The sequence below is a fragment of the Cervus elaphus genome, chromosome 6, assembly GCF_910594005.1.
Source record: "Cervus elaphus chromosome 6, mCerEla1.1, whole genome shotgun sequence".
NCBI classification, from domain to species: Eukaryota; Metazoa; Chordata; class Mammalia; order Artiodactyla; family Cervidae; genus Cervus; species Cervus elaphus.
The window spans coordinates 25,751,873-25,823,961 of NC_057820.1; the positions used below are offsets into that span (position 1 = coordinate 25,751,873).

A 72,089-nucleotide genomic window follows, 5' to 3' on the forward strand; every position below is an offset into this window, starting at 1 on the left:
GGAAGCATGGAGTCTTAACCACTGGACTGCCTGGGAAGTCCCTCATTGAATTTTTATTTGACAGAGAATCCTAACATATCTTTTAAAAAAACTTTTATTATTTATTTACTTGGCTGAGCGGGGTCTTTTTTTTTTTTTAATTTATTTATTTTTGGTTGTGCTAGGTCTTCCTTGCTGCCTATGGGCTTTTCTCTAGTTGTAGGGGTCTCCTCCCTAGTTACGTTGTGCCGGCTTCTCATTGCAGTGGCTTCTCTTGTTGGCAACCTCAGGCTCTAGGGTGCCCAGGCTCCAGAATGTGTGGCTCCGAAGCTCTAGAGCATGGTAGTTGTGGCACATGGGCTTAGTTGCTCCATGGTCTGTGGGATCTTCCAGGACCAGGGATCAAACCCATATCTCCTGCATTAGCAGGCGGATTCTTTTTCAGAGAGCTGCCAGGGAAGCCCCACGCTGGATCTTAGTTGTGGCCTGTGGGATCTTGTTCCCTGACCAGGAATCCAACCCAGGCGGCCTGCATGGGGAGCGGGGAGTTTTAGCCACTGGATCAACCAGGGAGTCCCTGTAACATATCTTTACTGATGGTGTGTAGAGTTAGTCTTGACCGTCTTGCTTATTTACATGTTGTCGTTCAGACCATACAAGTTGAGAATGGCTGGATGGCTGCAGCTGTCCGTCTGCGGCTTTGAGTGGCGCTCTGCAGAGCCGCCTATCACACGCTCAAGGACCCCAGCACGACTGCTTGAGGATGACCAGCAGCATCTAGCCTCACTCACCTCCACAGTCTTGATGGGATGAAGTCCCTGTTCTGCTGCCAGGCCTTAGAGAACCAAAGGCGCGACACACTTATGGCCAATGAGGCTGGTTTCCTGCTGCAGAAAGCGCTGAAGCCGTCTGGGGGAGGAGTTCCCCTTACCTGGCTGTGTGAATAAGCCGGGAAGCTGCCATCAGGGCCTTCGTGAGTCAGGATTACGGATAACCTGGGGAGTGATGGGTACCGGCCTGTCCCCTGAGTCAGGCTGAGGGAGTAGCGGCTAGCGCTCCGAGGCTCATTTCCTGGAGGCCTGGGGGTGGATCAGCATGTTGTGTCAGGAGCACTGGGGCACACACTTCTTCTGGAATCTATGCGGTTCTGTGGTCGGCGCCCACGTGGATTAGACTGTATGCCTCTCCTGCTAGGCTTGCTAAGGGCGTCTTCTGCTGGGATTTCTCCTAAAAGGGATTGCAGGCACCTGAGACATATCTCCAACTCCACCACTTTGCAGATCTGGAGACTGAGATGAGACCTGCAGAAGTTTCCTAAAGTCATCCCAGCGATTTAACAACAGAAAGGCCGTAACATCCTGGCCAGGGGCAGAGTGATGCCCACCACGTGAGAGCTCTCATTTATCAATGGTCTGAAACAGTATCAAACCAGTGGGATAAATCAGGGTTCTAGTCTTGCCTTGCCACCCATTAGCTGTGAGACCTTGGACCTGTCAGTGTGACTGACCCTCAGTTTCATCTGTATAATATATCATTTGCTGTGTTCTATGCATCACTGTTCTAATTATTGTGCATGCATCAAGCCATTTAATTCTCAAAATAACCCAGTGAGGAAGGTACTATTGTGAACCCCACTTAAAGATGAGAAAATTGAGGCACAGAGAGGTTAGTTCATGTGACTATTGAGTGGCAGAACCTTGATATGAACACAGGCAGTTAGGCTCTAGAATTCATGCTCTAATCACTGTGTTAGGTGGACTCTGACCCCCCTGCTTGTCAGCTTATTTTTATAAAGGCTCTGTGAAAGTATCCTGAAAATTCAGGCATCACTGTAGGACAAAAGACTTGGTTGTTAACATAATTTTTTTTCAAGGCTTAAATAAATAAAAAGAGGTAGAGGGAGAACTTACAGATTAAAAGAGATTTAAGACACCTAAACAATTACAACATTTGGACCTTATTTGGGTCCTGCTTCAAATAAACAAATTGTTAAAGAAAATACAACTGGGGAAATGTAAACACTGATTGGATATTTGATGATATTAAGTAATTATTGTAAATATGATGGTGATAAATGATTTTAACAAAAAGATAAAGATGGATTCAGAGATAGTTGCTGAAATATTTACAGGTTATATGTTGTCTGGGATTTACTTCAAAATAATCAGAGGATGGGGAGTGGGAATATAGATGAAGCAAGATTGTCCATAGTTTAAGCATTGTTGTTTAATAATGATCTAAGCTGGGTGATGGGTGTATTTGGGTTTATGATGTCAAAGCCCCATGGGCCTACTGTTGGGAAGAATGACAGCTGATAGGGAGAGGGGGGTCCGATGCTCTTTTGGAGATTCCTCTTCTAGGGTGCCATTGATTTCAGGGTGACCCCAGTGCTTCCTACATGGAAGACCCTTACTGGATTCTTTTGGCCTGCATGAATGCATGAGCATATAGATGAATGAATGGGAATGAATCTGGTCCACGATGAGTTGGAGAAACAGTCTGTCACAAATCAGAGACAGAATCTAATTTCTAGGTCAGATAGAATGATGAAATGATTCTGTATGTTTCCCAGTTAACCAAATTGTGCATTTAAAGGCATCTTTATCTATCACTATCATCAGGACCAAAATACTCCTACACCTTCCTGCCTTATCCTGGTAGACAAAGTACATGAAAAGATCTACTAAAACCTCCACTCTGAAGCCATATCCCCACTATTCACACCTCTCAGAGACTGCTCCAAGTCCCATTGCTTATTATCTTTTGCTTACCCAGCCCAACATCTGTCCCAGTGCTACTGATTAGCCTAAGTTCCCTGGCTTCAGGATTGTCTGTATCCTAGGCTTGCAAATCACATCGCTTTTCTATGGCCATAGAAATTGGTTTAGGGATGAGTATTTGACTCAAGCCAAATCAACTGGAGACCAGTCAAAACCAATCCCGGAACTTTTGTATAAGTGACTGGAAAAGAGGCACATAAATTTTGCCTTTGGACTTGAAGTTGGGGAGAGACATACCCACACAAAGAGAGAGTCTGCCCAATAAAACCGACTGGAGAGATAGCAGATACTGACATCATTTGACCCCCTGGATCCAGCTATACCTGAGGCTATACACACTGCACTGCATGTGGTATGGTAAGACTGATTCTAAAGTATTACCAGCACAGTCTTACGGTAGCAAATCACATAGAGAATAAAGATTCTAGTCTAGTGTTGCTTGTTAAATGGAAAGAAGAGCTATTAATTTTTATACTCTTATATTTGATTACAAACTATAAAAGTAGACAGGGAGTAGAAAACTATGTCAGTTCCAGTGGTTGGGTAAGGTAAGGCATTTGAAGAAATTATGATGATTCTTTTTATCATTCTGTGCATTCTTCCTGAGAGCTGAGAGAAACTGCATGACTAGACAGACTCCCCCGCAGGTGGAAGCTGTGGATACCTGAGTGTCTTGGCTACGAATGCGGTCAGCTGACTTCATCCTGTGTGCTTAGCCGCCCTGTTTATGCCTGGCAGTAGCATCAGACAGATCCAGGTTGCGGTGATGAGTCACTATGGGCTTTCCCCAGCTTCAGACACGGGGTGCGTTCACATTTTATCCTTCAACCTTTAACTGACCCAGTTGGAGCTCCTGAATGGAATGAGTGAAGTCTGGCCTTTAGGTGTTTTCAATGAGCAATTCAGTATTTAGTGAACTGAAATCTCCGGGGTTGTAGATTGAGGTTGATAACAATGTGTCTCTTTGTAGAACTGAGGAGAGTATGTATCATTATATAAGCTGTAGGACCAAGGGGCAAGTTACCCAACTTTCATTTCCTCCTCTATAAAATGAGAGTAATAATAGTGCCTACCTCACAGGGGTGTTTTGAGTTTAAATGAGTTAATGCCATTTAAACACTTTCAATGGAGATTGGGGCTATGTAAATATTAACTATAGTTACTCTTGAAAAATAATAACTTTCTGTTTCAGACAAACGTTTCCTCTAGAACCTGGATATCTGAAACAAAACTAAGAAAAGGCAAAAGGTGAGGATTTATGAAAATTGTGATTTGTGAGCGTGTGCACACAAATCTCACACAGCAGTACTTTGAAGTCCTGTTTTTTAATTTTCTGAGGTATTGGGTCAGTTGGAAAGCTGAAGGGGAAGGTTCTCAACAGGGAATGAAGGGGGTTTTCTTTAGGGTTCTGCTAGGTGGCTAGTCATAGGCAAGCTAACTAAAATCTTGTCATCATACTTACCCAGACAATGGTTTCTATAAATTGCAGTAGTTAAGCTGGCAGGGGTTTGAGAGAGTTCTTTGAAATATCCAGGAATTACAGGAAATGGTAATAATTTAAGACTTTTACCTAACATTCACCAGTGTCTCCAGGAGAGGATGAGGGTGGTGGTGACAAGCAGCTACTAGTTTTTTCAGAAATGGCATGGTTTTGATTTAAATTTGTAGAATGCTATTAAAACTTGTTCTTTCCTTCCCTCTCTTTTTCCTTCCTCTCCTTTCTCTCTCTTCTTCTCCCCGCACCTTCTTTCTCTTCCCACTCCCTCTACCCTGCAGGGAGTATCTTCCCCCTTCTCTATAGAACCAGCCACTTTAAACACTTTATTTGTTTAGGCTGCGTTGAGTCTTAGTTACGGCCGTCAGACTCTGCTGCAGTGTGTGGCCTTCTCTCTAGTTGTGGCATGTGGGATCTTTGTTCCCTGACCAGGGATGGAACTCATGTCCCCTGCATTGGAAGGTGAATTCTTAACCACCGGACCATCAGGGAAGTCCAATAATTAACCACTTTTTAACAGTTTGCCATATATCTTTCTATTCCTTTTTCTATGTATTTACACACACACACTCAAAAATTGCTTTGTAGGTGGGTTTAAAAATTGTTTTATAAATGGGATAATATTTTGAGTTGCCTTCTAAATTATTTCTTTTTGACTTAAATGTCTTTTCTTCCCATGCCAATTCATATAGATGGATCTCTTTCTTTTGAATTGTTGCTTACTATTGCCTTGTATGGGTGCACCATAGTTTTATTTATCGATTCACTGCCTGATGGAATTTGAGTTCCTTTCCATTTTGTGCCCTTATAAACAGTCCTCCCATAGGGCAACAGCAGAGTGCATTTGCCGTAAGTAACTTTTAAAAGTAGCTTGCTGAAATTGTTTTTAGATTTAAATTGTAGAATACATCTTCATTTCATTCTGGTTTTCTGGTCCCTATGGCACTTTGTGGGCTGGAGCCTTTGGATAGACACATTTTATTGCTGGCTAAAACCATTTCGTATCCTTTCAACAAGGATATATCCAGATAATGGTGATGGCCACAGAAAGGTGAAACATACATCTCAATAAGGCATTCCCTACTGCTTAAGACCAACCCACAAGTGTCATAGAGAGTGGCAGCAAAAACATTTTTTTAAATGCTCAGAATTTCAGAGGTAGTTCCCTTCAGCTGTATAGGCTGGCAACACTTTGTACCATTATAAAGTCTACCTCTTCTATAAGCACTGGTACCCTTTCCTTCTAATTAAATTGTACGTTACGTACACTTTGCTGGCAAGTCTGTAGCTGGTGCCCGTCTCCACAAAGTGCTTGTCTCCAGTATTTGTGGTTCGTGTCCTGCACTAACAGAGTATGCTTCACTATCTCTGTTTAATAAAACACATCCATTTTAAAAAACATGAGACCTAGATTTGCCAAGTCAGATGTGATCTCATGTATTTTTTTTCAACAGCACAAACTCTACCACAAGGATTTGGGAAATTTATTATCTGACACAAAATCTGTTGGGGACTCCTTGGCTGTCAACTGACCACAAATCATGGAGCCAAGGGTAAGTTCAAAGTATCTGTTTAGTAAATGACTGGATACCCTGAGACAGTGCTAACTCAAAGTAGCCAGTTCAGAGTGAGAGGAGGTGCTCGTCCTAGAATGTAGATCAACAGGTGGTTTCAGTGGGACTTCCCTGGTGGTCCAGTGGTTAAGTCTCCACGCTCCCAATGCAAGGGGTGTGGGTCAGTCCTTGGTTGGGGAACGAAGATCTCACATGCTCTGGCCAAAAAATAAACAAATATATCCTAAAAACACATTGCTTTATTTATGGAGAAAAATCTCGCTATGAAAATATGTTGACCAAATAGTGGGCTTGGTGATGTAGTTGACTTCTTTTCTTATGCGAACCCCTTCAGTTGGACACTGGTCTCTGAACCACATGATGAGTAGCACTGTCTCAAGTGCTTCATGAAATGGAATGAATGAATGAATGAGTGAATGAGACATATCTAAGATGGATTAAGTGGTTTTTCAGAGTTGACATGGGAGGATGTGATTAAATAAAATTTTCTTGACTTTCAGTGGGATGATGTTCCTTGTTCATCCTTGAGCTGCCAGAGAGAGGGAAGGTTTGTTCAAGGCACAAATAGATCACCTGGCCACTGTGGCTTGTGCTACTCTTATTCCCCATCAAGAGCATGTCTCCCCTCTTGTGCTCCTTCTTCCTGTTCTTATCTCCTTTCCCCATTATCCTGCCATAGGGTTTAAAGAAAGAAAAACAATGCATGGGAAGCTCATTGTGTGGTCTGTATTTTACACCCAGGTATATATAATTCTCATCAACAGGGTGCGGAAGGTATATTTTCTACTTTGTAAATACTCATAGAGGTTTGGTAACTTGGCCCAGGTCCCATATGTTGTAAACTGGCAGGCTTGAGACTTGAACCTGGGTCTCTTTGATTCTCCCCAGGTGGTTTGGTCTCCTACTCTTACATCTGAGGAGGCTGCTAACAGAGTCCCAGGCCTGTGACAGAAGTTTAAAAGTGTCTACATCGACACACTTGAGTTCCATTTTGGAGCTTGGAGGCTCCATACATTTCATAGTCACCTACTTTAATTGCCACGGTCCTGCCACTTTGCTTACTTCTGTTTGTGTCATATAAGCAAATGTGTCATTTGCTTACTTCTGATGTGTGCACCCCTGTAGGCTGCATATGCCTTCACCTTGTCATCTTTGAATCCCTCACAATACTGTATGGGGCTTTGAAAGCAGTACACTCAATGATGTTAAATGTATGATGTTAAATTTGCTAGTCTATAAATTTATTTATGTGCCTAAAAAGCAAAAGTGAAAGTCACTCAGTCCTGTCTGACTCTTTGTGACCCCATGGACTACATAGTCCATGGAATTCACCAGGCCAGAATACTGGAGTGGGTAGATGTTCTATTCTCCAGGGGATCTTCCCAATCCAGGGATCCAACCCAGGTCTCCCGTGTTGCAGGCAGATTCTTTAGCAGCTGAGCCACCAGCTGAGGTAAATATTAAATGAACGAGACTGAGACTCAAACACATAAACTTTAAGATGTTGTGGTATGAATTCTATTGCACATGTGCATCTACTATTAATAATAAAGCAGTGCACAGTGAGGAGAAAGGCACCAGGAAGGCCATCCTCCTGAAATGCACTCCTTGGCATTCTCAGATTATTGCTTTTGGAACTTCTTACTAGTCTCTAACCTTGAGGACAGGAACTGATCTTTTCTCTGTTGGTTATTTAGCGCCTAGCGTATTTTCTGGCATTAAGTTCCTGAAACTTGAAAAATATGTGTGAAATTGTTGATTGTGCTAAGTTCTCAGCATTTCCTCTTAAACTGCTGTTACTGGAGCTCGTTATGGACCCCCATGCAGTTCTTATTATAGGTTGTATCTGGCTGCTGCTCCTGGGTTTCCTGGTCCTGATCCAATGTTTTCCTCTGCCAATTTCATCTCTTCCAGCTCCTGCTTTGCATTGGGTATACTTCTGTGATTGGAAGTACAGCTGGGAGGAAGGTAAGGGATGTGGGAGCATGGGCATCGTTGTTTCTCCTGAGTGTTAGAAGTGTGGTGAAATGAAGTTTGAGGAAGCAAAGTCTGGAGGTAATTAGGTGTAAGCCTCCAAGAGTCATTCCACTGTAGCATGGAATTGTGACAACATGTATGAAACTCTGTCTACTAGGGAAGCTCATGAAAGATTCAGTGTATAAGGTTTACTGGAGGCTGGTTATATAGGCACTCTTTGCCTAAAACATTGTCAAATTCCAGACTCCCGGAAGGAAAGCAGGTGTTCTTCATAAACTACATTGTGTCTAAAAAAAACTGTTAAGGCACATAGAGGCCCTCTTATCAGGTAGGGAATGATGGAAATCCTCCTGAAATCCAAATTCCCAGATGCTAGCCAAAAATCAATTCTACAATCAGGCCTTTCTAAGGATAGCAGTCTCAGGCCTGCTATGTTAATCCCTTTTTTCAGACCCCTTAGCTTCTGATTTGTGGGTGGGGTTGATAAAGCTTTTACAGATCTTACAGGACGTAGGAGGAATGGCTCCCATCTTATCTCCATTTAATTCACCACTCTGGCTCCTGCAAAATTTAGACAGAGGCTGCAGGATGACAGAGGACTAAAGCAAATTCACCCAAGGAGTAGCCCTGACAATGGCCAAGTACCAGCTGTGACATCTTGCTTGACTCAATTAACATGGCTCTGGGTGCACGGTAGGTGATCCAGTGATTAGCTGGGTGCCTGCTTTACCATCCCTACTGAAAAGAAAAAAAAAAAACACACAAACAACAGGATCAGAAAACAGATCATATTAACATGGAACTAACAAAAAACAACATTAACAGCCTAGGTTATAACTCTCTTGCTTCTGTTATGATTGAAAGAGACCTAGACCATGTAGACATTCTACAGAAAATCACTATATTGATAGATTATGTTAATCAAACAGGATGAACAAGCTGTGACTAGTAAATCTGAAGCCTCGATAAAGTAAAGTATGCTCTAGAGGGTGAGATGAAACTCACAAAATTCAGGGGTCTATCACACCAGGAAACGTCTACTTCTGCGTTATTGACTATGCCAAAGCCTTTGACTGTGTGGATCATGACAAACTGTGGAAAATTCTTAAAGAGATGGGAATACCAGACCACCTTACCTGTCTCCTGTGAAACTTGTATACAGGTCAAGAAGCAACAGTTAGAACTGGACACAGAACAATGGACTGGTTCCAAATTGGGAAAAGAGTACATAAAAACTGTGTACTGTTACCCTGTTTATTTAACTTATATGCAGAGTACATCATGCAAAATGCTGGGATGGATGAAGTACAACCTGGAATCAACATTGCCAGGAGAAAATGGCGGGCTGGATGAAGCACAAGCTGGAATCAACATTGCCGGGAGAAATATCAATCTCAGATATGCAGGTGACACCACCCTATGGCAGAAAGTGAAGGGGAACTAAACAGCCTCTTGATGAAGGTGAAAGAGGAGAGTGAAAAAGCTGGCTTAAAATTTAACATTCAGGAAACTAAGATCATGGCATCTGGTCCCATCACTTCGTGGCAAAAAGATGGGGAAACAGTGGAAACAGTGACATACTTTATTTTTGAGGGCTCCAAAATCACTGCAGATGGTGACTGCAGCCATGAAATTAAAAGACACTTGCTCCTTGGAAGAAAAGCTATGACCAGCCTACACAGCATATTAAAAAGCAGAGACGTTACTTTACTGACAAAGGCCAGTACAGACAAAGCTATGGTTTTTTTCAGTAGTCATGTATGGATGTGAGAGTTGGACCATAAAGAAAGCTGAGTGCCAAAGAATTGATGCTTTTGAACTGTGGTGTTGGAGAAGACTTTTGAGTCCCTTGGACTGCAAGGATATCAAACCAGTCCATCCTAAAGGAAATCAGTCCTGGATATTCATTGGAAGGACTGATGCTGAAGCTGAAGTTCCAATGCTTTGGCCACCTGATGCTCAGAATTGACTCATTGGAAAAGACCCCAGTGCTGGGAAAAATTGAAGGCAGGAGGAGAAGGGGATGACCGAGGATGAGATGGTTGGATGGCATCACCGACTTGATGGACATGAGTTTGAGCAAGCTCTGGGAGTTGGTGATGGACAGGGAAGCCCGGCATGCTGCAGTCCACAGGGTTGCAGAGTCAGACATGATTTAGTGACTGAACTCAACCACACCAGGAAAATTTGAGGTGGGGGGAGTCCAGTGACCAAGGGCATGCTAGACCATCCCCTCTGAGTAAAAGACAAATTAGTAGTACAACTTCTATCTCCCACTATGAATATGAAATGTGAATGTGTAAGTTGCTCAGTCTTGTCCAACTCTTTGCAACCCCATGGACTTTGCAACCTCTGTCCATGGGATTCTCCAGGGAAGAATACTGGCTGTTTCCTTCTCCAGATCTTTCCAATGCAGGGGTTTAACCCAGGTCCCCTGCATTGCAGGTGGATTCCTTAACAGCTGAGCCACCAGGGCACTGAAGTGAAGTTGCTCAGTCATGTCCAACTCTTTGCAATCCCATGGACTACAGCCTACCAGATTCTTCCATCCATGGGATTTTCCAGCCAAGAACACTGGAGTGGGTTGCCACTTCCTTCTCCAGGAGATCTTCCCAACCAGGGATTGAACCCGGGTCTCCTGTATTGTAGGCAGACGCCTTACTGTCTGAGCCACCACGAAAGCCCCCCACTATGAATAAGGAAGCACGATGCTTAGTAAGCATCTCTAGGTTCTGATGGCAGCACATTTCAAATCTAAGAATACTACCCTTGCCTATATACTGGTAACATCAAGGCTGCCAGTTTTGAGTGAGGCTGAAAGGAGAGGGCTGAAAGGGGTCTATGGCGGATGCATACTGTGGTGGAAGCTGGCCTGCCGCCTGGGTTACCTAATCTAGCAGACTCTAAAAGACAGCAGAGTTATTGGTGGAGGGAAAAATGCAGGCGAAATTAAAGCAATACCACTGTATACATACTCTTGATTTTTCTCAGCTCATTTTATTGAAAACTGAGTGTATAAAAACCACATAGAGCACATTACTAGAAAAAGCATTTTATTTTTCAAATACATAATGGATTCTTTACCCTCTTTTATCTTTTTATTAAGACTAAATACATATAAATAATTTCATCTTTTCTCAAATTAATGACAATGGTGTAATTGTGATTATCTTTTAGCAACCAAAGTCTATTTCCAGAGGTTTGAACTTGATATGAGAAAAACACTGCATCAAGTCCATTGTACCTGATTTGGTGCTGAGGTTGAACTGGTAAAATGGTTTGCTCCAGGATCCAGAGGCTATTGTAAGCTTGAAAGCAAAGTGAAATGCTTAGGCTGACCTTGGCTGCTTAAGGATCCTCTGGATGGGGGTGAGGGGTGCCTGGTCCTGGTTCTGTTTTGTACAGGACGGCTCGTCCTCAGGCCTGTGGCCCACCAGGGTTTGCTCCAGGATCCAGAGGCTATTGTAAGCTTGAAAGCAAAGTGAAATGCTTAGGCTGACCTTGGCTGCTTAAGGATCCTCTGGATGGGGGTGAGGGGTGCCTGGTTCTGTTTTGTACAGGACGGCTCGTCCTCAGGCCTGTGGCCCACCAGGCTCCTCTGTCCATGGGATTCTCTGGGCAAGAATACTGGAGTGGATTGCCATTTCCTTCTCCAGGGGATCTTCCTGACCCAGGGATCGAACCCAGGTCTCCTGCATTGAAGGCAGATTCTTTACATCTGCGCTATAGGAACTGAGGTATGTACACGTTCAGGCATTTGCCTGGACGGTAGGTGGGGAGGACTCTACTTCTTATGTCACATTTCTACTGGTAATCCTTTTTCCATAAGGGACAAATGGGCAGCTCTGGATTCTTGATGATACCAATCCTTTGCCCACAGCTCACTCTTTGTCAATAACACTATGACCACTGAAAAAGAAGACAAAATTTTAGTTCACTGTGAACACGGAACACCAGTAGTAAAAGTGACTGTGGTAACTGTGTGATGAGGCAGAAACTGGGAACTGACTCTCGGAAAGGTCTACTGGGCTTGATTTATTTTAAGCAGCCAGGAGACATCTAGAATTTGGACACACAGTGTTTGGATATATCCTTTTATTTTTCTCCATTGCCCACTGACTTTAAAAACCTAAGATCATACCCCAATTTCCATTAGCATGTCCACCATGAATGCAAAATTAAATAACTCAAATAAATAATGGGTAGCTAAAGAATACTTTAAAGGTAGTAAAAAGATAGCACCTCAGTGATTTCTTAGCATAATGCTAATCTTTCAAATGTGGGTAAAAATCCCATTTAGTGGGAAGGTTTGGAATCTTACATAAAAATATAACATGCATTATATATTTCTTGAATATAAGAAATTCAAGTGACCGTATCCTTACTGATATTAATATAACACAAATAAAATTATAATGAACATTTTAAAACAAAAAGCAGTTCATTTCTAGTTAACATATTGAAATAACTGATATTCAAATTCTAACTATTATAGCACAGACATATCAATGGAGTTTATGTATATATACATGCTTCAAAGTAGAATTTGCTTTGGGGCTAGTACTTTTTATTCTAACCCACAGTATTTATGACTCATTTCAGTTGTTTTTACTAAGAAATCAGGAGATAAATTTCTGACTCTTGGATCAGTCAGAAAATAACTAAAAGTTATTTTTCTGTAAATTCAGTAAGAAGCTATTCTAAAATTGTTGCTTATCTATTTCTCTAAATGAAATCTCAGATAGTAATCTTGTCTCCTAATTAAAGGAAGACATTATAACCCTCTAATTCCTATTTTAACTAGAAGAGCCACATCATTATTTTTAATTGTTTCTTCTGTATTTGGTACCTTAAAAAAATGTTAGTAATACTACTTTCTGCAAAACACAAAACAGCATGAAAAGTAACCAGTTACTACTGGCATTCAGATTTTGAAGATATACCTTTATGATGAAATAAGTCATGAAACAAAATGTTCAGAAGAACTGTCAGTAACTATTTAAAAATCAGATTTATGATCCTCTTTAAATATTTGTTAAAGCGATGCTGGTTTACATCAAAGTGCTCCTAGTGAGGAGAAATGATGTACTATATTGAAAAAATAAGACCTCATCAGGGGTCTTAACTCGGCTCTGAACAACCTTAAAAGCCAAAAGATCTGCACCATATGTTCTCAAGGTCATTACCATGGGACGCCTTGTAAAAACATCTTTTGGTATTATTGATAATAAAAGCACCTTGAATTGGATTCTAGATGGACATGTGCTATAAGCAAAGATACTTCTCTGAAGCCAAAAATCTGATGCTGCTGAAGTGTCCACTTTCGACTACGAGAGCTTAATGTAGCTGATCTAAAATCATTTCCTTAGTCCTACAGAATTTTCTTGATCTCTTAACATTTTAAAATAGTGACCTGGCACTAGTTTAGGTCTGAAAGTGTTCATCATTCGGTCGTGTCTGACTCTTTGTGACCTCGTGAACTGTAGCCCGCCAGGCTCCTCTGTCCATGGAATTTTCTGGGCAAGAATATCGGAGTGGGTTGCCATTTCATTATCCAGGGGATCTTCCCAACCCAGGGATTAAACCCAGGTCTCCTGCATTGCGGGTAGATTCTTCACCTCTGAGCCAGCAGGGAAGCCCATATAGTTTAGGCCTATAAAAACATAACTCTCACAAGTTACTCCAAAACATGATAACTAGCACAAAATTAGTACGTATCTTTTTAAAAAAGCCTTTGGATAATAACTCTAATGCATCAGGCTGCAGAGGACCCAAAGGGCACTCTAAATGACGGAATGATGGACATTATTTAGTGATGGTAAATGAGAATTATTTCCTTAAAAGCCAATATCAATTTTACCAATTTTAAGTAGAACATAACATGAAATTATTTCATGAAATATAGTCTTGTTCTGTGCTCTCTTGACACCAGTCCCAACAGAAAGCTTCCAGTCTTTTTGCTGTTTCTTGACTGATGAGACATTCATCCTTTAATTCCCTGATTGTCTTCCTCAATGATTTTTGGAAACGTTTTTCTCGGTCTAGAACATTCTGCAGAATTCTCTTGGTATCCTCTAGCTCGCTGATCACATGATCGAGTTTATGCTTAAGTTTCTTTGGACTGTCCATCACACTGTAGCTATGTTCCTAAAAACATAAACACCAAGTTATTAAACCAGACAGATCAGCAGTTAGATAAAAAAATTATAACTAGGCCTCAGTTATTTCTCCAAATACTATGCTTAGAGAACATTTTTAAGTTGGTGATACTAAGAGGTTCAAAGACCACAGGGAGAGGACAGGGATATTTCAGGTGCCTAGAGTCCCCATCTTTGTCTAAGGTCTGGCATACACAAGGAGGGCAGAATCCTGTAGGTGGAAGGCCTTCTCACCTGGAGGTAGGCATCTGCTTATGAACAAACAGCATGACACTCACAATGACCATGACAGTTTTGGTCCCTAAGTGTGGGCTGCTAAGTTTAAGTTTTATCTATCAAAAAAAACCTTACATTTTTAACCTTTTAACTGAATTGCTTTATTTGATGAATATTTCACTTTATAAGGGATGACAGGAAAGCACTGAAGCAGGTCCTCAGGCTGGGTGTTAGGGATTTAGAGAGGACTCTGGTCTTGGATTTATAAGGGGATAATTTAAGCGCTCTGTATTTATTTTGGCTATGGTATGTTTGTTGGGTATACTTTTTTCATTCAAAAACACCACTGACATATAAACATAAAATAATTTTGAGAAGCTGTTACTTAAAATTAGTGAAAATGACTTTGCTTTCAGCCAAGATGAAATAAGAGACTGGATTGACAAAAAAACCCCAGGATTTCCCTGATGGTAAAAGGATATCTGCCTGCCAAGGCAGGAGACTGGAAAGAGTTCGCATGCTGTGGAGCAACTAAGCCCGTGTGTCATAACCACTGAGCCTGCACTCTAGGGCCTGCAAGCCGCAACTACTGAGTCTGAATGCTGCAACTACTGAAGCCCACGTGCCCTAGAGCCTGTGTTCTGCAACAAGAGAGAAGCCACCACAGTGAGGCCAGTGCACTACAATGAAGAGTAGCCCCTGCTCACTGCAACTAGAGAAAGCCCGTGTGTGGCGACGAAGATGCAGTAAGACCTCAACACACAGCCAAAAGGTATAAAAAAGTTTTGCACATAAGGATATCAGGCAAGGAAGGCAGAGATTGCAGAGAGATGGGAAGCAAAGAGATGAGCCTTATGAATGCCCAACTTACTGCCTTGAGAGAGTTCTAGGCCTCAGTGCAAGGAGAGGAAACCCAGGCAGAGCCGGTTAGACAGAGTTGAGGAGGTAGTGCAAAGTATTTGGGGAGACCAAGGTGCCTACAGTTTACAGAACAAAGTATCAATAGTAGAGAGGAGAACCTAGAGATCTTCAGAAGCTCCCTGTCAAGTATTGCCCTGAGTAAGATCAGAATATGTGTGTAGGAAACTGCTCAAGGCTGAGGGAACAGTGGCCAGAAAAGATCAGGAGTACCCTGAGCTCACAGATTTTACTCCCACCAGCCAGTACCAGAAGAGTACATAGAAGAGTCTTGCCTCAGTGGTGGAGAACAAACAGCCTGAGACAGAGCACTGTTCTGGTCCTGCCTTAAAAAAAAAAAAGCCTGAAAGAGCCAAATTGTTTCCAAATAACTACACCTCATAACAAAGCTCAAGCATATAGGACACAAAAATATCTAGCATCTGGTAAAGTAAAATCCACAGTATTTGGCACAGAAAATTTACCAGGCATGCAAAACAGCAGAAAATATGAGCCATAATAACAGAGAAACCAATCCACAGAAACCAACCCAGAACTAGCAAATGTTAGAATCAGTAGACAAGGATATTAATGAAATTATTAAAACTGTATCATATATGTTAGAAAGTTAAGCAGAGACATGTAAGATATAAAAAAAGAATCAAATAGGACACCTGGACTTAAAAATTACTATGTGTGAGGTGAAAAATATATTAAAGAGAACTAATGGCAGATTAGAAATTTCAGAAGATTGGTGAAGGTGAAGATACAGCAACAGGAATGATCCAGAATGGACTACAGAGAGAAAAGGGAATATTTAAAAAACAAAAAAATGAACAGAGCGTGAGTGAGAGGTGGCACAACTTCCGACAACGCAGTATACATGTCATTAGACTCCCCCAAGGAAAAGGAAGAAAAGTTGAGGAAGAAATATTTGAAGAAATCATGACCAAAATTTTTCCAAGTCTGATGAAAACTATAAACTCACAGATAGAGAAACAATAAATCCCAAGCATAAGAAACATGAACAAAGCTAAACTATGGTATAATCAAATTATTTAAAACCATTAGCAAAGAAAAAAGATAAGAATGAGAGTAGATTTTTGATTAGCAAGCATGCAAATGAGAATATAGTGGAGCAACATCTTAAAAAAACTAAAAACAACAAAGTCCCAAACTGTCAACCCAGAATTTGTCAATATCTTTCAAAAATGAAGACTAAATAATGATTGTTCAGATTTTTCCAGACTAAATAATGACTATTTAGAAGACTAAGTAATGATTTTATAAAAGCTGAAAGAATTTATCACCTGCATAGCTGCACTGTAAGGAGTATTAAAGTTAAGTCCTTCAGACAGAATGATACCAGATGGAAATATGGATTTACACAAAGGAATGAAAAGCCCTGCAGTGGCAACTACATGGGTAGCATATACCTTTTTTTCTTATTATTTAAATCTTTTAAAAAGATAATTTACAGCTTAAACAAAAATTATATCAATGTAATGTGTGGTTCATAGCATATGTACAGTGAAATGTATGACAGCTGTAGCAAAAAGGCTGGAGAAGAGAAATAAAAGTATACTATGGTAAGATATGTATATTATACACTAAGTGGAATAATTTCACTTATCATGTAGCCTGTGGCAAGTTAAACATGGATGCTATAGACCCAAAAGCAATTAACAAAGAGTTATGGTGAATGAATCAAAAAAAGGAGTTAAGATGGAATTATAAAGGAATTTAATTAATTAAAGGCAGAAAAAGGAGAAAAAGAACAAAGAATAAATGGAATAGGAAATAAGCATGATGACAGATTTAAACCAAACCATATCCTATTAGATAATTTGATATAAAGTAAGGATAATCACATTAGATTATTATTATAGTTTAAATAATCCAAATAAAAGGCAGAAATTATATATAGAAAAGATTAGTGATTATAAATAACAAAGTTATATTAAAAAATCAAGACCCAAAAGTACATGCTGCCAAGAAAAAACACACTTTAAAAATAAAAAGACACAAATAGGTTGAAACTAAAGGTTTCAACTAGGATAACACTAATGACAGAGAACTACGGTATATGCAGAGTACATCACGAGAAACGCTGGGCTGGAGGAAGCACAAGCTGGAATCAAGATTGCCAGGAGAAATATCAATAACCTCAGATATGCAGATGACACCACCCTTATGGCAGAAAGTGAAGAGGAACTAAAAAGCCTCTTGATGAAAGTGAAAGAGGAGAGTGAAAAAGTTGGCTTAAAGCTCAACATTCAGAAAACTAAGATCATGGCCTCTGGTCCCATCACTTCATGGGAAATAGATGGTGAGACAGTGGAAACAGTGTCAGACTTTATTTTTTTGGGCTCAAAAATCACTGCAGATGGTGATTACAGCCATGAAATTAAAAGACGCTTACTCCTTGGAAGGAAAGTTATGACCAACCTAGATAGCATATTAAAAAGCAGAGACATTACTTTGCCAACAAAGGTCCGTCTAGTCAAGGCTATGGTTTTTCCAGTAGTCATGTATGGATTTGAGAGTTGACTGTGAAGAAAGCTGAGTGCGGAAAAATTGATGCTTTTGAACTGTGGTGTTGGAGAAGACTCTTGAGAGTCCCTTGGACTGCAAGGAGATCAAACCAGTCCATCCTAAAGGAGATCAGTCCTGGGTGTTCATTGGAAGGACTGATGCTGAAGCTGAAACTCCAATACTTTGGCCACCTCATGGGAAGAGCTGACTCATTGGAAAAGACCCTGATGCTGGGAGGAATTGGGGTCAGGAGGAGTAGGGGATGACAGAGGATGAGATGGTTAGATGGCATCACCGACTTGATGGGCATGAGTTTGAGTCAACTCTGGGAGTTGGTCATGGACAGGGAGGCCTGGCGTGCTGCGATTCATGGGGTCGCAAAGAGTCGGACATGACTGAGAGACTGAACTGACTCACTGACGGTGGGTATATTACTATCAGACAAAGAAGATTTCAGAGCAAAGAATATTACCAGGCATAAAGAAGGCCATTTCTTAATAATAAAGGGGTTAATTTATCAAGACATAAGTATTTTCTTTTCCAATGGTTTTGAATAATTTGATTATGATGTAGCCTAGTTTAGCTTTCTTCATGTTTCTTGTGCTTGGGATTGCTGAGCTTTTTATCTGTGGGTTTATAGTTTTTATCAAACCTGGAAAAATTTTGGCCATGATTTCTTCAAATATTCCCCTCTCTTTCAACTTTTCTTCCTTTTCCTTTGGAGAGTCTAATTGCATGTATATTGGGCTATCTGAAGTTGTACCACTTCTCAATGATGCTCTGTTCATGTTTTTCATTTTTTAAATATTCCCTTTTCTCTTTGTATTCCATTCTGGATAGTCCCATTGCTATATCTTCACCTTCACTAATCTTTTCTTCTGAAATATCTAACATGCCATTCAGTTCAGTTCAGTCACTCAGTTGTGTCCGACTCTTTGCAACCCCATGGACTGCAGCACGCCAGGCCTCCCTGTCGGTCGCCAACTCCCAAAGTTTACTCAAACTCATGTCCATCGAGTTGGTGATGCCATCCAACCATCTCATCCTCTGTCGTCCCCCTTTCCCCCTGCCTTCAAACATGCCATTAATTCTCTCCAATGTATTTTTCAACTCACATGTTGTATGTTTTTTTCTAATTCTTAGTTTTGCTTATATGAGATGATAGATGTTCATCTAAACTTACTGTGATGATCACTTCATGATCAATGTTAATTATATCATTACTGTACACTTTAAACTTATACAGTGGTGTATGTCAATTATATCTGAATAAAACTGAAAGCATAAAATAGAAAGGTACTTCCTCAGTCTGATAAAGGGCAATTATGAAAAATCCACAGTTAACATCATATAAATATCTTCAATGGTGAAAGACTGATGCCTTCCTCCTAAAATCAGGAGCAAAGCATAATGATCAGTTCTCAGTACTTCTATTCAGTATACCCTTAGAGGTTCAAGGTAGTGCAATAAAGCAAGAAAAAGAAATGAAAGATATTTACATTGGAAAAGAAGAATTAAAACTGTCTTTAATGACAGACATCATGATTATTTTTGTAGAAAACCTGACAGTCTTTACGAAAAAGCTTTCATAATTAACATGTGAGTTTAGCAAGTTTGACAGATACAAGATTCATATACAAAGGTCAATTTATTTCCATATACTAACAGTAATTAAAACAATGCCATTTATAATAGCATCCAAACATACAAAATACTTAGGGATAAATCTGACAAAACAAATGAAAGACTATACACTGAAAATGACAAAATCCTGCTAAGAAAATTTAAAAGTTTAAATATATGAAGTGATGAGCTAGAAGACTTAAAATAGTCTTATTAAGATGTCAATTCTTCTCAAATGGATCTGTAGATTCAACAGAATCCCAGTCAAAACTCTAGCAGGAATTTTGTAGAAATTTATCAAAGTGATTCTAAAATTCATATAAAAATGCAAAGGACCAAGACTATCCAAAACAACTTTGAAAAAGAACAAAGTTGGAATATTTAACACTGATAAAACACTGCCTGATTTTAAGCATTATTATAAAGCTATATATATATATATAGAGAGAGAGAGAGTAATTAAGATAGGAAAACAGATCTGAATTCCAGGGCCTGATTCTAACATGAAAAAGCAATCAGATGAATAAATAAATGCAAGCTTCAATACTGTGTGTGTATGACAGTCCTTTAAGAAAACCTAAAGACATAACTATTTTTAAAATTAGATATTTCCACATAGAACCTACAACACCAATATCTAAAGGGAGGAATTATTTATTGTATTTTATTGGTTGACATTACTTTGCCAACAAAGGTCTGTCTAGTCAAAGCTATGGTTTTTCTAGTAGTCAAGTATGGATATGAGAGTCGAACCATAAAGAAAGCTGAGCACCGAAGAATTGATGCTTTTGAACCATGGTGTTGGAGAAGACTCTGGAGAGTCCCTTGGACTACAAGGAGATCCAACCAGTCCATCCTAAAGATCATCAGTCCTGAGTGTTCATTGGAAGGACTGATGCTGAAGCTGAAACTCCAATACTTTGGCCACCTCATGGGAAGAGTTGACTCGTTGGAAAAGACCCTGATGCTGGCAAAGACTGAAGGCAGGAGGAGAAGGGGACGACAGAGGATGAGACAGTTGGATGGTATCACTAACTTGAAGGACATCAGTTTGATCAAGTTCTGGGAGTTGTGATGGACAGGCATACTGGTGTGCTGCAGTCCATGGGGTCACAGAGTCGGACATGACTGAGCAACTGAACTAAACTGAACTGATTGGTTGAAATATTTTTTGAAAGCATTCTTTGAATTAAGTATGTATATATAAATTATAATGGCCCTTGGAAGCAATATTACTTTTGGTTATTACATATTAAAAACATCTCAAAAACCTGAACTCCCAGTTTTTCAATAAGATTTTGAAAAGCTTAATCCTAATGGAGAGGGCATGCTCATCTTAAAAATATCAACATTAGCCCAGTAAGTAATTTTACTTACAAAAATGAACTGGGACTGGAATTCTTCAACACACGAGGAAGCATCAACAAGCTTGTGATTGTGGTTTGTAACTGGAAGGGCTTTGAGGGTGAAGTTTTTCCTACAAGGAAGCTTTTCTCTTTTCCCCTGTTAAGAATAGTTAATTGTTAATCAATCATTGTAGATATTTCTGTCCTTTTGTAAATTTTTAACCTTCTTAACTTTTTGTAGTAAAATTATTATTTTTTTATGGAAATTGCTTTTAAAAGTCAGTAAAATTTAAATTCATTGAGATTACTTTAAAGGAACTTCCCTAAAATAACTTTCAAGTTTACCTGGAAACATGAATTTTCCTTTAAAAAAAAAAAGAATGATAATGAGGGAAGATATATGATATATCCTACAAGGTATTAAAAATATCCTACAAGGTAACAATATTTAAGATAGTGTTCTGTTCTTTTGGCTTCCCAGATGGTTCAGTGGTAAGGAATCTGCCTGCCAAGCTGGAGGCACAGGAGATATGGGTTCTAGCCTTGGGTCAGAAGACTATTCTCTAAGAAAAATATGAATAGATCATGTAGATAAGAGCCTTCAGGATAAAAAATGGCATTCTGAATAAGTGGAGAAAGGCTATAAATCATGAAAAATGAACTAATTATGAAAAAGTTATATCCTTTATGTACAGTAAATCACAATGAATTTATATATAATGAAAATTCATGTAAGAATGAAAACAATGAGGAAGTAGAAAAATACATGGGAAATATTTATAAAATCTTAAATCAGACAGCACAAGAGAAAATATAGGGACTACTTAAAAAAATGTATTTCACACAAAACAAACGAACACCATAATTAGAACTAAAGACAAAGAACAAAAAGTAACTACAACATAGTTAAATGATTCCTATCCTCAATATCTATTGTTGTTACAAAACAGCTTAGAAAAAGATAAAACTGGAAGACTTTAATAAGTTATTCACAAAAGTAAAACTGTCTAATGAACACAGGAAATAATGCATAAATGCACTAATATTCAAAGATAAATTAAAAGAATAAGATGCCACCTATGCGTATCAATTTCAGCAAAGGTTAAAAACACAACTTACACTGAGGATTAGGAGGGACAGACACTTTTACACATAACTATTAGTAGGGCAGTAGACTGATACAAACTTTATGATGGGCTTTTGAGAGGTTTGTATCAAAAGCAAAAAATGACTTTAAAATGTGTGTAACTTTTGATCTAGCTATTTATTTCCAGGAAATTAGTTTGGGGAAATAAGGATATGTACATAGATTCAGCTACAATAATATTCATTATAATGCTTTTTAAAACAGTGAAAGATGATAATCTATATTCAATGGTAAGGATTGATTACATAAAGTATTTATTGTCCACACATAGGATCAACCACTATATGGTCTTTAAAAATGTTCTGTAAAGAACAGACTTTTGAACTCTGTGGGAGAAGGTGAGGGTGGGATGTTTCAAAAGAACAGCATGTATGTTATCTATAGTGAAACAGATCACCAGCCCTGGTGGGATGCATGAGACAAGTGCTCGGGCCTGGTGCACTGGGAAGACCCAGAGGAATCAGGTGGAGAGGGAGGTGGGAGGGGGGATCGGGATGGGGAACACATGTAACTCCATGGCTGATTCATGTCAATGTATGACAAAACCCACTGCAATGTTGTGAAGTAATTAGCCTCCAACTAATAAAAATAAATGAAAAAAAAATGTTCTGTAAAGATGATATCACTAAATATGAGGAAGGATATAGAATCATAGGAACTCTCATAAGCCAATGGTGGGGGTATAAGTTGGCAAAACCACTTTGGAAAACTATGGTGATATCTACTCAAGCTGATCCTAGGATCCAGCAATTCCATTTCTAACAGAAATGTACATATACTCTGTAGAAATGTGTACATTTAAGTGCATCAAAAGGCATGGACAAAAATGTAGTTGTAACAGCTCCAAAGTGAAAATCCAATGTTCACCAACAGTAGAATAGAAATTATAGTTTATTTATACAATGTGCTGAAGAAGTGATGTTTTTGAACTGTGGTGCTAGAGAAGACTCTTGAGAGTCTCTTGGACTGCAAGGAGATCAAACTAGTCAATTCTAAAGTAAATCAACCCTGAATATTCATTGGAAGGACTGATGCTGAGGCTGAAGTTCCAATACTTTGGCCACTTGATGTGAAGAGCTGACTCACTGGAAAAGACCCTGATGCTGGGAAAGATTGAGGGCAGGAGGAGAAGGGAGCAGCAAAACATGAGATGACTGGATGGCATCACCAACTCAATGGATATGAGTTTGAGCAAACTCTGGGAAATGGTGAAGGACAGGGAAGCCTGGTGCACTGAAGTTCTTGAGGTCACAAAAAGTTGGACATGACTTAGCACTGAACAACAACAGATGCAATAAAATATTATAGTGCAAAGAAAATACATGGACTAGTACCACATGCTGCGATGTGGATGAATCACAAGAAAATGTTGAGGGAAAGCAGCCACAGTACAGAGTATGTACTATATGACTCCATTTACAATAACTGACAGGGATAAAAGTCAGGATAGTGGTACTTTCGAGGGTGTAGGGACTGGGAAAGAGCATGAGGGAAGCTTCTGGGGCATTGATAACTTTCTCCATCTTGGTCTGAGAGGAGATACATGAGTATATTCACTTTATGAAAGTCCAATGGTCTATACACTTATGTGTGCATTTGTTATATGTATGTTGACTTCAGTATAAAGTTTAGTTAAAAAAAAACTGATGTTCTATATAGGTTTCTCTTAAAAATGTGATCCATTGAGCTGCAACACAATCATGCAGGGTGCCTATTAGAAAATTCAGATCCTAGACTCCAAAGCAAACTTGCTGAATCAAATTCTTTGGGAGAAGGGGTTAGGATTCTGCATTTTAAGCCAAGCTCCCTGGAAAATATTTAGGTAGACTAAATTTGAAAGCCACTGTTGTAGAAAAATATTTAACATCATGGAAAATATTATAATAGTTAAGAGTGAACTTTGGAGCTAAAATACCTGGGTTTAAATCCAGCCTCTGCCATTTAACAGCAGTGTGACTTGGGGAATGTATTCCAGCTTTCTGGGTCCAAATTTTCTCAAGTGGTCAAATGAGAATAAGATTATTTAACTCTTATGGTAGTTTGGGGGACTAAAAAGAGTCAAAATATATGTAAAGTGCTTAGATTAGTGCCTGGCACACAGTAAGCACTGTATGAATGTTAAAAAAAAAAAAGAGCAAAGCAAATAATAAAAAGGATATACAATATAATTCTATTCTGTAAGAATATATAAATATAGATGAATTTATATACAAATATACACATACAAATGATAGAAAAGATCCACATAGAGTGTTAACAGTGTTACTTCTGGATTCTATGATTTCCTTGTTATTAGGAAATAACTTTTGGAAGTTAGTAATTTATTGTTTATTTGACTTATTATGTCCATATTTCTTAAGGTCCGCTTAACATTACAGATGACACCATGGTATAGGAAACAAACCCTTTAGAGCAAATTGCAGAAGATACTGTACATTTCTTAATATGGAAGACACTGAGTCAGTTTCCACTTTATAACTCAAGTACTGAGATACGAACATCTGCAAATGTGACTAAAGACCCTATGGGAGTAGACATCTTCTGAACTACTTCTTCTGTTTCCAGCTGTCAGGAAGGAGATAACTTTCAACGGAGGTTCATTCCTACTGGTGTGGGAACCCACAGGCTCTCCCTGAATTTTCCACATTGGAATCAGTCAGTCTCTAGAGTTTCTGCAAGTGAGTACATGTTCAGGTATACGAAGTCAAGAGAGATACTGCGGGTGAAGCAGCTCATTGGTGGCACTAAAATCATTGAGAAAAGCCACAGAATACAACTAGAGTTTCCTTAAACAACCCTTTTATTTTTTTTTACCTCTTCTTTCTCTCTCTTCTTAATTTTTGGTTTTCTACCTTCCAGTTCTACCTAGGCTTTAAGTGTGAATGTATGTGGCTCTCAAAGTATACTTTGTGTCTATTGCAGCTCTGCTCTTGACTTTTGCTCCAGTGTGAGGAGCACTGCCAGCTTGGAACTTCAGGAACTCTAACATTCCTCCAAATTTTAGACCCAAATCTTGAGCTATACTAACTCAAGTTTGCTTCACCAAACCTTAGTATGGTTCAGATATTAACATTTCTGAGGAGCTATTGGTAAAACACTCTTACTATTCATTACAAAAGCTTACACAGCAGTTTACAAATCTAAAAAAACTTAAAAGAATGGTTTTCAAATTAATAAGCAAACAGTAAAAAATGGCAGCAAGTGTGGTGAAGGTTCTTAAATAGTTCATAAAAAGTGAGTAATGATGGTAAGCAGCATCTGATAAACAAACCTGTAAGCGAGATATGGAATCAAAAATAGAAGGTATGACTCCAGGTTTCAGTTTAATATTTGGAGCACTTCTGTCAAAATCTGTCTTCTTAAAGTGTCTTGAACACAGCACATCTCCTTTTTTAGGCTCCCAAATGCCTGCAGCATTCACATTACGTCTTTTCATTGCTAATACCCATTTTCTTTTGATGTTTTCATCTGTGGGGAATCTAGAAAAACATACATACAGTATTTTAAAATTAAACACATATACTTGAATTAAAAGGCTGTGCCTAAATTGATTCTTTAACTGGTTTGTTATTACTCTTGGGAACTGGAATATTTAGGAAACCACTGCGATTTACGGCTTTATAACTTTCAGTTTTAATACTCAGATTTTTGTACCAAAATGCTGCAGGCAAATAGCCCTCATTTAATTCTCTCTCATATTATAAAGAAGAAAAGCTTCCAAAGGCATTTAATACCTTAGAGTAAAATTCACAACTGAAGGTTTTTCTTCATCTATAGATGATGAAGATTATCACTTGGGCCTTTTCCTATCTGATGAATTTATCCCAGATGAACAGAGACACTTGTAGTTCCATTCTTCTATCAGCATCAAAAAGTAGTTTAGTACAACATTTAATACAAAACAAGGGTATAAATGCTTAGTGAATGAATGCAGAGAACTCCTGCGGAGTTTGGAATTTTGGAGATCAGAACGATTTTGAGATCTGGAGGTTAATAGCCATATCTTTTACAATTTTCCAAGCTGGTTCAAGTCCTTTTTGGAATAAAGTGGGGTACATGTGTTCATTTTTCATTTCCTTAAACTTAGCAAAGTAGTTAGCAGATGCTTTCTCTGGCACATAGCACAATGCCTGGCACAAAAGCAACAAAATAAAACTTCAGCAAATGAATAATTATTAAACTTTATTGCTCCTTCTTTCCTATACTGTCAGAAGAATGACTAAAATACTAAATTAGGACCATCTTAATTTATCTGCAGTACAGCTAAACTTGGTCTGAAATTGTAATTTATACCTTTTTCTCTGTAACATAAGCCTGATCTATTTTTAAACATCAACATAAACATAAGCTTGATTTATTTCTAAAGGACAGAATATATTTGAGCAAAGATCCTTGATGTGGATTGTAAACTACATGTAAACAACACAATTTCTTTGAAGGTATGTTAAAATACAAAATAGTACTATTAGCAAAAAGGTTTGATGATATTTTTGTTAATCAGTCTGTGATACCTTTACAGGTATCTTAAGCTTCTGAACTAATTATAAAAATGTAAAATTATTATTGTCACTTCAAATTCAACTAAAAAGGTTATTAAAAAAGAAGTTAACTAAAGTTCAAAATTGAAGATCTAGGAGGTATAGCTCAGGGGTAGAGCAACTGGTTGCAAAATTAAAGATTTAAGTAGACCTGTCTTTTGCTTCTTTTAACAGTCAAAAGTACTTAGCTTAACTACAGCTGACTCTTACACGTGAAATGTCAGTCCTTTTAACTTGGAATTCGGTAAACAGCGAGAGGCACATCCAACGGCTGAGCAACATTTCACCATGGTTTCAGCAACTCATCCCAGAACTGAAAGAAAATTAAGGGGGCAAGCGTCAGTAACTTCAAAGCTAAGGGGTACATATTTACCTTTCCCAGAATGTTCCACGTAACATTACATGAGGTTAGAAAGCCAAAGGCAAATATTTTCTTTCAAAACCCGCAGCTCTGCTCATAAAATTTTCTAGGGGTTTGGCTCTTTAACAAGGCAGGTCATATTCAGCTAGGCCTTAGGTCAGTTTCGGGGGCAGGTACATTTCCCTCCCACCGCTTCTTACAGGCACGCGTTCCCTCCGTCACCAGATCCTGGCATCCTGACGCCTCCTAGAACGCTTATTCTGAGTTCTCAGCTCAAGCGTTGCTTCCTTAGCGAAACCTTCCTTGACACCCGACTAAGTCAGATTCCCTCTAGTAATAGCTCTCAGGGAACACACACTTCCCCTTCCTAGCACTTCTCCAAGCTGTAACCCTACATTTATTTCAGGGTGTCTGTGGACTCTTTCTCCTTCACCAGTCTGAGTTCCCAGAACTGTTTTTGGTCACTTTCGTTCCCATGGCGTAGCTGGTGATTGGCACATAGTAAGTGTTAATATACTACGGAAGGAATGAAGAGGAAGTAACGAAGAAAGGGACAAAAAGGTATTCAGGCCACTGACGAGCGGCTGGCTGCTCGGCCGTCGCCGCGCGCGCATTAGGATTCGCTCTCAGCCGGGAGGCCAGGCAAGAGCTCCGCCCCTTTCTCGAGGCTACGGCCGCTGCCGCGGGAGGGAGGGGCCGCCCTGTCACAGGTGTCGCTGCGGCTGGACAGCGGCCCTTCCCCAGGGGCCATCGGACGTCTCCGCGCCGCTGCGGTCCTCCTCGCCCCGAACCGCCCCCAGGGTGTGGGCGGATAGCGATGGGGGGAAAAGGGGAGGCAACCTAAGAATTATTACCGTTAGCAGTGAAGGCAGCAACTAACGACGACAACGGAGACTGCGCCTCTTTTCGCTTCCGCCCCGTGGTCCCGGGCGCCGGAAATCCGGCTGCCCCGGGTCACGTGCCCTGCCGCCATCTTGGCTCCGGGGGCCGCAGTACCTGGGACAGGGTGGGCTAGAGCGGCGCTGCCTTTCTGGGCGTAGCTTTTGGCCTGGGGGAAGGGGTCGTGGAGTTTGAGGGGAGGTGGAGGCGATGGCGTCCGCGGCGCGGGAAGATGGCGCCCGCGGGCAAGTCCAAAGGCGGCGGGGCTGCGAGCACTATGACAGGGGATGTCTCCTGAAGGTGACGATTTCACTGGGCTCTTAAGAGCTTCCGCCGGGCTGGGGGTGGAGTGGGCCGGGAGCTGAAGCTTGGGCTTAAGTTTGTTGTCGGGCTAAGCTGTTGTCAGGATAACTTCACCTCTGACTGGCTTCTTGCCGTAAAGAGCGTGTTTTGTCAAGACGAACATTGGCCCTACCTTTGTGTTGTAGTTTGCAAGCAAAGTTCTTGCTTGGCAAAAACCTGGCCTTGCACATGGGTTACCTTATCGGAGGGTTCATTTATTTAGTCTTTCGGTGCTGGAAGTAGACAGAGGCAGCCCCGGGCCTGTGCTGGCTTTTCCCAGGATCACTTTCAGGTGTGTGATGAAATAATGGAAGGCGGGTAAGCGAGTGGAGACTCGGAATACGCTTTCATCTCCTGTAGTAATTAAATAAGTTTTACAGCTTGCCAGCTTCATTTTAGCGTGAGTATGCCTAAGCCTACCAGGCAAAAAACGTAAGCGGAAGGAATGAACTATGTTATGGTAAGTCACGGCATAGGAAGTCTTCAGAAATGAGTGGATCTTAAAGTTCACAGTGTACTGGAAAGTATAATGTAAGGTTAGCTTACTGGCCTAGAGGCATTTTGATGTACTAGTTAGGGTAAAGCTAAGTTGCTGTAACAAAAAGACCCAGTGGAAATGTGAGTTAAAGAATAAAAAGTTTATTTCTCCTCACCTCACAATTCAAGGTGAATGAATGATCTGGTTTGGTAATGAGGCAGTTTCACATGACCACTCCTTGGACAAATGTTCTCTATTGTGTTGTTAACCATGTTTTACGGCATATAGTCATCAGCTGGGTTGCTGCCATGTCCACGTTTCATCTGGTGAAAGGGGAGAAGGGAGCTTGGGGGAAGAGGCATGCCTAGTAGGCCCAGGAGAGGCACTGATTTTATTCTGTGCATATTTTGTTGCTAAGAATTTAAGTCATTTGGCCACAAGTAACAGCAAGGAAACAGTAGTGTAGCTGGTCAGTCATGTGTCCAGGAAGGCGAGAGTTGACTTTCTTGTCTTGAACAACTTGCAGTCTTTGCCAGTCTTGAAAACAAGGACTGTCTTTTACGTTTATTGTGTCCTCCAAACTTTAAGACACAGAGTTGATGTGTGGTAAACTTAAGTGGACTAAAATATAATCATTATAGTATTTAATTCTTCAGCGTTAAAGTTGGTAAATGAATTTATCTGCAATGTCTTAAGTAGAAATTGCCTGCCTGCTACTTAATGCTGAGAATGAGTTTAGGGTATTGTGGGATTAACTTTTCAGTTTAGGGATGGCCATCTTTCATAATTCTTCTGTTTGGAACTGCAAGGTTGTGTTCAACTTGGTAGAGACCTAGATGTTGATGGGAAAACAGTGAAATGTTATGTATAGTTATCAGCTTACCAAATGATCCATTGGTTGTAATCTTTGACCTTGTTCCAGGAGGAGGAGAAGGAAAGAAATTTCTTTTTGCATTATTTCAAACTTGCCTTGTCTTGCTTCTTATACCTTTTTTTTCCCTCACCTGGGGATTAGGCACCTTGCTGTGACAAGCTTTATACTTGCCGATTGTGTCATGATAACAATGAAGATCATCAGCTAGATCGCTTTAAAGTAAAGGAAGTGCAGTGCATAAACTGTGAAAAAATTCAGCATGTAAGATTTTATTACTTATTTCTATTTTTTTTTTTAAATGTGTACTAAGGTGGTTTTAAAAATTTAATCAAGAATATTGCAAATACAACCTTAGCTCTGTATGAAAACATGTAAAGATAAAACCGCATGTACATTAAGAAAAAATCTGGACATTTAAATTAGTAATTCAAGATGTTTTGGTAAGTTGTATATTTATAGTTACTTTTTGTTTTTTAGGCACAACAGACATGTGAGGAATGTAGCACATTGTTTGGAGAATATTATTGCAGTGTATGCCATCTGTTTGACAAAGACAAGAAACAGTATCATTGTGAAAACTGTGGAATTTGTAGGTACTGTATGTAAAATGTTCTTTTTAAATTATTTCTAATATATCTTAGCAATAATAGTTTTAAAAATCACCTTATTGGAATATAATTACATCAGGGAGTGGCTACTACCCACACGACTATTCTTGCCTGAAGAATTCCATGGACAGAGGACTTTCAGAATTACATCTTACGAGATGCATTAATTTTAAATGTTCAGTAACTTTTGACAAATATATCTACTATGTTACCATCATCACAAATCAAGGTTAAAAAAAACTTTCTATTGCCCTAAAAAGTTTCTTCATGCCTTCATCATTTTAACTAGCCGATCAACAATTGTGTGGCTATTTAAATTTGGGGTAGAAATTATACTTTTATATTAAGTGGCTTGTGGGAAGCTAAGGTAGAAAATTAGGGTAGATTTTTCCTTTTTGAAAATTAGTTGAAAAAATTATCAAAAGTTTTGATAAAATCAGTATAGGCTTAAGAATTGGATAATACAGGAAAGTAGAAAGAATGAAAATAAAATAGTCTTTTTAAGTCCAGCCATCCACTGACAAGCTAATGTTGACATGTTGGCATATAGGAATTTTTTTCTTTCTAAAAATCCTAAAGTGTTACGATGTGTCCAGAAGCATGTATGTACCAAATGTATGTTTTAAAGTATTCTAATACAACAAACCACTGTTTTTAAGAATTAGAATGTTACCAGTGTTGGAGCTCCAAGTGTCCTATGTCAGTCCTTTCTCTTTGTTTCTATTGGAGAATTTTAAATCACTTTCTGTTTTTATGTAGTGTTTTGTTTTTTGGCTATGCCATGTGAGATCTTAGCTCCCTGACCAGGGGTTGAACTCATGCCCCTTATGTTGGAAGCCTGGAGTCTTAACCACCGGACCACCAGGGAGGTCCCTTGAGGTGGTTGTTTTTAAGGAAGGATAACAAATATACCAAAAGATGTGACAATCATAAGCAAACCCCCTTTTCTTGTTTTTATGTCTAGAAATTTGACTTGGGTCTTTTTTTAATTTTTACATCTGTGTTAACTCTTTGAGCATGTGAAATGTAATAATAATTGGTTTCATGTCCTTCTCTGCTAATTCTAACCTCTGTGTCAGTTTGGATTGATTTTGATTGTTCAGTTATTTTTTCAGTTGGTTTTCCTGCCTTTTGAGTGACTGGTCCTTGTTGGATACCAGACATTGTGATTTTTACCTTGTTGGGAACTTTTCATATTACTGCAAATCTTGAGCTTTATTTTGGGATGTGGTTGTTACTTTGAACAGTTTGATACTTCTGGGACTTGCTTTTATAATTTGTTAGATGGATCTGGAGGTGTGCTTATTCCAGGAGTAATTATTCCTCACCACTGCGGCAGTACCTTCCTGAGTGTTCAGTCCAGTACTTCATGAATTCTAAGGTTTTCCAGTCTGGCTGAGGGAGTAAACACTGGTCCTGACCGTGTCTGAGTGCTGAACACTGTTCCTTCTAGTTCTCTTGAATGGTTCTTGCCGTGGCCTTAGGGGGTTTCTTCACAGGCATGAGCTGATGTGTATTCTGCTAAATACTTGAGGGGCTCCCCTGTGCAGCTCTGTCCTCTCTGATACTCTGTCCTGTGAGCTGCAGCAATCTTGGGTTCCTTGGACTCTCGGCTCATCTTCTTGTTCAGCAAGTCTTTCTGGCTCTGCTTTTGTTCCTCTAACTTGTCCTACTGCCTGAAAGTGCTCTAGGCAATAAACTAGGGCAGTTTTAGGGCTTGCTTAATTTGTTTCCTGTATCTCGCAGGTTGCTATCTTTCATTCCTTGATGTTCAGTGAAACTTGTTTTCATATGTTTTGTTTGGGTTGTGTGGTAGTAGTTTTAGGTAAGAGGGTAGATCCAGTCTCTTGTCTGTTATTCTGTCTTGGGCAGTAGTGGAAGTCTCCTGCAGGGTTTTACCTGTGGAATTGGACAGACTGATTGTAAATTTCATCTGAAAGAGAAAATATACAGAGCTGAGCAGATTTTGAAAAGGAAGAACAAGGGGACTGCCTTTCCACATAACCAAAACATGACAGAGAGAGTAATTTAAATGATATATTCTTTGTATAGGAATAGACAAATAAAGGGAGAAACTGTGTGTGTGCACACACACATTCACATATTTAACGTACGAATTTATAGCAAAAATGGCATTTCAGATCAGGAGAACAGGTTCTAAGGTAACTGATTATCCATTCGGGAAACAAAAAATTGATTACTAAAATTCTATGCATTCATTAGAATATGGTTTTAGCATGTTGTAACAGAAATGCTAAATAACAAGTGGCTCAAAAAAGACATTTATGTTTCTCAGGGAAAAGTCTGAACCATGTAGTTAAACAGAAGCCCAGGTTTCTCTTATTTTTTGCCCTGCTATCCATAAGATACTTCCTTGTCTGCACAATTTAAAAGAACTCATATTCTTGTCAGTGGAAAGGGGGAAATAGGTGAAGGGAAGGTACACCCTTTTTTCTCCGAGGGGCACAAGAGAGAATTTTCCTTTGTCCCTTCTGTTCACACTTCCAGGGAGATTGGGAAGTAGTTTTTATCCAGTACAGCCCTCTGCCCAGCTCTTATTGTGCAGGAAGGGGATGAGAGGAATCTGGGGACAACGAGCTGTCCCACTTTTACTGTACATGGTGGATTTCAAATGGATGAAAGAAAAATACAAAAATCATAAGTTGTAGTATTAGAAGTATATAGGAGAGTATGTATATGACCAATGGGTTTCAAAAGTTTTTTTCAAAATAAGAGGCATACCCTGAGGAAACCAAAATGGAAAAAGACACATGTATCCCATTGTTCATTGCAGCACTATTTACAACAGCTAGAACATGGAAGCAACCTAGATGTCCATCGACAGATGAATGGATAATGAAGTTGTGGTACATATATACAATGGAATATTACTCAGCCATAAAAGGAATGCATTTGAGTCCTAATGAGGTGGATGAACCTAGAGCCTATTACACAGAGTGAAGTGAGTCAGAAAGAGAAAGATAAATGCCATATTCTAATGCATATATATGGAATCTAGAAAAATGGTACTGAACAATTTATTTACAGGGCAACAGTGGAGAAACATAGAAAATAGACTTGTGGACATGGGGAGAGGGGAGGAGAGGGTGAGATGTATGGAAAGAGTAACATGGAAACTTACATTACCATATGTAAAGTAGATAGCCAAGGGAATTTGCTGTATGGCTAAGGAAACTCAAACAGGGGCTCTGTATCAACCTAGAATGATGGGATGGGGAAGGAGATGGGAGGGAGGTTCAAAAGGGAGGGCATATATGTATACCTATGGCCGATTCATGTTGAAGTTTGACAGAAAACAACAAAATTCTGTAAAGCAATTATCCTTCCAAAAAAATTAATAATAAAAAAAGAGGCATAAGCTATAAATTGAAATATCATGTCTTTTTATTACCTAGGAATTAAAATAAATGTATGATAAAAGATGTAAAAAAGATAGTTGACATACCAAAAAAGTAATTTTAATATATACAAGTGAAAAAGATTAATATCCAGGATATATGAAAGTGTTGCTGTCAGTTGTGACTGACTTTTTGTGACCCCATGGATTGTAGCCCACCAGGCTCCTGTGTCCGTGGGATTCTCTATGCAAGAATACTGGAATGGGTTGCCATGTACTTTTCCAGGGGATTTTCCTGACCCAGGGATCAAACCCTGGTGTCCTGCATTGCACATGGGTTCTTTACCATCTGAGCCACCAGGGAAGTCAGGATATATAAAGAACTCCTTTAAATTAGGTTCCTCAGAAAACTAAAAGTAGACGTACCATATGATAGCATGTGTCGTTCCATTCTTGGGGTGCTGTGTGTGTGTGCACTTGGGTGCTCAGTCTTGTTCGACCCTTTGCAACCCCATGGACTGTAGCCTGCCAGGCTCCTCTGTCCATGGGATTTTCCCGGCAGGATGGGTTGCCATTTCCTTCTCCAGGGGATCTTCCTGACCCAGGGACGGAACCCGAGTCTCTTGTGTCTCCTGCGCCACCTGGGAAGCCCCCCACTCTAGCGTACCTATCCAAAAAAAGTGAAAACACTAATTCAAAAAGGTACATTTGCTCAAGAGTTCATAATAGCATCATTTACAGTAGCCAAGGTGTGGAAGTGACGCAAGTGTTCACCAACAGACGAATAAAGAAGATGTAGTGTATACACACACACTGTCTTCTCTCTCACACACTCTGGAATATTACTCACCATAGGAAAGAATGACATTCTGCCATTTGCAGTATTGTGGGTGGACCTAAAGAGTATTGTGCTTAGTGAAGGAAGTCACAGAGACAAACACTTGTATGTGGGATCTTTAAAAAAAATAGTGAATATATATAACAAAACAGAAACAGACTTAGTTATAGAAAACAAACTACTGGTTACTAGTGGAGAGAGAGAAGTAGAGAGGGCAAAATATAGAGGTAAAGGATTAAGAGATACAAACTAGAATACATTGTGCCTCCCAGGTGGTGCTAAGTGGTAAAGAGTCTGTTTGCCAGTGCAGGAGATGTGAGAGACATGGGATCAGTCTCTGGGTCGGGAAGATCCCCGGAGTAGGAAATGGCAACCCACTCCAGTATTTTTGCCTGGAAAATTCCGTGGGCAGAGGAGCCTGGTGGGCTATAGTCCATGGGGTCAGAAAGAACCGGACAGGACTGACTGGAGTGAGTTGCCATAAGGAAGCAGTGTGCTTCCCAGGTGGTGCAGCTCGGGGAAACGGTAGCCATTATTTTGCAGTAATTTTAAATGGAGTATAATGTATGAAAATACTGAATCACTATGCTACATACTTGAAACTAATATAATATTGTAAATCAAGTATATACTTGAGTTAAAGAGCGTCTTTAAAATTATAAAAGACAAATACCCTGTTAGAAAAATGAACCGAGCACGTGAACAGACAATCCCCAGGAGGAGTCCACGTGGTTCATAAATAGTAAAATATGCTCTGTGTATCACCATTTGAGAAATCCAAATTAAAGTGATGTTTTTATTTGTCGTATAGGTAACCAGTGTTGGCGAGGGTGTGGGGGACAGGGTGCTGTTACACGTTGGGGGGCGTATGAATTAGTGCTGTCTTTGGAGGCCAGTTTGGCAGTGTCAGAACTGATGATGCCGTGCCCTCTGACCCTGCAGTTTCACTTCTAGGAATTTTGTAAAAAATCATCAATACGTAGGTTGACTGATGTCTGTAAGAGGTATTTATTGTATCATTACATTAGCTAAAGATAGTAAATTTTATCAATAAAAGAATATTAAAGAATTAAGATATATCCATACCATTTAATATTATGTAACTTTGATGAAGAATAAAGTGGTTCTATATATTTTTACATAGAATATTCTTCAAGGAATACTGTTAAGTGAAGAAGTTGCAAAACAGGATATATAGAAAGAATCCATTTGTGTAAAAAATAAAACTCAAAGCGTATGTATCTGTATGTGTGTGTGTGTGTGTGTGTGTGTATGCAGTTTTATAGAAGAAAAAAAACACTCAGAAGGATAGATACCATTCTGTTTGTAGTGCTTGCATTTGGGGAGTGATGTTGAGGAGGTAGGGATTCACCTCATATTCTTCAGTGTGGTTTGAACTTTGTTTATAGTGAATCTGAACTTATATATAATGAGTTAAATATGTAATAAAAACATATGTAATCTTTTGTTTTTCACGTTATTTTTTTAGGATTGGTCCGAAGGAAGATTTTTTCCACTGTTTGAAATGTAACTTATGCCTTGCAGTGAATCTCCAAGGGAAGCACAAGGTATGTACTTCAGTTTGTATGATTTTAAAAGTATTATTTTTGAAAACAGCTAAAATCCTAATTTGTTTAAAAGCATGCCAACTTTCAGATGTTACTGAGTATAGTCATGTTGTTTTTTATTTTTAAGCAGTACTAAGTAAATGTTCTAAAGTACAGACCTTAGAATATCTGATCTACAGTTCCCTTTTCTTCTCTATAGTGTGTAAGAATACTTAACATCAGTTATTAGTATAATGTAGACAGCTTCTAAATTAGCCTGTGGATTCTTATCATTGGAACTGGTTTTGAGGATAGCTTTTAAAATGTATGGTACAGGAGAAATACAGAGCAGTGTAACCTTTTGTTAATATAGCATTCCTAGATAATTCAGTATCCCTTTCCAATAAAAATATTTTTAACTTGGATGTAGAAATTTTATATCATGATCCTAGGCCCTTTAAAAATTATTTTTCATTATTTAGGAGAAAATCTAAGAAACTATCACTTACAGTACTGATTGTGTCCAAGAATTGAGAGAATGGAGAATCTGATGAGGGTGTTTTTAAAAAGATAATAGATAATGAAAAAGTGAAAGTTAGTCACACAGTTGTGTCCAACTCTGCGTTCCCATGGACTGTTAGCCTACCCAGCTCTGTCTGTGGAATTCTCCAGGCAAGAGTACTGGAGTGGGTTGCCATTTCCTTCTCTAGGGGATCTTCCTGACCCAGGAATCGAACCTGGGTCTCCTACATTGGAGGCAGATTCTTTACCAACTGAGCCACGAGGGAAGCCCTACTAGATAATAGCTAGCCTAGAATACAGGTAGTAAGAGAAACTGAGGTGAATAGTGAAAATAGGGAATATAGTGACGAGTATAAGGGAGAGAGAATGGGGGCTGAATGAAGATGATGCCTAAGGAGTTTCGTCCTGGCTTTAAGTATTTTATTAATAGATTGCAGGAGATGATAAAATTTTGGGTTTGGTTTTGCGGACTTGCGTTTAGGCTGATTAACTATGGTGTGTTGCCTTTAGATATGCTGTGTTGTCTTTAGAAAACTATATACTCAGTTTCTCTTGTGGTATTTTTGTTTTGTTTCTCGGTTATTTTTTATTGTCTGTTAGTAAGTGGTGGTATCATCTACTCAGGTGTTTGCTAAAAAACCTGGGTATCATTTATGGCTTGATGCTTTCTCTTACCTCTTCACACCTAATCAGACCTTGTCTTGTCAAGTTAAGAACTCAGGCTCAGTGGGCAGCCTGTTGGAGCACACATATATTTCCATTTCTTGATAGCATGTAATTTGGGAAGTTATTTAGCTTCTCTAGATCTCAAAAGGACTTCCCAGGTTGTGCAGTGGTAAAGAACCCGCCTGCCAGTGCTGGAGATGTGGGTCCAATCCCTGGGTCAGGAAGATCCCTTGGAGAAGGAAATGGCAACCTACTCCAGTATTCTTGCCTGGAAAATATTAAGGACAGAGGAGTCTGGCGGGCCACAGGCCATGGGGTCACAAAGCCTTGGACATGACTGAGCACACTAGAATGCATGCACAGGCCTCAAATACCTCATCTGTAAAATGGGGTAAATAATTGTATGTGTTTCAGTTTTGTGGGAATTAATTGAGATAATACAGGCAATGAACTTGACATGTGGCATGTAGTAAAATCTCTTTAATATGAACTATTACTATTTCTTTATCTGTAAAATGAAGATAATTTGAATAATTAAGATGTATTAGGCAGTTTCATTGTTTCAGGTAATGTGCAAAGCCTGAAATAGTTGTGAGAGTTTATTGTTCAGTTCTTGTCTGACATATAGGAAACATATTAATGTTCATTATTACATTTAGTAAGTTGGTATTGTTTCCTTTGTTAGTTTTTGTTATTAATGCTATGGTTATATAGTTTCCATCTAGTTAAGCTTTTGGTAATTTTAATTTTGCTTTTAAACAGTGTATTGAAAATGTTTCCCGGCAGGATTGTCCAATATGTTTGGAGGTGAGCTTAAAATATTTTTTGCTTTGGAAATATCCTCTTTGGAATTTGAAATACTGGGTATTTATATTGTGTTCATGTAATTAACCACCAACTTTATTTGCTTTTACAGGACATTCACACATCTCGTATCGTTGCTCACGTCTTGCCATGTGGACATCTTTTACATAGGTAAAGTGACTGTTTTTTTTTCCTCAAAAGTGTTTGGAAATGGTGGAGGTACTTTTTGCTTTATTAAAATAATGTTATATTTTCTTTCAGAACGTGTTATGAAGAAATGGTGAAAGAGTGAGTGTTTGATGGGATTATAAAAAGTTGTTATGTAAGATGTCTGTTTTTGTTTGTTTGTTTTTTTTTTTTGCAGGCAAGTGGGGAAGGGAATGGGCAAACCTCGCAGTTACTTATACCATATGTGGATATGGTGGATATTTCCTTTGAGATGGGTAGGGTAGATGAGTAGTGTTAAATTGGGCAAAGCACGTTGGGAGAGAAACACTGGACTCTGGCTTTGTCCTCATGTTTCTGTTATGCCATATCTCATCTGCAATTTGAGACAGATACCTCTCATTCTCTGGCTACTAATTGGGGAGCTTGGTCTCTGCCTGAGACAGTCATAGCATTGTAAAAAATAAAAATGCTGAGACATGTTGCACAAAATTATTAGCTGTTGTATTGACCCACTATGATGAGCTGCAAAAAAATCCAAAACTCATACCAAGATTTATCTAATGCTAATTTTGTTGTGGGGAAAAGATGCTAAAGTGAGATGCAGATAAAAAGAAGAAATTGTGTAAATGTATTTTGATCCTGCAAAGTGATGAGCAGAAAGTTTAGTTTAAGAGCCAGATAAAAGGGAACATTTTCAGAATTTTTAGAAAGAAAATAGCATGATCTGAATAATTTTTAAAGACTACAATCTCTTCTTGAATATATTAAGAAATCGAGGTTGTTTAGCTAAAAAGCAGTTTAATTGGTTTTTAAAATATATCATGTATATTCTACAAAGAATGCTCAGAAATTCCTCTCCATTTTATAGAACTGAGGAAAAAGAAGTAGGTTTAAAAAATACCCTATGATACATGATTTAATTGAAAAGGTTTGTGAGATGGTCTTGAAATATAGAATAATGCTTGTCTTAGATGATTTATGTACCAGTTAGCATGTGTGTTCTTGTATACCTGGGTTGATACACTCTCCATTTAATACTTGGAAAATAACTCTTTTATATCTCTCCTAGAGGCTACAGATGTCCATTGTGTATGCACTCTGCTTTTGATATGAGTAGGTACTGGAGACAACTGGATGATGAGGTAGCACAGACTCCTATGCCCTCAGAATATCAGAACATGACTGTGGATGTGAGTAGAATCAATGCCTAAAAAAACTTCAGGTTCCTTGTTGATAGTCATGTTTGTTTTTGCCCTTTTGCTCAAATCTGTCTGAAAAGTACTATTTCAGCATTGATGTCACTGCAATGATTAATGGGAGGAACCAGATAATCTTTAAATTTTAGTTACTCTGAACTCAAAGGAAAAAAGAAAATCTAAGAATATCTTTGTGCAGTACTTGCCAACACTAGATGGCAGGCAAAAGCTTCATTCTAAATTATTTACTTATTACTTAACAGAGTCAATTGATAATAACTGAGTAGAGGTGGATTATTGGTCTGCTATTTTATTTTGATTATGTTTTAATTATTTTAAATTTTATTTAAGGCAAACATGTTTACTTATTTTTTTTTTTTGAAGATTGCTTTTTGGTTTTTAATGTTTATTATGCTTTTTATTCTAAGACTTTTTAACTTGGTCTTAGCCTGCAGTCTAAAATGTAAGAAGTATTTCTGTGCCTTTAGTCTTGCGGAGAATGATCATCTTTTCTCCATTAGTTGAGATGTGCTGCTGTCTAGTCTCAGCATAGCATATTCATTTACAGATTAGAATTGGAAAGTAGATAGTTTTCTGGTGCTTTAATAATTTTTGGACATAAAAATTTTCAAAAATCTTCAGTTCAGATATTTGTACACAAAAAGATAAAAACCCCTTAACAAAGCCAAATAAAAATTATTTTCTGTGTAATTTACACGAGCATTTCATAATTCATGTGGATAATTGTTAGGTCGATGAAAGATCATTTTTGTAATACTGATAATTGTGTCACATTTTACTAGAGGCTGTAGCGTGCTATATTCTGTTTAGATCACTTTCTAAAGTAACAGCCTTATTGGGATATAATTCACATACCATACAACTCGTCCATTTAAAATGGACAGTTCAGTGTTTTTTTAGTGTGTTCTTGTAGATAAAACCACCATCAATTTTAAAATGTTTTCTCCACCCCAAAAGGAAACTCTGTAACCATTAGCAGTCATTCTTTAATCCTCTAACTCTAGGCAGTGAGTACCTTCTACATTTAGATCATATTCGTAACTAATTCTCAGGAGGACTTCCTGGCTCCAGTGGTTAAGACTTTGCCTTCCAGTGCAGGGGCTGCAGGTTCAGTCCCTGGTTAAGGAACTAAGATCCCACATGCCTCACAGCCAGAAAACCAAAACATAAACAGTATTGTAACAGATTGAATAGAGGCTTTAAAAACGGTCCAAAGAAAAATCTTTAAAGAAAAAGTTACTTTCCAAATTATAATTTAGAGAAAATTTAGATGTTTTCTACTTATGGTGTGGCTTTTCTAAAGTTAATGCTTTTCTCACATAGTAATGTATTGATTTATTTTCAGGTTAACACCCTTCTTTATTTTTCAAGATCTCAGTATAAGAAGAGACTAATTCCTAAGTGGCATCTTACTGTCATTTTAGGGATGAACCAAAAGCTTTTCTTTGTTCAACTTTAGAAAGTACTCTTTTGGACTTTAATTCATTCTTGAGGCATCTAAGACCAGGAACTTAATATATTAATAAGCAAAAATATTATAAATATGTAAAAAATTGTTGACTGAGATAATTTTCCAAGTGTCAGTGAAAAATAATGAAATTGTGTGTTATTTTGAATTATAGGTGTTGATCTGATTATTCCTATGTTAACTTTTGTACTATTTATGCTATTTGGGAACTTTTAAAATAAGACTTCTTAGTGCACATCAACATTTTCATTTTCTAAATTTAGAGCTACTTTAATAGCCTCTTAGAATTTCCAGTGAACAAATAAAAGATACTCTATTTATGGAAATGTTTAGACTTACATATGTATGTTTTCACATCTTCAGTATAATTTTTTTAAATGATTTTTTGATGTGGACCAGTTTTAAGGTCTTTATTGAGTTGGTTACAACATTGCTTCTGTTTTATGTTTTGGTTTTATTTGGCGGTGAGGCATGTGGGAACTTAGTTCCTTGACCAGGGATGAAACCTGCACCCCCTGCATCAGAAGGCGAAGTCTTAACAACTGGACTGCCAGGAAGATACCTCTTCGATATGATTTTTGAGGAATTATTTTGAACAGACAGTTCCACTTTCTATCGATAAGGTTTAATTTACTTAATTTGAATTCATCTCTTTTCAGATTCTCTGCAATGATTGCAATGGAAGATCTACAGTTCAGTTCCATATAGTAGGCATGAAGTGTAATATTTGTGAATCCTACAATACCGCTCAGGCTGGAGGATGTAGAATTTCAATAGATCAGCAATGAACAGCCTATATTGCACTGGAAAAATCAAGATTTTCTGATAGAAAAAGGCTATCTTTTTGTCATAATGCGTCACAATCTATTCATTAGAGTTGACGTGTTTTGTATTAGTGTCACAGCATAAAAGCGTATTATAAGACTTAAGGATTCAGGGTCTCTCTATAGAATTATCATAGCTCTACATTGAATGAAAGGCACCATTCTTGTGTTTTGATTGGAAATTTCTTTGGTGTCAGTTGTTAGGAAGTCAATGATGTTTGCCACTGAAACTCACATCCATACACTTCTTATACTTCCTTGGTACTTCGTTTTAAGTGACACTATGCATACAGAATTCATTTCTAGTTCTTGATAGAACTGTACTTAATTCTCAGTATTATCCTTGACTGTTTAAGGGCTGTGCTGTAATGAGGATATGTTCTATCTTACTGTTAAAATCTAGTTACATATACTTTAGAATTTTTAAGACAGTCCTTTGGATCCTGTAAATGTGAATTTTGATGTAATAACTGCTAATAAAAATATATTGAAACAGTATTTTATAGAAAGTTTTTTTCAATGCTGTTTATTTTTGGTTCAGAGCATTATAGTCTAATGATGTAAAAGAAATCCACTTTTCTTTGTTTTGAGGTATTCTTCCATAAGAGTAATTGGGAAAAATGTAAAATAACAGAACTCTTCTAAGCCTTAAGACAATGAACATTTAAAAAAATTGTTTTAGTTGCCCAAAATTATTTTTTCAAAGAATAATTTATTCATTCAGTCAGCAAGTATTTAGAGAGCAGCTGTTATGTGCTGAGTGTGGTTCTAGACAATATAGAGACAACAGGGAACAATAGCGGTGAAAGCTCCTGCCCTCAGATTCTAATGTTCTTATACTTGACTAGCTTTTTCCTTGTTTTTCTCATGTATGCAGTGGTTATCTTTGTTGTGAATGGGATAGATTCTTTCTTCTCAGTGCTTGAAAGTAGGTATGGATGAGTCAGAGTGGCACAGAGTGTAACTTTTTCAGGGACTGGTGATGGAATTGAATATAACCTCTTAATTCAGAAACATGTACACAAAAATATTTGATCCTGAACTTTTTTTGCCTTTTCATACTGTTCGTGGGAAAAAAGTTGCAGAGTCAGACACGACTGAGCAACGGAAATGAACTTTTTTACACCAGTGTCCCAGTTTTGTTTATAAAAAGCTTTAGATAGGAAGTAAAATGTGTATATATCGGTTGACAGGTATTTTATTAAACACCAATTATGTTTCCAACTTTGATCTAGTTGAATCTCCTGTGTATAAGGAAAATGGTCTTTTAAAAATCCTAACATTTCTCATACATTTATTTCTTTTGTTGAAATCTCTTTACCTGGTTAAGGCAGCAGCATTGATTTCCTGTTTTGGGCCCAGATCTTTATTCTATATTGTCTGCTCTTCTTGTGTTCTCTCCCTTGGTCCATTTCCTCGGCCTGGGCAGAGCATGAGTGCTGATCTTGACTTGGGGAAGGAAATGGGTTATCTTTTTTTAATTTTTCCTTTTTAAGGCACTAAGTGTTAGGTGATTTATTATACAGTGAAGGAGAGCAGAATACACTATCACAGAGTATGCCTTTTTGGCATAAAGATTATTTTGATCTGATTATTTTTGAGAAAGAGCTGTTCAGAAGCTCTGAAAATGAGATAGAAGTTAAGGTTTTTAAGGGAAAGTTAACATTTATAAAGGAAGTTTTCATTTGTAAGGGTCTCCTCTGTACCATGAAGAGAAAGATGACTCGAAATCGCAAGAGTATCTTGTCAGCAGAGAATGTGTCCGCTTAGACCTGTATAACAAACCTAGAAATGGGCTATCTTGTTAGGTATTACAAGTCAGTGTACAGATAAGGAAAGACTAGTTTTCCAGTTGTGTTACTTTTTATTTCTGTTAATCTAATCTGCTAAACTTAGTGAAATCAATCGGATTTTTAAAAATTTTTTGGCCACACATTGGAGCATATGAGACCTTAGTTCCCTGACCAGGGGTCAGACCTGTGTCCCCTGCATTGGTAGATGGAGTCTTAACCCCTGGACCACCAGGGACGTCCCTATACTATTGCTTTTAATCATAGAATCATTGGCTGTTTGAGTAGCAGTGAGTATGCAATAGTAACAAAGCTCTGATTTGAACATCTGCTGTTTACAAGTCTTAGGCATTAGCATTAACCGTCATGAGAGTTCTATAGGGTACGTGTTGCCTTCATTCCATGGATGAGAAAGCTGAAGTTCAGAGATGAAATGCTTGAGTTAGTGAAAGGTACTCAGTGTTAGAGCTGGGAATCAGGTCCAAGTCTATGACCTCAAACCTACTATATCATGCTGCCTTTAATTCAAACTTCTGTTTTGCTGAACTATTCTTGATAGCTTAAGTCATGGAGGAACTCCTGAGTTGATAGATCTTTCATTTTTAGATGTCTTCCTTTAACTCTAAATCTGAGTAGTTATATCTTCAGTTCAGAATCCAGATTTGTCCGAAATAATGCAGAATTGGTATGTAAAAGCTTGTTTATGACATCCAATCATTTGCATGAAGCAGTTTTCAAATGCCTTTGAAGTCAGGGTACCAAGGGTTTCTTCAAGGGTTTGTCCATGGCATGTCAATTCAGTGCTTAAAATCCTTCAACAGTTCTCATTGACAAGCAGAAGTCCCTTAGTGTTCAGTATGTAATACTTAAAATGAAAAATCTTAAAAATATGTTTTGGCTTGTCCTGATTCAAAAATAGCTATATTGTAGGAAAGAGGAAAACAAGGTTAAAAAAAAAATTTTTTTCCGAGGTTACTACTGTTAATGTTTTCTAATGGATAACTTCATTCTTGTTCATAGAGACTTTAGAAAGGTTGTAGGAATGAATGTGAAATGCTTAGTCTAATCTTGTGTATGGTGGTATGGTAGAATTATTTGTCCTGAAAATAACAATAACCTTGCCACAGAATTTCTATGTATTAATTTAAATACCAATAACTCAGTATGTTTATGAATGTCTTGGTGCATAGAAGCTTGTTGGCCCCGTTTGTCATTGATGAAATGTGTATCAAGTTGTTTAATTTTTACCTCTTGCAGTTTCTAGAGTCTTCTTAACCCGTATATGGATTTCTGTATGACATTAACTTTAGTTCATGTTTGCAGTAGTACTATTGTTTTTGGTGTCATAGATTTTAATTTTGAACTCAGTTTTTTTTCTCTAAAACCTATTTTCATATTGTACACATATTTAATTTTCTTTTAATTAGAAACATTTTGGCCATAAACCAAAATAAATGCAAGTAGTAAAGAGCCAACAGGCTATCTTGTAAGTTATTCAATCTTCAAGTTGTGTCCAACTCTTTGTGACCCAATGGATTGCAGCATGCAGACTCCTCTGTTCTCCACTTTCTCCTGGAGTTTGCTCAAATTCATGTCCATTGAGTCAGTGATGCTGTCTAACCATTTCATCCTCTGCCACCTGTTTCTCCTCCTGTCTTCCATCTTTCCCAGTATTAGGGTCTTTTCCAGTGAGTCAGCTCTTTGCATCAGGTGGCCAAAGTATTGGAGCTTCAGCTTCAGCATCAGTCCTTCCAGTGAATATTCAGGACTGATTTCCTTTAGGATTGACTGGTTTGATCTCCTTCCAGTCCAAGGGACTCCTAAGAGGCTTCTGCAGCACCACAGTTCAAAAGCATCAATTCTTCAGCGCTCAGCCTTCTCTCATGGTCCAGCTCTCACATCCATACATGACTACTGGGAGGACCATAGCTTTGACTCTCCGTACCTTTGTTTGCAAAGTGGTATCTCTGCTTTTTAATACACTGTCTAGGTTTGTTACAGCTTTCTTTCAAAGGAGCGGGTGTCTTAATTTCATGTCTGCAGGCACTGTCCACAGTGATTTTGGAGCCCAAGAAAATGAAATGTCACTGCTTCCACTTTTCCCTCCTCTATTTTCCATAAATTGGTGGGACCTGATGCCATATGAAAGTGAAAGTCTCTCAGTTGTGTCAGATTCTGCAACCCCATGAACTATACAGTCCATGGAATTCTCCAAGCCAGAATACTGGAGGGGGTAGCCCCTTCTCCAGGGGATCTTCCCAACCGAGTTATTGAACACAGCTCTCCTGCATTGCAGGTGGATTCTTTACCAGCTGAGCCACCAGGGAAGCCCAAATCTTAAGTTATTTTGAATGTTGAGTTTTAAGACAGCTTCTTAACTCACCTCTTTCACCCTCATCAAGAAGCTCTTTAGTTCCTCTTTCTACTGTTAGAGTGGGATCATCTACATATCTGAGGTTATTGATACTTCTCCCTGCAATCTTGATTCCAGCCTGTGATTGACCCAGTCCGGCATTTCATATAATGTACTTTGCCTACAAGTGAAATAAGCAGGCTGACAACATATGTCTTATTCCTTTCCTAGTTTTGAACCAGTCAGTTGTTCCTTGTCTGGTTCTGTTTATTCTTGACCCACATACAGGTTTCTCAGGAGACAGGTAAGGTGGTCTGGTATTCCCATTTCGTTATTTTCCACAGTTTATTGTGATCTATACAGTCAAAGGCTTTAGCACAGTCAATGAAGCAGAAGTAGATGTTTTTCTTCAACTCCCTTGCTTTCTCCATGATCCAGCAAATGTTGGCAATTTAATCTCTGGTTCCTCTGCCTTTTCTAAACATAGCTTATACATCTGGAAGTTCTTGGTTCACATATGCTGAGCCTAGCTTGAAGGATTTTGAGCATAACCTTGCTAGCTGGTAAAAAGAGTGCAATTGTGTGATAGTTTGATCATTCTTTGGCATTTCCCCATTTGGCTTGGGATGAAAACTGACCTTTTCCAGTCTTGTGGCCACTGCTGAGTTTTCCAAGTTTGCTAACATTGCATGCAGCACTGTAACAGCAGCATCTTTTAGGACTTTAAATAGCTTAACTGGAATTCTGTCACTTCCACTAGCTTTGGTCATAGTAATGCTTCCTAAGTTCCATTTGACCTACACTCCTTGATGTTTGGCTCTAGGTGAGTGATCACACCATCATGGTGATCTGGGTCATTAAGACCTTTCCTGCATAGTTCTGTGTATTCTTACCACCTCTTTTTAATCTCTTCTGCTGCTTTTTAGTCCTTTCTGTTTCTGTCCTTTATTGTGCCATCTTTGCATGAAATGTTCCCTTGGTATCTCCAGTTTTCTTGAAGAGATCTCTAGGCTTTCCCATTCTATTGTTTTCCTACATTTCTTTGCATTGTTCATTGAAGAAGGCCTTATCTGTCCTAGCTATTCTCTGGAACTGCATTCAGTTGAGTGTATCTTTCCCTTCCTCCCTTGCCTTTTGCTTCTCTTCTCTCCTTAGCTATTTGGAAAGTCTCAGAAAGCCACTTTGCCTTCTTGCATTTGTCACGTTGGGATATTTTTTGGTTAGTGCCACCTGTACAGTGTTACCAGCCTCGGTCTATAATTCTTCAGGCACTCTCTGCCAGACCTAACCCCTGCATCTATTCGTCACTGCGAGATACTGGAGTGAGTGGCCATTTCCTCCTCCAGGGGACCACGTTTTATCTGAGCTCTTCACTATGACTTGTCTGTCTTCAGTGGCCCTGGCCCGGCATGGTTGGTAGCTTCATTAAGTTACATACACCCCTTCATAGCAAGGCTGTGATCCATGAAGGAGGAACTTGTAGAGAATGAGATAAATGACCTCTTCCTCTTACGAAAAAGTGAAAGTGTTGGTCGCTCAGTTGTGTCCGATGGACTATACCTCTCTCCATGGAATTCTCCAGGCCAGAATACTGGAGTGGGTAGCCATTTCCTCCTCCAGGGGATGTTCCTGACCCAGGGATCAAACCTGGGTTTCAGACATTGCAGGCAGAATCTTTACTGTCTGAGCCACCATTGGTCTGACCTCCAGGGATGGTGGGCTGTGATACCAGGGCAAGACCTACCTTTCACTCTCATCTTGAGAATGAAGCAGTGCTTATTACAGTATGTCTGTGCAATTTTTTTTTCCAATCAAATCATGTTGCTATTCTAGGCAAAGAGCAATATTGTTAGAATTAGTCTGTCTCCTTCTTTTGACCTTCTTTGTGAGTTTATGTACTTCTTGGGGCTATTTTATTGTGAAGATAAACACCTTTTTAAAAAAAAACATTGTGAAATCATAGCCTTCAGAGCTGGAAGAGTGTATAGTCCAGCTCACTCTTACTTTGCTTGATCAAACTGAAGGCCAGCAAACTTCAATTTACTTGCCCAAGCTTTCTGTGAAGGCCTGCGAAGGAGAAGTTTGTTATTTTCTGCACAAGTATCTCCTCTGAGGCTATGTATAATGTACATCATTGGAGTCCATAGTAAATAGGGTTGTCCCCTTTGATAAACACCAACCCTAGACATATAGACCAGGAGAGATGATCTGGGTTGGGAGAAGGAAGACATGAGGAATATGGGAGAAAAATGGGAATCATGGAGGAATAAACAGAAAGCATCTTCTCTAAGCTGTACTTAACCAGTGTCATAGTGGGCATTGCAGTCTAGGTATATTCAAACAACTCAGGCTAGTCTAAAATTTTGGGGAGGGGGCCAGAAACAACTCTTGAGTTGTCTGATGTCTTGAATTGTATGTTGTATGATGCATGAGCAGCTGGATGGAAGAGAAATGGCTTGAACTTTGAAAGCAGAAACACAGATGTTCACATTCTGTCAATCTAACAGATACTTGCGTGTGCCCTTGGGTCAGTTCTTCCCAGATGTACTACTCTCTGTGAAATAGGGATGGTAATGACAGCCTCATAGGGGTTGTGTGGTGAGGTTTAAATAAGATAAAAAGTCTAAAGCACTAAGAACACTTCCCGTGTGTACTGGGCCTTCAGTAGACATCCAGGCTCATACCCTTCCTGTTTGCAGTGTTGAGATGACCTCCAGCACGTGCTCCCAGTGAACTGTAGTAACATCCCCAAGTCTCCCCTGACTGGAACCGAGTTGCTCTGTCCTTTCTGAGGGAGGGTATTTTCCTCCTCTTCCCACCATACAGGTTTCACTTGCCAAGTGAACCCGTCTTCAGATTTGGAACACTCAGTGACTCTGCTCAGCCGATTTACTGGTTGATGCATGAAGCAGTCAGATTGTATGGGCCTTGAACTTGTTATAGGGGAAATCCATTCCGTTTGTAAAAGCAGCTGAGGGATTTTAGTGAGGTTGTGATGAGGGACATTACTTTTGGGGTCATTGTAATATATTCTGATTTGGCAAAAGAACAAAAAGTCCTAAATTTAGAAGGAAAGAATCTTCTAAACTTCAGAATGATTTTATTGTGGTTAGGAGACTTGGACTGCTTCCTAATTTCTCTGCTTGGCTTGGGACAAGTAATTTTCCTGGCAGTCAGTATTCTTCTAGGTAAAAGCAATAATGAAAGTGAAAGTGTTAGTCGCTCAGTTGTGTCTGACTCTTTGCGACCCTATGGACTGTAGCCTGCCAGGATCCTCTGTCCATGGGATTCTCCAGGCAAGAATACAGGAGGGGGTTGCCATTCGCTTCCCCGGGGGATCTTCCCAACCCAGGGATTGAACCTGGGTCCCCTGCATTGCAGGCAGATTCTTTACTGTCTTAGTTACCACCTAGGAATAATTCTGGATACATTTAAAGAAATAACTCTCCCTGCCCTCCTCCCCCACAGTAAGTCACAGTCATATCTTAGGCAGTAGAACAGAATGGTTAAGGACATAGACTGTGGAGGCAGATGGCTGGGATTTATATCCTGGCTCTGACATTTGTTTGCTATGTGACCCTGGGCATCTTGTTTAACCTCTGTGTTTCATGGGTTATTTGTGGAGAGTAACCTTACTTCCGTAAACGGTTTAAACAAAGACTGACTATATTAAGATGTCCTTGGTATCGGCTACCTCTTGAGATTCTCTGCCTGACTCCCTTTTCCCTTTCCTACTTATTACCATTCAGCTAGACACCCTGATTGGATTTTCATTCTTTACTATTTTGCTCAAATTAAGCCGCATAATTTTCCTCCCCTCTCTGATTTATGCTTTCACATCTGCCTATGATGATTGGCAGCCTTGGTACAAAGATGCTAGAGAAGCCTGCAGGGAGAATTAGCCCAGTGTACTTTCAAGTTTGTTTCCTGACAGCAGAGGGTGCCACAATGTTTCTGGTGATAGGAATGTTTTGTGCTGAGTAATTTTTCTTCTACCTGGTACTTAAGAGCTTTCTCAGGATACTGACATTGAGGCCTTTTATTATCTATTATATAATAATGACACAAACCAACATCAAGAATGCACAGTCTTGAATAGTTTTAAAATTTAATTAAGCACATCTTTAATTAAGTCAAAAAGCTGGTAGACTTGCTACCTGGGATATTATAGGGATGCTCGTTCTTGGAACCTCACCATCATGCTACGGGGAAACCTGTGTGAGCCCATGGAGAGCCCACGTGTAGTTGTTCTGGCTGACAACCTCCACAGACATCCCAGCCAACAGCCAGCACAGACTGACAGGTTTAGGAATGAGGGAAACTTACTGTAACTATGTGACAGACTGTACGTGAGAACAGCCAAGTTCAGCCTGGTCAAACCCCAGAACCATGAGAGATAAGAAAATAATTGTTTAAATACAAATTTTGAGGTGATTTGTTACCTAACAATAGTAACTGAAATACAAAGTTAAGGTCCATTAGCCGGAGGATCTGGGATAAGAGAGTTAAGTCAAGGCTGAATATCCAAAGTGAGAGGTAAACAATGGAAAGGAGTGTGAGCAGAGCAGAGGGGTGAAGATGGAGGGAGGGCTGGGGTAGGTAGTGAGGGAGCCTGATGAGGCATGATTGGCGAGGGGTCTGTGACCTGGCTGACTACTTACCATCCTGCTGTTCTTGACAGTAAGCTAAGGTTGCAGCCGCCTGCACTCTCCTAACGTTTTATCATGGAAAATGTAAAACATGTGACAGTGAAGCAGTTGAACCCCATATTCATTGCCCAGTTTCACCATGACCAACTCATGGCTAACTTTATATCCTGACTTACTTTCCCCTTCACATTATTTTGAAGCAAATCTCAGTCATGATATACTGTGTGTGTTAGTTACTCAGTCATGTCTGACTCTTTGTGACTGACCCCATGGACTATAGACTGCCAAGCTCCTTTGTCCGTGGGCTTTCCCAGGCAAGAATACTGGAGTGGATAGCCATTCCCTTCTCCAGGGGGTCTTCCTGACCCAGGGATAGAAGCTGGATCTCTTGCATTGCAGGCAGATTCTTTACCATCTGAGCCACCAGGGAAACTCAATATTATATTATTCCTACATATTTCAGATATATCTCTCAAAGATAAGGACTATTTTAAAAACATAACTGTAATACTACTGTCATACGTAAAGCAATGAGAAATGAATTGTGCTGGGCTTAGTCGTTGAGTCGTGTCCAACTCTTTGAGACCCCATGGACTGTAGCCCTTCAGGCTTCTCTCTCCATGGGGATTCTCCAGGCAAGAATACTAGAGTGGGTTGCCATGCTCTCTTCCAGGGGATCTTTTCAAACCCAGGGACTGAACCCACGTCTCCTGCATTGCAGGTGGATTCTTCACTGTCTGAGCCACCAAGGAAGCCCAAAGAAATGAGCAATTATTATCTAAATATCTCTTTTAATATATCAATTTTTGTGTTTAAACCAGAATCTAAATACCATCAGTGCATGGATGCATGCTAAGTTGCTTGATTCATGTCCAACTCTGTGTGACGCTATGGACTGTAGCCTGCCAGGCTTCTCTGTCCATGGGATTCTCCAGGCAAAAATACTGGAGTGGGTTGCCATGCCCTCCTCCAGGGGATCTTCCCAGCCCAGGGATCAAACATGCGTCTCTTGTGTCTCCTGCATTGGCAGGGGGGTTCTTTGCCACTAGCACCACCTGGGAAGCCCCAATAGTATCAGTACTGCCACAGAAATAAAATGCAATCTACTTGTGAATTTTAAATTTTGGTTAAACAAATAAAAATATTAATAGGCTTTAGGCTTCTGTGGTGGCTTAGATGGTAAAGAACCTGCCTGCAATGCAGGAGACCCAGGTTTGATCCCTGGATCGGGAAGAGCCCCTGGAGAAGGGAATGGCAGCCCACTCTAGTATTCTTGCCTGGAGAATCCCATGGGCAGAGGAGCCTGGTGGGCTACAGTCCATGGGGTCTCAAAGAGTTGGACACAACTGAGCAACTAACACTTCATTTAATCTAGATGTTTAATTAGATTTAAGTTAAATTTTTGTCAAGACTACTTGAACGTTGTGTTTTTCCATTAGGGGACACATAATAGACAGTCAGTGTTATGTTTTAGATCCGGTGTTTATTAGAGCTTGAAGATTATTTTATTATTCATCGTTTGTTTATTCAGTTCAGTTCAGTTCAGTCACTCAGTTGTGTTCGACTCTTTGCGACCCCATGAACCACAGCACGCCAGCCCTCCCTGTCCATCATCAACTCCCAGAGTTTACCCAAACTCATGACCATTGAGTTGGTGATGCCATCTAACCATCTCATCCTCTGTTGTCCCCTTTTCCTCTTGCCTTTCCCAACATCAGGGTCTTTTCAAATGAGTCAGCTCCTTGCATCAGGTGGCCAAAATATTGGAGTTTCAGCTTCAGCATCTGTCCTTCCAATGAACACCCAGGACTGATCTTCTAATTGATGGACTGGTTGGATCTCCTTGCAGTCCAAGGGATTCTCAAGACTCTTCTCCAACACCACAGTTCAAAAGCATCAATTCTGCACTCAGCTTTCTTTGTAGTCCAACTCTCACATCCATACATGACTACTGGAAAAACCATAGCCTTGACTAGATGGACGTTCGTTGACAAAGTAATGTCTCTGCTTTTTAATATGCTATCTAGGTTGGTTATAACTTTCCTTCCAAGGAGTAAGCATCTTTTAACTTCATGGCTGCAGTCACCATCTGCACTGATTTTGGAGCCCCAAAAAGAAAGTCAGCCACTGTTTCCACTGTTTCCCCACCTGTTTGCCATGAAGTGATGGGACCGGATGCCATGATCTTAGTTTTCTGAATGTTGAGCTTTAAGCCAACTTTTTCACCCTCCTCTTTCACTTTCATCAAGAGGCTCTTTAGTTTTTCTTCACTTTCTGCCATAAGGGTGGTGTCATCTGCATATCTGAGGTTATTGATATTTCTCCCGGCAACTTTGAGGCCTGGCGTGCTGTGGTTTGTTTATTAGCCTGGACATAACTATAAGGAGAAAACTCCCCCTCAGTTTGGTAATGTAAATAACGATTGTGGGTTTTTTGTTTTTAAACTATTGTTTTAAAATTGTATAAAAATCAGTAAAAATGTCTCCTTTTTCATGGTGAGTTTTCTATTCAGATCATAGTTTTTCTTAAAATTTCTTTTGTTTCTTATCATAAGAATAACACATATTCATGATAGAAAATATGTAAAAGTGGAAAGAAGAAAAGAGAAAAACAGTGGCCTTGAATTATATCACCCAAAGAAAACCCTGTGCACATTTTGGTTTATTGCCTCACAATCCTCTTCTCTAGGCATTAAACACCGCTTTGTGTAACCATAGGGTCATATGTATCTGTACCCTGCTCTTTTTCGTGTAATGGAACAAGCATGCTTGTAGTAGTACAATCTCTCTGTAAACATCGTTTAAAAGTCTTGCACAATATTTCAGTTTATAGACATTAAGCATTTAGAGTGTTGCTGATATCTTTTCATTTTGTAAATGTGTGATGAAGAGTGATGTCTTTCACTCTTCTGTATTTGAGACTGTCCTTTGGAAATGCCATTTATTTAAAAAACCTATGAAAAAGTTTATGTGCAATGTAGCATAACAAAATCAAATAAGAACTCCACAATCTAACTATTCATTCAATCACCAAATATGTATTGAATTTCTGCATTGTCTCTATTCCAGATACTGGGATACAGTGGTAAACAAATAGACACAGTCTCTTCCTCTCATGGGTCTAATATAAGTCAGCCTTTCATATCCATGAGTTCTGCATTCAACCAACCACAGATAAAAAATATTTGGGGAGAAAAATTCCAGCAAGTTCCAAAAGCAAAGTTGACTTTGCTGCACACTGGCAACTATTTACATAGTGTTTACATTGTATTTACAGCTATTTATGTAGCATTTGCGGGCTTCCCAGGTGGCTCAGTGGTAAAGAATCCGTCTGCCAATGTAGGAGACCAGGATTCATTCCCTGGGTCGGGAAGATCCCTTGAAGAAGGAAATGGCAACGCACTCCAGTATTCTTGCCTGGGAAATCCCATGCAAGGAGCCTGGCGGGCTATAGTACTTGGGCTCGCAAAAGAGTTGAACATGACTTAACAATTAAACAATAACAACCACAATGTAGCATTTGCATCACATTAGTTATTACAAATAATCTAGAGAAAAGTTAAGGTATATGAAAGGGTGTGTGTAGGTTATATGCAAATACTATGCCACTTGATATAAGGGACTTGAGTACCCATGAGTTTTTGTACCCATGAAGTGGGGGGGGGGTGCGATGGTGGTGGTGGTGGTGGTCTTGGAACCAACCCCTGCAGATACCAAGGGATGATTGACAGTTTCAGAGTGTGTGGAAAGACAGACGATAAACAGGTAAATGTGATAATTTCAGACACTAATGATTTGGAAAAACCCAAATGACATTTTCAGCCAACCCAATACTGTGAAGAAAGCATAGCATGGAGGGGCTACTTTAGAAAGAGTAGCTGCTTATGGGGGTCTGGCTAAAGACTAAGTTCAGAATAGTTGGAAGTATGTGGAACAATGATGAAGCAGAAAAGTGTTTAAACCATTCTATTGGTAGAAGAGAGAACAAATATTTTAGAATTAAGTGATCTAGGACTTCCTTGGTGGCAGAGTGGATAGGAATCTGCCTGCCAGTACAAGGGACATGAGTTTGGTCTCCAGTCTGGGAAGAGTCCTCATGACACAAGGCAACAGCCTGTGCCCACAACTACTGAAGCCCATGTACCTAGAGCCTTTGCTCTGCAACAAAAGAAGCCACCGCGATGAGAAGCCTGCTCTGCAATGAAGAGTAGCCCCTGCTTGCCTCAACTAGAGAAAACCCACACAAAAGCAACGAAGGTCCAGTGTAGCCAAAAATAAATAAATATTAAAAAAAAAAGTTCCGAAAAGAGTCCTAAGTGAGTCTGCTGGTTTAAATTTGCCAGCCGTATAACAAGATTCTCAACATCATAAGCCATCTGGAAAGGAGGATCAAAACTACAATGAGACACTACTTCATGCCCACTAACATGGCTATGATCAAAAAGATACGTGTTGGTGAGTTTGTGAAGAATTTGGAACCCTCATACAATGATGGTGGGAATGTGATATGGTGCTACTGCTTTGGAAAACAGACTGGCAGTTGCCTAAAAGTTTGAACCTAGAGCTACCATATTACCCAGCAATTTCACTCCTAGCTATGTACCCAAGAGAAATGAAAACATGTGTTACACAAAACTTGTATGTGAATGTTCATGGTGGCTTTATGCATATTAGCCAAAGTTGAAAACAGCCTAAATTCTATCATTTGGATAAACAAAATGTGGCATGGTCATGTAATGGAATATTATGCAACCATCAAGAGGAATGAAGTACTGATTAGTCCTACAACATGGATGAACCTTGAAAACATTAAACTAGGTGGAAGAAGTCAAATCACAAAGGACCACACATAGCATGGTCCCATTTATATGAAATGTGCGGAGTAGACAAATCCATAGAGATAGAAAGTAGATTGGTGATTTCAAGGGGCTGGGAATGTGTGGGATGGGCAGTGAGTCTTAGTGGTTATGGAACTTTGTTTGTTTTATTTTTGGCTGCACTGTGTGGCATGCTGGATTTTATTTCCCTGACCAGGGATTGAATCTGTGCCTCCTGCAGTGGAAACATGGAGTCCTGTTTCCACTGGACTGCCAGGGAAATCCCTGAAACTTCTTTCGGGAGTGATAAAAGTGTTCTAAAATTGATTGTGGTAAAAATTATGCAACTTTGTGAACATACTAAAAACCATTAAGTCATACATTTATTTTTTTTTTTAATTTTTTAAAAATTAATTAATTTATTTTTTCAGTGGGTTTTGTCATACATTGACATGAATCAGCAATAGATTTACACGTATTCCCCGTCCCGATCCCCCCTCCCCCCTCCCTCTCCACCCGATTCCTCTGGGTCTTCCCAGTGCACCAGGTTCGAGCACTTGTCTCATGCATCCCACCTGGGCTGGTGTAAGTCATACATTTAAAAGGGTAAATTTTATGATTATGTGAGTTCTACCTCAATAAAGCTGTTATTGAAAAAGGTATGCTGATACCCAACTCAAAAATCTTTCCAGATGTTACGATATCTGGGATTTTCTTCAACATAATCCATTATTGAGGGCTAAGGTTCTAGATGAAATAAGATTGGCCATAATTTGATAATTATTGGAGCTGAGTTGTGTGTTTGTTATACTATTGTCTCTGGATTTTTATATATTTGATATTTTTCATAATTAGCATGAACAATATATTTTTTATTTAAAGAACTGATTTTGGGGTAGTTATTTGCAGATTACCATGAGAATCAGAATGGCTTGGTTAATAGCCAGGTCTCTGGAGGTAGTCTTCATATTTTACATTATTTTTTAAATTTAATTTTATATTAGAGTATAGATGATTTAAAATTTTGTGTTAGTTTCAGATATATAGCAAAGTGATTCATTTATACATATACATATATCCATTCTTTTCCAGATTCTTTTCCCATATGGGTTATTACAGAATACTGAGTAGCGTTCCCTGTACTATACAGTAGGTCCTTGTTGATTATTTTATAAATAGTAGTATATACTTGTTAATCTTAAACTCCTAACTTTGTCCCTCTTGTCATATTTCCCCTTTGGTAACCATAAGTTTATTTTCTAAGTCTGTGAGTTTGTTTCTATTTTGTAAATGAATTCGTTTGTATCATATTTTTTTAGATTCCACATATAAGTGATATCATATGATATTCATTTTTCTCTGAGTTATTTCACTTAGCATGATAATCTCTGGGTCCATCCATGTTGCTGAAAATGGCATTATTCCATTCTCTTTTATGGCTGAGTAATATTCCGTTGTATATATATAGTGTGTCTTCTTTATCCATTTCTCTGTTGATGGTCGTTTAGGTTGTGTCCATGTCTTGGTCATTGTAAATAGTGCCTGATGAACACTGGGATGCATATATCTTTTTGTACTGTGGTTTTTATGGATATTTGTCCAGGAGTGGGATTGCTGGGTCATACAGTAGCTCTATTTTTAGTTTCTTAATAAACTTTCATACAGCCTTTTATTTTCTTGGACTCCAAAATCACTGCAGATGGTGAGTGACTGTAGCTATGAAATTAGAAGGCGCTTGTGCCTTGGAAGAAAAGCTATGATCAACCTAGACAGCATATTAAAAAGCAGAGACATTACTTTGCCAACAAAGGTCCATCTAGTCAAAGCAGTGGTTTTTCCAGTAGTCATGTATGGAAGCGAGAGTTGAACTATAAAGAAAGCTGAGCACTGAAGAATTGATGCTTTTGAACTGTGGTGTTGGAGAAGACTCTTGAGAGTCTCTTGGACTGCAAGGAGATCCAACCAGTCCATCCTAAAGGAGATCAGTCCTTCCAATGAATATTCAGCTGAAGCTGAAACTCCAATACTTTGGCCATCTGATGTGAAGAACTGACTTCTTAGAAAAGACCCTGATGTTGGGAAAGACTGAAGGCAGGAGGAGAAGGGGATGAGAGAGGATGAGATGGTTGGATGGCATCACTGACTCGAAGGGCATGAGTTTGAGCAAGCTCCAGGTGTTGGTGATGGACAGGGAAGCCAGGTATGCTGCAGTCCATGGGGTCTTAAAGAGTCGGACATGACTGAGCGACTGAAATGAACTGAACTGTTCTCCATAGTGGCCAAACCAATTTACACTCCCATGAAAAGGGGGGTTCCCTTTTCTCTACACCCTTTCCAGCATTTATTGTTTGTAGACTTTTTGATGGTGCACATTCTGACTGGTGTGAGGTAATACCACATTAGAGTTTTGATTTGCATTTCTCTATTTATTAAAATGTTGAGTATCATTTAATGTGCTTTTTAGCCATCTGTATGTCTTTGAAGAAATGTCTATTTAGATCTGCCCATTTTTTGATTGGGTTGTTTGTTTTTCTAATATACAGCTTCATGAGCTGTTTGTATATTTTGAAGGTTAACCACTTGTCAGTTGCTCTGTTTGCAATCATTTTCTCCCAGTCTTCATATTTTAGATCCTGGTTTTCCTCTCTTACTCTGGGAAAGCCATGTAACTTCTTTGTGCTTCAGTTTCACCATCTATAAAATAGAGGCATAAAACACTCTCACCTAGAGATGTTACAGGATTAAATGAGTTAATATTTACAAAGTGCTTGCAACACTGATACTTGGTAAGCATTATGTATATTTACCTTTTCATTAAAAAGAAGAAAGGGATATGGATTGCAACCATCAAAAAGGGATATGGATTGCAACCCATTAAATTTAATTTTATGACAAAGAGTTCAGTTTTGGCAACATCATTGCCATCTTGGAACTTGGCTATCTCCTCCTGAAAACCCATTTTATTAGATTAAATTACTTACTTACTTAATTTTCGATCATGCCACATGGCATGTGGTATCCTAGTTCCCCAACTAGGGGTTGAACCTATGTCCCCTGCATATGAAATATGAAGTCTTAACTACTGGACTGCCAGGAAAGTTTCCCATTTCATTTTGTATTTCTGGTATCTTGTGCAAAGGGATGGTGTTCGCACCTGCACCTCCATCCTCTTGCTTCCCCGTGTGTGGGTGTCCTCAGCGAAATGAAATACGTTAGTATGGGGACAGGACCATCTCACTCAAGTGAAACTCGTTTTGATTGACCACGCATAGTTGATCACAAACAGGATGAATTCTTTCCTCTTTTTAAAGAAAGAACTTTATCTTCCCTCCCCTCTCACTTTAAAATTGAGAATACGCTTTTGCTTTTGAAACTCATCTACAGGGAGGCCAGTGCTGCTGACATGCCCCAAATGAAGTGCTGTTGAGATGCTAACGCAGATCAGGAACTGATGGGCGGCTTGTCCTCCTTAGCCTGCTGCTCCCAGACACTTAGCATCATTTGTCAGACACTCTGGGAGTGCATTTACACGGACTGTGTTGAAACAGGTCCCCTCTGGCTGCCCTTCACTGCTACCTTACACATACAGTTGACCCTGGCAACCATTTTCCTGCTTGCCATGGAGTGGGAGGAGAGAGGAGATAATTGTGCCTCTCAGCCTGTCATTATGTTAAGTGTTTTCTGCTTTGGTGCTGGAAAATTCTCTCTCTGCCTTGAAAGTATCCAGTAGCTTCAGTTAGAAGGCCAGGTTCAAGTTTCCTCTTCTCTACATCAATAAGTACTTTTGGTGTCATATTTTTTTCCTTGTCAGGAAAGATTCTCCACTGACTTTTCTTCTGCGGCTGAAGTTGTGGCTCTTGGTTCTGACTCTGGTCTTGGGTTGGGTCCATGAACGACCTCCATAGAGACAGTCTTTATTTTGCAGAAGGGGTCATCAACTTTTCCATGGTATCCACTAACCCACCTCTCACCCACTTTCAACCTCTTGAACCCTAGACATGCATCCATTCCTTTAATTGTTCAGTAAGCATTATATCTACTACTGTGAAGCAGGGCAAAGGCTAACTGTTTTGCCAAGAGAACACACTGGTCATAGCAAACACCCTCTTCCAACAACACAAGAGAAGACTCTACACATGGACATCACCAGATGGCCAATACCAAAATCAGATTGATCATATTCTTTTCAGTCAAAGATGGAGAAGCTCTATACAGTCAGCCAAAACAAGACCAGGAGCTGACTGTGGCTCAGATCATGAACTCCTTATTGCCAAATTCAGACTTAAATTGCAGAAAGTAGGGAAAACCACTAGACCATTCAGATATGACTTAAATCAAATCCCTTTCGATTATACAGTGGAAGTGACAAATAGATTCAAGGCACTGACAGAGTGCCTGAAGGACTGTGGACAGAGGTTCGTGACATTGTACAGGAGGCAGTGATCAAGGCCAACCCCAAGAAAAAGAAATGCAAAAAGGCAAGATGGTTGTCTGAGGAGGCCTTGCAAATAGCTGAGAAAAGAAGAGAAGTGAAAGGCAAAGAAGAAAAGGAAAGATATACCCATTTGAATGCAGAGTTCCAAAGAATAGCAAGGAGAGATAAGAAAGCCTTCCTCAGCGATCAATGCAAAGAAATAGAGGAAAACAATAGAATGGGAAAGACTAGAGATCTCTTCAAGAAAATTAGAGATACCAAGGGAACTTTTCATGCAGAGATGGGCACAATAAAGGACAGACATGGTACAGACCTAACAGAAGCAGAGGATATTAAGAAGAGGTGGAAAGAATACACAGAAGAACAGTACAAAAAAGATTCTCAAGACCCAGATAACCATGATGGTGCGATCACTCACCTAAAGCCAGACATCCTGGGAAGCAAAGTCAAGTGATCCTTAGGAAGCATCACTATGAACAAAGCTAGTGGAGGTGATGGAATTCCAGTTGAGCTATTTCAAATCCTAAAAGATGATGCTGTGAAAGTGCTGCACTCAATATGCCAGCAAATTTGGAAAACTCAACAGTGGCCACAGAACTGGAAAAGGAGTTTTCATTCCAATCCCAGAGAAAGGCAATGTCAAAGAACATTCAAACCACCGCACAATTGCACTCATCTCACACGCTAGTAAAGTAATGCTCAAAATTCTCCAAGACAGACCTCAACAGTACTCGAACCATGAAATTCCAGATGTTCAAGCTGGTTTTAGAAAGGCAGCAGAACCAGAGATCAAATTGCCAACATCTGTTGGATCATAGAAAAAGCAAGAGAGTTCTAGAAAAACGTCTAATTCTGATTTATTGACTATGCCAAAGCCTTTGACTGTGTGGATCACAATAAACTGCGGAAAACTCTGAAAGAGAAGGAAATACCAGACCACCTGACCTGTCTCCTGAGAAATCTGTATGCAGGTCAGGAAGCAACAGTTAAAACTGGACATGGAACAACAGATTGGTTCCAAATAGGAAAAGGAGTCCATCAAGGCTGTATATTGTCACCCTGCTTATTTAACTTATATGCAGAGTACATCATGTGAAAGGCCAGACTGAACGAAGTGCAAGCTGGAATCAAGATTTCCGGGAGAAATAGCAATAACCTCAGATACACAGATGACGCCACCTTTCTAGCAGAAAGCAAAGAAAAACTAAAGAGTCTCTTGATGAAAGTGAAAGAGGAGAGTGAAAAAGTTGGCTTAAAACTCAACATTCAGAAAACTCAGATCTTGGCATCCAGTCCCATCCCTTCATGGCAAATAGATGGGGAAACATGGAAACATTGAGAGACTATTTTTGGGGGCTCCCAAATCACTGCATATGGTGACTGCAGCCATGAAATAAAAAGACGCTTGCTCCTTGGAAGAAAATCTATGACTAACCTAGATAGCATATTAAAAAGCAGAGACATTACTTTGCCAACAAAGGTCTGTCTAGTCAAAGCTATGTTTTTTCCAGTAGTCATGTATGGATGTGAGAGTTGGACTATAAAGAAAGCTGAGCACCAAGGAATTGATGCTTTTGAACTGTGGTGTTGGAGGATACTCTTGAGAGTCCCTTGGACTGCAAGGAGATCAAACCAGTCAATCCTAAAGGAAATCAGTCCTGAATAGTCATTGGAAAGACTGGTGCTGATGCTGAAACTCCAATACTTGGCCACCTGATGCAAAGAACTGACTCCTTAGAAAAGACCCTGATGCTGGGAAAGATTGAAGGCAGGAAGAGAGGGGGATGACATAGGATGAGATGGTTGGATGGCATCACCGACGTGGTGGACATGAGTTTGAGCAAGCTTTGGGAGCTGGTGATGGACAGGCAAACGTGCTGCAATCCATGGGGTCCCAAAGAGTTGGACACGACTGAGTGACTGAACTGAAGCATTTATTGGTTTTCACTATGTGTGGAATGCTGCACTCACAGCTTTTGGGTCTCTACCAAAATGAGGGAAGGAAGAAAGGAGGAAAAGTGGTTCTTGTCTTTGTGGAAAACCAAATTTCTAGTTGGAGAGCTAAAGTGTATATGCAAAAGTTCTCACAGCAAATTAGCAGTGTCTTTTAGAAAGCTTCTCTTGCTTGCTTATAACTCTTACATCTTCTATCAGGCATTGTAATTTTCCATGTGCAATAGAAACTTTCCCTGTATTCTATTCTACTTCTTCTCTTTATTTGAATTCTCCTCTATAAGAAGCAAAGGACTTTATTTTGATCCTTTTGTATCCTTCACCCACCCTGGCACACATGGCAAATGTGTTTCCCTTCCATCTTTTCTTCCTTCCTTCCTCCTTCCCATCTCCCTCTCTCCCTCCCTCCTTCTCTTTCCTTCTGCCTTCCCTTTTTCCTTTCTTCCATCCTTCCTAGTATTTGGATTGTGATAAAGATTTTATGTGAAGCATCAATATAGTTAGGGTTACTCTTTTCAGTTTATCTTCTTCATATTGACTCCCAGTTGCATCCTGGAAGAGAGTGGAGAAGCAGAGAATGAGCCTGAAGACATGAGCCAGGTCAGATGATGTAGCATTTGATTGGCACAGTAAGTTTGAATTTTATCTAGAAAGTAACATATGATTGATTACACATATTTATCAAATATTTACTATAGGCAGGCACTGTCCTACACATTAAGGATATAGCAGACAGATGGGAGCCCTACCTTTATGGTGCTTATATTCAGAAGTAGGTAGTGATATGTGTTATGAAGAAGGTAAAATAAAATATTGTCAACGAGAGTGTCTGGAGTTGGGGTTGGTTATTCTAGCAAGGGTGGTCAAATCAGGCCTTACTGAGCTGGTAACATTTGAGGTAAGAACTGGAAATGGAAAGGAAGAAATGTATTCCAAACACAAGGAATAGCAGATGCAAAGGACTTGAAATGGAAGCAAGTTTGGCATCTTTAGGGAGAGAGAAAGAGGGCAGAGCGGTTGGACCATGGTGACTGGAGTATGAGTGAAATGTATTTGAAGAGTTTGAATGGTGGCCAGTTCATGTAGGGCTTTGAATACTGTATTAAGAAGTGCAGATATTTTTTTCTGGTTCAGTGAGAAATGTTGGAAAGTTTTAAGTATGATAGTTCATCTAAATTATACTCTTAAAGAATATTTTAATGGCTGCCCAGAGGATAGACTGTAGTGGGGCAAGTTGCATGGGGACCAGTTAAAAGACTGTTACAATTCAGGGATGAGATTAGAATAGCTTAATCAGGGTCATAGCAGAGGGTCACATGGTCAGTAAGTGGTGAATAGATACTCACTCATGTTTGATCCATTCCCCTACCAGCCTAGAGCAACAATTGCAGGCTGTGCAGGAACTCAGAGTGATGATGGAGAAGAGGAGTCTCCTGCTATAACTAGGAGAGAAGTTGCTGGGTTTCTGAGCCTGGCTCTCATTTTATTTCTCTGTTTTAACTCATGAGCATGCAATTTCATTATGAAAAATTTGAAAACCCAGAGGGAATGTTTATTTCCTGCAAAATATCAACAATCAAAATTAGAAAAAGAAGAAATGGAAAATTACTATGGATGAGAGTAAAAGGATGATTCAAATGTATTGAAAAGACCCAGGCACAGATGGTTTCAGAGCAATTATCTAATCTTTAAAGAATGAATAATTCCATTGTTTTTCAAGTGATTTCAGGTCATGTAGAAAGACAATCTCTCCAAATGATTTCATGAAATCATCATAACTATAATACTGAAACCTATGAAAGTCAGGAAAAAATAGACAAATATCATTTATGAATATAGATACAAAAATTATAAATAAAATATTAGTAAAAAATCTGGTATAAGTCAAAGGATTAATATATTTTGATCAAATATTTTTATTTTAGGAATTTAAGGATAATCAATAGCAAGAAATCTGACAACATAATTTTATTATACCAGCATATTGTGATTATTTTACTAGATATGGAAGAGTATTTATTTAATAAAAGTTAACTTTCATTCCCAATTAAACTAGAAGTAACATGGAAACAGAAGAGAATTCTTTGAGGTAGTACATTTTGGCTGACAACCATTATTTGTCCTATTATTAAAAAATTAAGCTTTCTTATCTTTATGATAAAATACAAGTATTTTGAACTTACTAACCAAGTTCAGATTACAAACAGCTGGCCAGTTAACCAAGTGAATTTTCAGAGAACTAGTTAGCCACATGAGTTTTCCTTTTTTAACTAACCGCCAAACTCTTTTATGTTACAAAATGCTCATGACATTCTCCTAATTACTATGATACAACTGTGAGGTGTTGGTTGTTTGCCTAAGAGCAGGAAATTGAACATCGTCTAGATGGAAGGTCAAGGGGATGAATGCAGCCTAACTTGATGACTGACTTTCCCCTGTGTTCCTGAGTCTTTGTTTACACACTAATGAACAGGGGGACTGGTTATTTCCAGTTTATTGCAGATTTAATTAAAATAAAACTATGTACCAAAATCTGATAATCCTAAAATCAAATCATAACAGCTATTTCTGTTAATGTTTGGAACCAATTAGAGATGTCCACTGTCACCATTATAACTGATGCTAGTGATGTGGTGAGACAATGTGCACCTGCGTACTCAGTCGTGTCTGACTCTATGCGACCCCATGGACTGTAGCTCGCCAGGCTCCTCTGTCCGTGGGATTCTCCAGGCAAGAATACTGAAGCGGATCGCCATGCTCTCCTCCAGGGGATCTTCCCAAGCCAGGGATCGAACCCATGTCTCCTGCATTGGCAGGTGGATTCTTTACCACTGAGCCACCTGGGAAGCCAGTGAGGCAATAATATACAGTAACGGATGTAAATTTGGGGGAAGAAAAGAGTGAAAACTATCACTAAAAAAACACACATTTAGTTTTATATTGAAGTGCAGCTGATTAACAGTGTTGTGATAGATTCAGGTGGACAGCGAAGGGACTCAGCCATCCATATGCATGTATCCATTCTCCCCAAACTCCCCTCCCATCCAGGCTGCTGCCTAACAATGAACAGAGTCCCCTGTGCTGTAAGTAGGTCCTTGTTGGTTGTCCATTTTAAATCTCAGTGTGTATACATGCTCATCCTGAACTTCCTATCTCTTCCCCCAGCAACCATAAGTTCATTCTCTAAATCTGTGAGCCTCTTTCTGGAGAACTATCACTTTTGCTGATGATACGGCTTTGTATGTAGAAGACCCATGATACCAGTAAGTAAAAACACGCAAAAGTTAATAAGGAAGTTTGGTTAGCTGGCTACTATAAGATTCTTATACAAGAATCAGTCATTTCCCCTATTTTAATAATAAGCGCTGAGTAAGGGAAATAGAAAAATAGCATTTATACAGAAGTGACAAAAACTACAAAATACTTAGGAATGAACTTTAAAGGAAAAGCATAGAAATACTATGAAGAAAATTACAAAATAATCTTATATGACCTAAAACAAGATATGAACAAATGGTTAAACGATGTTTTTAAATGAGAAGGAAATGTAATACAAATGTCAATTTTCCCTAAATTAGTATAACCTGATTAAATCTAGATTAGAATGCCAAAGGGCACTAAAAGAAAAGCTCTCTGGGACTGGACAAAATTATCTTAAAGTTTAAGAGTAAGAATAGGTGCATGATAATAATCAAGACAAATTTGAAAACATAGACTAGCAAAAGAGGGACTCTAATCAGATGTTAGAACACCCTATAAAGCCACTCAAGTCAAAACAATATGGCAGTAGGAACAGGCAAATAGATAAAAATGGGTCAAAGAAAGAATAAAAAAATATATTTTAGTGTATAAGAGAATTTAAAATGTAAGAAACCAGTATTTTACTATGTTGGAAGAAATTAGAATTACTTAATAAATAGTAAATCTAGAAGCAGCCTAGAAGAAAGTAAGATTTGACCCTTACATTATACCATGTACAAATATAATTTAAAAATTTTTTAGTATTGTAAATGAAAAAAACACTGTAATGAAAATTCTGGGAATTTAAAAGTTGTACTGTATATGTTTATTTTTTTGCTTAAACATTTTGGACTGCATTTACATATTTAATATAACTACCTATTTTAAGAGAATCTTTTATTGATGGTTTCTTTTGCTGTGCAAAAGTTTTTGAGTTTAATTAGGTCCCATTTGTTTATTTCTGTTTTTATTTCCATTACTCTAGGAGACATCCAAAAAAAAAAAAAATTGCTGCAGTTTATGTCAAAGAGTGTTGTGCTTATGTTTTCCTCTAGGACTTTTATAGCATCCGGCCTTACATTTATGTCTTTAATTCATTTTGAGTTTGTCTTTGTATGTGATGTGAGAAAATCTTCTAATTTCATTCTTTTACTTGTAGGTTTCTACTTTTCCTAGCACCACTTACTGAAGAGACTATCTTTTTTTTTTTTTTTTTTCAGCTCTTAGTTCACAAGTTTATTATGAAAAACACTGCAGTGCTCTTGTGCAGTAACATCATCTTACAGCAGGGAGAAAAAAAACAGTTCCATTCAAAACAACTCACCAGGTTCTGACAGTAACAAAGAACAACATGAGGCTGAGATTTGAGAAGGGAAAATAAAACTGAGTGCAGACAAATCATACAATTAAATTAAACGGTATCCCTGAAAATAAACAAAACGATTTTAAAACTCACAAGTAGAGGGGAGGCCTTGGTACTTATTTTTAAAAATGTTCATTAAGCTCCAATGATTGTTTGCTGCTATTCTTATCTACAGTCATGCTGAGTAAAGCTATAGCTAAATGGAAGTTAAATTGTATTCACGAGGTGTTAATGTTTACATCTTATTATTTGCAGTCTCTCAGAGAAAGCAAAGTAACTACAAATAGCGCTATGCCAGAAACTGGTTTCTTGACCAACAATGTCGCTTCAGCATGCAATGAACTGGTTCATTCTAAAGTGGTCACGGCTGTTGATGACAGGAGGCTTTGTATTTTTATATGGCACATCTTTTTGGTCCGTGTGAAAACAAGTTTTTTTGAATGTTAACTATTCTCTGACACTTGTGGAGTTACTGTTGCTCTTCCCATATCCATTAGGTCAATATATGGTTCATGGCAATACTGTACAAGTTTAAAATTTCATTACAGGAAGTAGTCTGGGGTACGCCGAGTAACATGTGGCTCGCCTCTGCGAGGTGCTGGGTCAAACTGCAAGAAAGAGTATTTTAGAGTATCATCAAGTTCCATGATTGCAGCTTGGTTACCACAACGATAACAATAGTTTGGAGCACTGAAAATCGTTACTACATTTCGGTCATGGCACCAGTTATATCCCTCCATCACCAGCTGATGAGCTCTAGACACCAACGTGAGGCCATTGGCATGATTAAATGTCTCAGAAATATCCTGCCCAAAGGTGTAACCAGCTCCCCGAGGAGATATACCCCAACCTCCACGGTCATCTGGATCTGACCACAGCAAGTCACACATTGGACCCTCATGGGGAACTTCTTGTAGGCGATCAAGTGCTCTGATGTGATCCAGTGTATCTATGGATGGTGAGAGGCCACCATGTAGACAGAAGATCTGCCCATCCACCAAGGCAGTGAGAGGAAGATAGTCAAAAAGGTCTGTAAAATACTTCCAAACATTTGCATTTCCATATTTCCTTAAACACTCATCGTAGAAACCATATACTTGTGTGATCTGTCTGCTCTCATGATTTCCTCGAAGAATGGTGATACGTTCACGGTAACGAACCTTAAGAGCTACAAGCAGAGTAACTGTTTCCACTGAATAGTATCCTCTGTCAACATAATCGCCCATAAACAAGTAATTTGTATCTGGTGATTTGCCACCAATTCTAAACAGTTCCATGAGATCATGAAATTGCCCATGCACATCTCCACAGACAGTGACTGGACATCGAACTTCTTGCACATTGGATTCTTTTGTCAGGATTTCTTTAGCCTTCTCGCAGAGGCTCTTAACCTGGGACTCGGACAGCTGCTTGCACTCATTCAGCTGCTCGATCCACTGGTCCAGCTCCTTGGTGAACACCTTCTCGTCCATGATGCCACCCGCCCGAACCGGCTGCCGCTCCGCGCTCCTCCCGCGCCGCCGCCCGCACACGGGCCACGAGACTATCTTTTTATCAATATATATTCTTGCCTCCTTTCTTGTCGATTAATTGACATATGTGCATGGATTTATTCCTGGGCTCTTTATTCTGTTCCATTGATCTATATGTCTGTTTTTGTATTGGTACCATGCTGTTTTGATTACTGTAGCTTTGTAGGATGGTCTGAAGTCGTGGAGTATGATACCTCTAGCTTTATTCTTTTTTTTCAAGATTGCCTTGGAAATTCTGGGTCTTTTGTGGTTCCATCTAAATTATTCATTTTAGTTTTCTGGGATTATTCTAGTTCTTTGAAAAATTTCATGAATATTTTGATAGGCATTGCATTAAATCTGTAGATTGCTTTGGATAGTATAGTCATTTTAACAAAATTCTTCTAATTCATGAACATGAGATATCTTTCCAATACATCTATTTAATTTCTGTATTTATAAATTAAAGACCATGATTTTACACCAATATTTTTGTTTCCAATCCAACATCACAGATGTAATCTAGTTTTTTACCCTTTCCATCCTCATTTAAAAGTTTAATTGTTTAAGTTCCTTTTGCACATATTTTTCATCTGAATTTTGAATAATATGTTTTCTAGTTTCCCCATATAGTTATTTGCCATCTTCAATCAGAGAGACTGAAAAGAAAATTTTAAATTAAATATTTATTGTTCAAAATGTACAAGCTTAATTAAGCATAGAGGAAATTTAAATGCTCAAACATTCAAATTAATTTTTTGTAAGTTTGTAGAATTTATGGTTCTGAAGTTATTAAAGCTTGAAATTTCATGAATACTTCAGGAACATCCTTTTTTAATTTGATTAATCCTCCTTATGCAATTTCTCATCTCTGCCATCATGCCTACCCCTGTGTGAAGCCCTGTTCCTTGGACCTATCATTCTTATGCCAGGCTGCTCTTCCACAGGGATACCCTGCTCACCTTGATGGGACTCTGACTCCCTGTGTCTCAAGGTGGAGGTGCCCTCTTACCCTGCCTGTCCTTATCTTCCTCTGGGCTACCATCCTCTGGGCTACCATGGCCCACCCTCTCCCCAGTCCCGAGGTGTAAATTCCTACATCTCTTAGAAGTGGGCTCATCTAATACATTTAGAACTGAATTGTTCAGGAAAGGAAGACAGGGGAAAAAAATGGAAGTGAAAGGAAGTGGAAGAAGAGGAATAATTTGTTTTTAGCCTTCTATTAGTATATTCAAAGATATAAATTTCCCTCTATGTACTATTTAGATGCATCTCATAGATTTTAATATATGATACTTTCATTGTCATTTAGTTATAAGTAGCTTCTAATGTTTTGTTTAACCCAAGCTTTATTAATTTATTTAAATAAGATGAGGCTTTCAATCAAGCTCTGTAAAATGAAAATCTGAAAGTCATTTTACTCTTTTTTCCTAGGCATGGTAAGTGCCAGTGATCCCCTTTTGGCTTAACAAGGAAAGTCAGCAAGTATTTATATCTTTAAGATGCCATTTTAAACATTATCACCAGGGCAACACATTATAAAATAACCCATCAGTGTTATAAGCCTCTTAGAGATGAGGAACTATTTCCCCAGGATATAACAACAGTTTCTGAAGTATGGATGTCTTACAAATCTTTTGTTAGATTAAAGTTTTCAGGTCAGTTTTATGATGCAGAATATTCTGTGCTTCTCTGGCAGCTTCAGGGGGAAGTGGAAATATTTGCTTCTTATTTGCAAAAACTTTTCACCAGAGTTAAATGAGTCTCTAATTTTTCAAGGCTAAATGTTAAAAATGTATGAAAAGAAGAGACAGTTCTGAAAAGCACCCAAAGTCAGTTTGGAATGGGTTATATAAATTTCATATCTACTTTACTATTTTAGTTTTAATCTGAGAACTAAGTGTTCTATACTTTTGCTCCTTTGTTTCCTACTTAAGCTATTAATTTCTGAAAATGATGACTTAAAAATTTCTAAGTAGATTAATTTATTTCATTGTTCTCTCATTTCTTGTTCTATGTATTTTAAAGCTTTATTACTAAGTGCCTGTATGTTCATAATCATTATATCTTCTTGGGCCCTTGTTCCCTGATGCTAATATGTGTTACCCCTATGTATCCCATATGTTGTTTTTCATATTGTAATGTTCTTTTTTGTCTCATATTAAAATTGCTATATTGAATTTCTTCTGGTTTATATCTTTTGTTTAAATCTTCTGGTTTATATCCTGTTTAGCTCGTCTCATCTCTTTTAAAATATTAAAAAAAATTGACTCTTCACCAAACTCAAGATCTAAAACAGTAACAGTTAAAACTGCCTATACTTCTCTTCCCCACCTTCCTATCTCATTCACTGATTTCCCTCAAAGATAGTAGCTATATCATTACCTTATTTTAAAAAATTATTTTATCACAAGTACATAAACAAAATGTTTTTTATTATCTGATTTTGAACTGTAAAAAGAGTGTACACACTGTGTGTAGTCTTATGGGACTTGCTTTTATCATTCAGCATCATGCTACTCATATTCATCTGTATTCTGTGTTACTGCAGTTCATTAATTTTTACTGCTGTAAAGTATTTCACCATTTGAATATATCATCCTATCAAAGGATTTTAATTTTTTTTTGCTGTTACAAGCAGTGCTGTCATGAACTCTTCCTTTACAAGAGGTTCTTTTGGGCATATACTTAGGGGTGGTATTGCTAAAGCATAAGTTACGCAAATATTCAACTTGACAAGCTGATTTTATTTTGTCATCTATCTATCATTTATCTGTGCTGCATACAAAATGCTGTATGTAATAATAAACTTATTTTCAGTCTTATCACATCATTTTGTTTTCAATATGGCTCTTATAAGTAATAATTGTTGGATTTTTTTCCCCACAATCTAAACCAAGAATTCAGTTTATGTAACTTATTATTTAGAAGTTCTTGCTGTTTTATTTTATGCGTTCAGTACTTTTTACTTTAGGCTTTCTGATGAGAATGCAGTATCTCATCGTGGTTTTAGTTTAGATTTTCTAATGGTTAATGGTATTAAAGGGCTTCCCAGGTGGCCCTGGTGGCTCAGCTGGTAGACTCCACCTGCAATGCAGGAGACCTGGGTTCCATCCCTGGGTTGGGAAGATCCCCCTGGAGAAGGAAACGGCTACCCAACTCCCAGTATTTTGGCCTGGAGAATTCCATGGAGTATATAGTCTGGAGGGTTGCAAAGAGTTGGACATGACTGAGCAACTTTCAGGTGGCTCAGTGGTAAAGAGTCCCTCTGCCAATGCAGGAGACTCAGGAGACACAGGTTTGATCCCTGGGTGAGGAAGATCCCCTGGAGAAGGAAACGGCAACCCACTCCAGTATTCTTGCCTAAAAAATTTCACGGACAGAGGAGCCTGGAGGGCTATAGTCCATGGGGTTGCAAAGAGTTGGATGTGACTGAATGACTGAACACAGTGCTATTAAACATCTTTCTATATGTTTATTTGCCTCCTGTGTGTCTTCTTTGGTGAAATGTCTCTTCATGTATTTTGCGCATGTTCTAACTAAATCTGGTCTGATTTGACTCATGTGCTTCCTCACTCAGTCATGTCTGACTCTTTGTAACACCATGGACTATGGCCCACCAGGCTCCTCTGTCCATGAGATTTTTCAGGCAAGAGATACTGGAGTGGATTGCCATTTCTTTCTCCAGGGATCTTCCCAACCCAGGGATTGAACCTGTGTCTCCTGTGTCTTCTGCATTGCAGACAGATTCTTTACCTGCTGACCCATCTGGGAAGTCTCTAACTGAATATTTTTTTATTTTTGACGTTTGTGTTTTCTTTATATATCCTAGACACCCATTCTTTGTCAGACACATGGTTTTCAAATATTTTCTTCTAATTTGTAGCTTACTTTTTCATCTTTTTAACTGTTTCTTTTATTTATTTAAAATAAAAACTGGGTGCTTCACACAGCAGAAAATTTTTAAAGTTTAATGATGTACAGTTTATCAATATTTTCCTTCATGGATTGTACTTTTGGCTTGAAGTCTAAAAACTTGTTGTCAGCTCTAGATTCCAAGGATTTCTTCAATTTTTTTCCCTAAAAGTTTTTGTAGTTTTATGTCTTATATTTAAGTCTGTGATTTATTTTGCTTAATTTTTGTATAAGGTGTGAAAATTAGGCCATTATTTTGTCTGTGAATATCTAATTATTCCAGCACCATTTGATAAAACAACTGTCTTTCCTCCATTGAGTGTTTTTGCGCTTTTGTAAAAAATTCATTAGACATATTTGTCTGCATCTATTGCTGGATTGTGTGTTCTGGTCCATTAGTGTATGTATCTTATCTACATATACAATAGATCTTGCTGAGATGTTTATAGGAATCGCATTAAATTTATCTTTTTGGGGAAAATTGACATCTTTACTATGTCAAGTTTTCCAGCCCATGAACATGGTATGTCTGTATATTTCCTGAGTTCTTTTTTGACTTCTTTCATTAGAGTTGTGTAGTTTATAGCATACAAGTCCCAGGCATGGTTTGCTAGATTTATACCTGAATCTTTAAGTTTTTGAATTGTCAGTGTTATCGTATTTTAAAATTTTGGTGTCTATATGGTCATGCTAGTGTGTATAGAAATAAAACCAATTTTCAATATTCTGTACTCTGTGATCTTGCTGAATAACATATTAGTTCAAGGTCTTTTAAAAAATTTTGTAGATTTCTATGAATTTCTTTTTCTTGAGTTCCTTTTCTTGCCTTATTGTAATGGTTAGAG

General features: G+C 38.8%; 3 protein-coding genes across 6 annotated transcripts; 1 reads left to right on the forward strand and 2 right to left on the reverse strand.

The window, feature by feature from the left end:
• Positions 1–10,782: 10,782 nt before the first annotated feature.
• Positions 10,783–27,569, reverse strand: THAP6 (THAP domain containing 6). 4 transcript variants are annotated; one of them, XM_043906467.1, is made up of 5 exons: positions 27,481–27,565; positions 26,476–26,578; positions 24,999–25,206; positions 20,612–20,737; positions 10,783–13,952 (listed from the first exon to the last, which is right to left on the reverse strand). In XM_043906467.1, exons 2-5 carry the CDS (start codon positions 26,553–26,555, stop codon positions 13,698–13,700), a joined length of 669 nt encoding a protein of 222 aa, XP_043762402.1. In that variant the 5' UTR covers positions 26,556–26,578; positions 27,481–27,565; the 3' UTR covers positions 10,783–13,697. The 4 variants fall into 4 exon arrangements, with proteins under 4 accessions (XP_043762402.1, XP_043762403.1, XP_043762404.1 ...); XM_043906468.1 differs by lacking the exon at positions 27,481–27,565 and adding an exon at positions 27,022–27,201; XM_043906469.1 differs by lacking the exon at positions 20,612–20,737 and having other exon boundaries at positions 27,481–27,569.
• An 81-nt stretch (positions 27,570–27,650) lies between these two features.
• On the forward strand, positions 27,651–41,717 carry RCHY1 (ring finger and CHY zinc finger domain containing 1). The gene is made up of 9 exons (XM_043906466.1): positions 27,651–27,805; positions 29,341–29,460; positions 29,677–29,792; positions 35,493–35,571; positions 37,501–37,545; positions 37,655–37,713; positions 37,804–37,830; positions 38,780–38,900; positions 41,055–41,717. Exons 1-9 carry the CDS (start codon positions 27,716–27,718, stop codon positions 41,181–41,183), a joined length of 786 nt encoding a protein of 261 aa, XP_043762401.1. The 5' UTR covers positions 27,651–27,715; the 3' UTR covers positions 41,184–41,717.
• A 24,458-nt stretch (positions 41,718–66,175) lies between these two features.
• LOC122696451 (serine/threonine-protein phosphatase 2A catalytic subunit alpha isoform) lies at positions 66,176–67,358 on the reverse strand. The gene has a single exon (XM_043906471.1). The coding sequence runs from the start codon at positions 67,288–67,290 to the stop codon at positions 66,361–66,363; it is 930 nt and encodes a 309-aa protein (XP_043762406.1). The 5' UTR covers positions 67,291–67,358; the 3' UTR covers positions 66,176–66,360.
• Between the last annotated feature and the right edge of the window lie 4,731 nt (positions 67,359–72,089).

Excerpts from the sequence above, each read along its gene's own strand:
- THAP6 (XM_043906467.1), bottom strand. The coding sequence starts at position 26,555 with ATGGTGAAATGTTGCTCAGCCGTTGGATGTGCCTCTCGCTGTTTACCG. Across the intron at positions 25,207-26,475 it reads AAAGGACTGACATTTCACGT|ATTCCCCACAGATGAAAACA; the intron begins GTAAGAGTCAGC and ends ATGTTTTTCTAG. Across the intron at positions 13,953-20,611 it reads TCCAGTCCCAGTTCATTTTT|GAACATAGCTACAGTGTGAT; the intron begins GTAAGTAAAATT and ends TTATGTTTTTAG.
- RCHY1 (XM_043906466.1), top strand. The coding sequence starts at position 27,716 with ATGGCGTCCGCGGCGCGGGAAGATGGCGCCCGCGGGCAAGTCCAAAGG. Across the intron at positions 37,714-37,803 it reads TGTGGACATCTTTTACATAG|AACGTGTTATGAAGAAATGG; the intron begins GTAAAGTGACTG and ends ATTTTCTTTCAG. Across the intron at positions 37,831-38,779 it reads TATGAAGAAATGGTGAAAGA|AGGCTACAGATGTCCATTGT; the intron begins GTGAGTGTTTGA and ends TATCTCTCCTAG.
- LOC122696451 (XM_043906471.1), bottom strand. The coding sequence starts at position 67,290 with ATGGACGAGAAGGTGTTCACCAAGGAGCTGGACCAGTGGATCGAGCAG.